A 72,089-nucleotide genomic window follows, 5' to 3' on the forward strand; every position below is an offset into this window, starting at 1 on the left:
TCACTTTCCGTGATTTCGCGTTTGGATCTTTCCTAATTCTATAACGAATAATTTCCTATTCCTACGGGATTTTATTTTGGTAAATACGAGCAGTTTACCATGTTTCAAGTTTCCTATTTTCGCGGGCACGCATTTCAAGGCGACATCGACACCTTCGCCATTTAATGACACTTAAATTTTTTGTTCTTAGGAAATGAATTTCATTTTTTTTATTTTTAGGAAGTAAATTTCATTTTTTTTTTTGGGAAATAATTTTCTTTTGTTTTCATTCCAACATTTCATTTCTACACTTACAGCTTTCTCTTTTTTTCTTTTTTTAGGGGGTAACCCTCCCTACCGTCCGGTCATTTCCGACAAAATTTTTGCATTTTTCGCATTTTTGTGCTCTTTTGAGTCTCATTTTGCGTTGGTTTAAGGCCTTATATATATAAAATGTATGTCTTGTGTAATTTCCATGTAAATTTCGGCAGCGTGACGGCGTAAATCGCTGTCTACCAAACCTGTTCAAGAACTAACCTGCAGGTACAAGCAACACAACCCAAACAAAGGCACTCAAAGGCCATCGTATATACAAATTTACAAGCAAGCGGGGCTTGCGCCCGAATAAAGTCCAAAAGTCCAAGCAATCGGGGCTTGCGCCCAAACAGAGTCCAAAAATGTTTCAAAATCAAATGTCCAAAATGTACAAGTCTACAAAACTACACAAGGCTCTGCGGGCGCCCTCCAACTCGGCAACTCTCGCCACCGAACGGCGATCTCGGCGTCCCGAACCTCGAGCTCCCTCAAGAAGCGAGCCGTCTCCTCCCGAGATCGGGTCAACTCTCGCTCCGGCTCGCGGTCACCCCCAGAAACAAGACAACAAATTGGCTCGTGTCAATCGATTCAAGCAAAATTGGAAATCAAAAAAATCAAAATCAAAAGTCAAATAAGGTTCATACCTGACGACCTCAACCACCGACGAGTGCCTCGACGGCAGTAGCTCGTAGCCGGTTGGCCACCCTCCATAATGCCACGAACCGGGACGGTGCGACCTGCATTTTAAAAAGGAATTCTCAGCAAATTGAACAAATTCAATCAAATGTGTTCTTACACGAAAGTTATATAAGCAAGGGGCTCACCCTCCGAATCAGATGCTGCCAGTCATCTAAGCCAGCATCCGTCACAGCTACGTCAAAGTCACGCAGCTCGGAGATCGTCGTCCTCCCGGTCGCGTCAGTGTACTCAAGGGTCTCGGGATACACTGGGGGCTCGATACCCGCCGCCTCGACCTCCTGCAAAGACAAATAGCTCTCGTTAATCGATGATCTTTCGTCGTGAAATCAAATCAAGAAAAAGTAAAAGATACTCACCACTACCGGCCAGTACGCCAACCTCCCGTAAAGGAACGCCGAGTAGTCCTCGCCAGGGAGAAGAAGGTCGTCGCCACTAGCACCAGCCAAGTCCGCCTCCCTCTCAGCCTCAGAAGGCTCCCTAAACATCGTCCTGGGAGGATCGACGGGAACCGTCAACGCGTCCCGAGAGCACTGACGAGCCAACCGCTCGCCCAAGTACCACACAGGACCCATCGTCGTCCACAACAGCAGCCGGCTCGGGCTCCTAGGTCGAAGGACCTCAGCGACAAAAGGAGGCGCTCCTGCGTACTCCGCCCAAGGTCTAGGCACCCACTGCAACAAGATAAGGCAAAGATCATTCCTATGATCAATTAAAAGCAAAGTATAAGAAGAGTAAATGAATACAAATGGGATACTCACGCTGCTCAGCTGAAGAGCGTTGCACGTCCCGCCGGTAGACATTGTGAGAAGAACGCTTGCTCTTCGTCCGGCACATGACCCAATCCCTCACCACGGGATAGGCCCTCTCCAACGGCTCCGTCCTCTTGGGCGTGAGACCCGGAAAGTAGGAGTACACCCACGCCTGTAAAACAGAATAATCAATGACGATCTTTCGTGATTTGATAAAGAAAGGAATTTACTTTGGTCTAAAGGAAGGTCCATACCTCCAACAAGAGCTGTGTCCGACGGCGCCGGGGAGAAGTCCCTTCTCCATCAACTCCGGACGAACCATGGCCCTCATGAAGCGGATGAGGACCGCAAAACCAAAAGATGACCCGGTCCCGGCGCCTAGGGAACTCGGTCGAAAGGAAGGGAAGAAGCTTCGTCGATAGCCTCTCGTCCTTGTCTCCGAGGTAAATCGAAGACAGGAACCACCAAAGCCACGAGACGAGCCCTCCGCTCACCAGACAAGGAGGAGGAGCTGTCTCCCTCCCATCGATCGTCACCAGCGCCGGGGTCTTCCCAGCAAAGTAGTCTCGGACGTGGTCTTGGGTACCAAACCCAAGATCGCAACGACCTTCGGCGACAAGTTCCAGCCGATCAATCTCTCGCCTCGGCCGAATCCGCCCTCATAGCAGTCTCCGGCCACACCATCTCCTCGGTCCCCGCGGCGGACCGAAATCATGCCGTAATCCTCCGAGAGTGACTCCCACCTCACCGAAAGGCGGTGAAACGTGGAAGTCGTATCCTAGAATCGGTCCAAGAAAGCACGGACCAGGCTAAGGTTAGCCCGCAACTTCCTCTTCACGATACCCCTCCGACCGAACCGGAGGACCGAACGCTCCACGCTCGATCATGGCCCTCTCCTCCGCCGACAACCGCTCGTAGTGCTCCATCGCCGTCGTGTAACCCGAGAACGACCGATGTTCCCGGATTCCTATAATGATTTGAAACAAAGCTATCTTTAGTTTATTTGAAATTTGAAAAAAATTTGGACAAAAAGAATGAAAGAGGACAGGTAGTGAGTAATGAATTCTTATTTACTGGGCTCTTCACCGTCCGTAGGACGGGTGACCCTCTGCAGCCCACACGAGATGCCTACTCTCCCAGGTCTCGGCCCACGCAGGAGCTCCCCTCAGCTGACGATCCCCTCGCCCGATGTTGGCTCGTCTCGGGATCTCCTCCTCCTCGACGGCCTCCTCCTCGTGAAACTCAGCAGCCATCACCGCAGCGGTGAAGGCCTGCTCTAAAGCCTCCTCAACGAAATAGCGTCAATCTCCATGGGAGTCCTCCCGAAGTAGAAGCCTCATCACTGCGACATTAAAGTAAATTCAAAGCCGCGTCACATGACGACAAGCCTTGGTTAAGGAGTTTTCGAGCCTTCGAAGCCCTGAAAACACCCTTTCCTTGCCATCTTTGTCCACGTTACCACCAACCCGATCACTCATGTGATAAATTGGGTCAAGTCAAGTCCAATTCAAAGCCTAGTTCCGGGTTCGAGTCGAAAATTCGGCAGCATTTCGTTATAACGGCGATTATGCCCTAGAAAAGTGTCCTGGAGAAGTTGTCACAAACAAAAATTCCAAGATGGTAGAAAGTTTACCCATCATCCAAGGATCCCAAATATCAAGTTTCATCGCAAATGGGCAATCCTAAGGCTATTTTCGAAGCGATTTACGGTTCAGCTGTAAAACCGTCTCAAAATTCACTCAAGGGCTCAAAACTTGATGAAAATTCGAAGCAAACACATGGTTATGTTCCTAACATTGCCTACTATCCATTTCTAACGTCAATTTGACACGGCAAATCCATTTGGGAGAAAAGTCCCAAATTTTCGATCAAAAGGGTCGAAAACCCTAAATCTCGCGGCTCAAAATTCAACAAATGTAGATGATTAATGCAAGATTGGAACACATACCTCGATTAGTCATATTTAGTGCAAGCTTTTGGATCAAACCTTGGCGGAAATGGTGAAGATTTGAGAGAGAAATTGCAAGAATTGTGTTTCGAAATAATGAACACAATCCCTTCTGATTTCGCGCGTTTTTACGCAGAAAGCCAATTTGGGAAAAGACGCAGCAGCGCGCTGCGTCTCTTCCAAGAGACGCGAAAGGCGCTGCGTCTCTTCCAAGAGAGACGCTCTTTGCCGCACCTCTTCCTTGTGTTCCCTCCATACGGATTTTCAAAAATTCGTTATAAGTTCGTTATTTGTGGGCCCATCTTTGGTGCGCTCTTCCTTGATTTGTCATATTCTTTTGGTCCGTTTCGATGATTTTCTTTCGTGCCGGCCCGCATTTCATCGCCCACGGCGGATCGTTGCATATCAAAATCCATTTTATCCAGTAAGTGAAAAGATTTTTGCGTATTGCTCAAAATCCTTTTATCCAATAAGTGATAGTATTATTTTGCGATCGCTCACTCAAGATTTCTCCCATGACGATCAAGATGTTCCTAGTCGTCAATATATTCCCCAGCAAGAGTTCGCTTGAGACCGACGCAAGCAGATTCAACCTCAAGTTTTGCAGAGTTCGCTTGAGACCGACGCAGCAGATTCCCCCAGTTTCTACCGACGTCCTGCCGCTTTCAATATTTCTTGTTTCCCCGCGGAGCTCGACCAGGGTGCCGTTCTCCGTAAGTTCCCAAATCAAAGCCTTCATATCTTTTTAAACTTATCTTAATCTTTTAGATAACCCCTCTTCGATAACCCCTTTCAAAGTCCTTCGAGAGAGGTAGCCTTCAGAGATAGCCTTCAGAAGTGTTAAGAGATTCCTTCAGGTTCCCTGTGACCCCTAATGCCTTCAGACACCAAGTTATCTTCAGATTAAAGAGTTTTGCCGAAGCGCCTTCAGTCCCGTTTCACCCAGGGGTACCTCAGGTATGGTCTCTTCTTATGGCTGGCGAGCTTCCTTACGTTGTCTAATGGACTTTAAACGACCCTCCCCGATAGTCGACAGACTCTAAAATGTTCCCGACGACAGGTCCTTGGCTCAGACCCCTTGAGCCGCCTCGCGTCGCCATAGTCGTCAGGTTGTAATCTTCGATTGACCTGATGGCTATACTTTGACTTTCGCCTTGTCCAAGCCTCAGTCAAAGTGGGGGCTCTGTAGATACCTCATTTCTGCACCTCTCGCAAACCACCCGGTGATGATTGGGCCGCATGTGTGATTCGCGGAACGATTTGTGACAGTTCGTAAGATTATCGTCAAGTGATTGCTCAAATATTAATGTCGACCTCTTAGTTGTCATCTACGTATCGATCGATCGTTTTGGCAGTAATTAGAGTACATTCTGAGTCGGGTCAAAAACCGTCTCCATTTTTCGATAATGTTAAATCCGAGTCGGGAATATTCGGAATGTTCGGATATTTCTATTCCATATTTTATAAATTTTATCTTTTGGCAAATAATATCCCGTAATATTCATAAGATAATTGAATTATTTTCGTCCTACCATAACTCAAACGCGGAAATCTTTCTTCGGGGAGGAAACCTCTCGGGAATAGACGACGCAGTCCGCGCCTCTTCCAAGAGACGCAGTGGTCGCCGCGCCTTTTCCCAGTGCCCTTCTTTGCATGTTTCACGCATCTTTTTCATATCTTTCCGAGATTCACTTCCAAAGAGTCTCCGAAACCCTATTCCTTCACGTGATTAGTATAAATAGGAGCCTTCGTTCCTCATATTTCTCACGCGAGTGTCCGCCCTTCTCTTCTCCCTTTGCATTCTAGACTTTGTTCTTACTAATTGGCGCCTACGTGCTTGAACATTTGACCACGTAAGCTCGGATCCTTCCGGGTACCAGCCTCTTCATTGCATGACCGACCAATTTGACCAACTACACCAATAATCAATCAACTTAATCGTTTTCCTCTTACGAGGGCACTCTCTTTGCATTCGCGTCGAGCATCACTAATCGATATTTTTGGTCCTTCTCGTTTCGTCAACATGTAAGTCTGAGGGTGTATAATCCTTATTTGTTTATTGTATTTATTTTTATTGTATCACTCATGTAAGGTTTACGTCGAAAATACCTCACTAAAACCGATTTCTAAAACCGTCTTTAAAACCTTTTTTTTACGGATTTTCAGAAGACTGACAGTCGAGAAAAGACGCAGCAACTGCTGCGCCTCTTCGTGAGGCTGCCGCAGTTATTGCTTCTTTTCTTCTTCTTCGTCCTCTGTAATTCGTCTTTCTTATTTGTTTCCGTATGTTTCTCTTTAATTCTTTCACATGATAGTTTAATAATCACATGTATTTTATTCATTCATCATTAACATGTCTTAATCATCATAAATCCGACTTAAATCCTAAGTAATCTAATATTTGCGGGTTTTCGTCATTAAATTCAAACCCGGATTTTAGAGATTCAATTTAATCATCTTGAGTTTCTGGGATTCATCTTTGATATAGTTTAATCTGTTTGCTCGCATGTTCGTCACATATTCGTTGTATATCCGTCGTATTTAGCCTAATTGATTTATTTCAACAGAGGACTCATTAATATTTTCATCATAATTTCATGTAAATAATCCGTTTCCGGTTCATCCCGTCCATGTTTATCGCTTTTATGACCATCATTCACATGTAATTAACCTATTAATCACATCCATCCGAGTAAATATTTTAATCCATCATTAAATTCATCAATTCAAATTAACGATTTGCAGTTCCGGCTTCACAGCCAGAACTCACCCTTGGAACAGACGCAAGAAAGAATCGCTGCGCCTCTTCCGAGGGCGCGATCCTGCGCTTTGTTCAGATGATTTGTCCCTGAACTCTGTTTCTGCCTTGACCTAGTTTAATTAGCTTACATATCAACTAACTAATATCCGTATTATCACTTCTGTTCTGTTCGTAATTCCTTCTTTTTTCCTTTTTCCCAAATTATCCGTTTTAAAGGTATTTTCGACATAAATCGCCTATTCCGTTGTAATTAATGTAATTTCCATTTTTTTTGTAATTTATTGTATTCCTTTTATTGTTTGTATGGTTTTCACATGTAAATCAACATTAAATCCAACTTCGACCCAATTGTTTGCTAATTATGTGTCAACCGACTTAGTATTAATTCTCACATGTTAGGATTAATCCTTGGATGTTGCATTGCATGCATATAGCCGACGATATATCGAGTACGAATAACTTCCCTAATCATTAGTAGAGGCCGTTATCGAGGCGGGCGGGATTAGGTGTTTGATCAAAAGAGCTTCCTAATACGTACCCTCACCCCTTACTCCAGATCTCCGTGAGCACCCGTGTTCATTGGCATCCACGAGAGTCATTCTAGGCATAGAATGCTAAGGGTAACGATTGCTTAGTGTTCATGTCACTACTTTGTGTCTTGACATGACACGAGGTATTCGAACGGTTCCAATTTCCCATAAAAATTGGTGGCGACTCCATACAAAATGCAAACGCTTGTTTTTTCGACCTTCACCAAGCGCCCCCGTGGGCGGCCCGCTGTCCACACTAACCCGAGTTACCTTAAGGTATGGGGGTGTTTGGCTAAAGTGGGTTTACCAGACTTTAGGAGACCTACCGTTGGACCAAAGACCTATGATTGTGTTTTTATAGGTTATGCTCAAAATAGTTCTGCTTATAGATTCATGTCTTTAAGTGATCGTTCTATATCTGAAGCTAGAGATTCTGTGTTTTTTGAGCATGTTTTTCCATTACAGAAGAATGTTGATTCACCTCCTACTTTACCTGTTACATCTATTGATATCTCTTCACATGCTAGTAGTAGCACTTCTATTGATCATGTTGTTGAACCTAGAAGGACTAAGAGACCTAGATGTCCAAAGAACTTTGGAGCCGATTTTGTTTCAACTTTGCTGTCTGAACATGGATACACTGTTTGTGCTAGTGATGAATTTGTTTCAGCTTTTTTAATAGAAAATGACCCAAAAACGTATAGTGAGGCAATGAAATCCATTGATGCTAATTTTTGGAAAGATGCTATTAAAAGCGAACTTGACTCTATTGTGTCAAATCAGACTTGGGAGTTGACTGATTTACCTAAAGGTAGTAAACCCATTACGAGTAAATGGATCTTTAAAAAGAAACTGAGACCTGACGGTATAATAGAAAGGTTCAAGGCTAGACTTGTGGTTAGAGGGTTTACACAAAAGAAAGATATTGATTATTTTGATACTTATTCACCTGTGACTAAAATATCGACTATTAGAACTCTTGTCGCCTTAGCTGTTATTCATAACCTTTTTATACATCAGATGGAAGTCAAAACTGCCTTTTTGAATGGAGAGCTAAGGGAAGAGATTTATATGTCGCAACCTGAAGGGTTTGTGGTAAAGGGTCAAGAGAATAAGGTGTGTAAACTGAATAAATCACTATATGGTCTGAAACAAGCACCTAAACAGTGGTATGAGAAATTTAACAACACTTTGGTAAGTAATGGCTATATGGTTAACCATTCTGATTCATGTGTCTATTCAAAAATAGTAGAATCTGATTGTGTGCTTATATGCCTTTATGTTGATGACATGCTAATACTTGGTAATAATTTGGAGGTAATAATTAAAACCAAAGAATTTTTGTCATCACAATTTGAGATGAAGGACTTAGGAGAAGCTGATGTAATCCTATGAGTTAAGGTTATTCGAAACTCTAATGGAATTTCTTTAAGTCAATCTCACTATGTGGAAAAAGTGTTGAAAAAGTTTAACTGCTTTGATGATATGCCTTCTAGGACACCCTACGATACTAGTATACATTTATGTAAAAACTTGGGTAAGAGTGTATCCCAAGAAGAGTATGCTAAAATCCTAGGTAGTGTGATGTTTCTTATGAACTGTACTCGACCAGATATTGCATATGCAGTTAGTAGACTGAGTCGTTATACCCATAACCCTAGCAATGAACACTGGAATGCTCTCTGTCGTTTACTAAAATACCTAAAAGGAACAGTTGACCTTTGCTTGCATTATAGTAAATTTCCTGCTGTGTTAGAAGGATATTGTGATGCAAATTGGGTTTCAGGTAACGATGAGATATGTTCCACTAGTGGTTATGTCTTCATCATGGGTGGAGGTGCTATATCGTGGAAGTCTACCAAACAGACTTGTATTGCACGCTCTACCATGGAGTCGGAGTTCATAGCTCTTGAGTTGGCAGGACAAGAGGCTGATTGGTTGAAAAACCTATTAGCAGATGTACCAGTGTGGGGAGGTCGGCAAACACCGGTCTCCTTACATTGTGACTCACAAGCAGCTATTGGTGCTGCTAAGAATAGTGTCTATAATGCGAAGAAACGACACATTCGAATCAGGCACGCTGCAGTTAGACAACTCCTTGAAGGTAATCTGGTTGATCCCTTTACTAAAGGATTGACTATGTGAAGTCCGAAAGTAATCTGGTTGATCCCTTTACTAAAGGATTGACTAGGAGACTAGTCGTTGAAACGTCGAGGGGAATGGGGCTTAAGTCCCTAAGTCAAGAGTGACTAGGCCTAAAGTTTCTATTCCTATGGCGTTATTTGATTCATAGCCTTAAATGGTGGTGCTTTTGAGATGCACTTGATGAATCAGACACAAGGTTGGACATATGTCCTTAATGGCTCATGCTAGAAGTGCTATTGAGAAGCACTTGAGCCACCTACATAGGTGTGATGATCCTAAGACTATGAGAAGTCTTGTGAACACATCTATTAGCACCAAGGTAAACACATAGCTCTAAAAGAGCTCGTTGCACTTTGATATCGCGGGACGATCTTATTTTGAAGGTATGATATGTGTTGTGGGGGGTATCGACCGAAGCTCAGCTAGGAATTCAAATCGCAAGATATTCTCTCGCTGTAAGTAAGTTGTTTCCTCACTTCACTAAAGTGTCAATTCAAATCGAAAGATATTGATACCTAAGTATCCAATCCTTCCTTTACCCAGGAATTCTTCTTCTTTGCCTCTGGCGCCCCTAGTGGGGGATTGTTGGAAATAGGGGCTTTGTTTGGAAGTTCTATTTTCCAATTGTCCCACATTGGTGAGGAAAAGAGTGTTTCACATGTTTATATATGACCACACTCCTTACCATATCACTAGTGGGTCATGGGAGGCTTTTGTGGAAGCTTTGCGAGGTGCTTAATTCAGCTCGCACACGCGCGCACGCGCGTGCCCGTGCCCGAGCCCGGCCCGGATTCGTGATTTGGGATTCGGCAATCGCCTGCGGCGGGCTGTGCCTATCTTTTTGGGCCGGAGCCGAGTTATGAATTGGGCTGTTTTTTTTTTTGTTGTTAGCTGTGTTGAATAAGTCAGTCAACCTGACTGTTAGTGGGGAGAGTCTTTCTCCCACTAACTCGGATTTGAGGCACAGTTTCAGGAGTCGGTTTTGGCTCTGAATCGCTATCTGTTTTGCTATAAATTCGAGTCTTCGAGCCTCTAAAAAACACAACAATCATACACTCTTCTCCGTTCTCTCTTCTCTTCTTCTCTCAATATTTTCGGGTAAAGATAAAATCGTTCCGGCTTCTCCGATCTCGAGTGGGCGTTTACGGAAGGCGGATGATAGTTGATGTGATGATGATGTCATTCTTCTTTGTGGTTGTGAAAGCTAAACGGTGGGTAATGTTGAATGGGTCTTGAATCGGGCGCTTCCGGACATCTCGGTCTTGACAAGGGTTTATTTGCTGAGTTCGAGGAAGTAGCTGATGGGGAATGTGTCTACATGGGTAACTCTTCATCTGCAATGATCACAGGCAAAGGCAAGATCTTTCTCAAGCGTTTCTGGAAGGCAGATGATAGTTGGATTCCCAAGATCTTATTATAATATAAACCGATATTGAAACTCCAACCATCAGTTTAAAACTTTTGATTAAATTGTTTTCTTTCCCGGATAACCAAGGCAAATTTAGATCGAACATCAATGAAGTAATCAAAGTTGCATAAACCCATACAAATTTGGAGCAAATTGATATTAATTCCTATATATATTTTTTTTTTTTATATTTTATCCATTTTCAAGGAGGATGGTACCAAATTTCAGTACTACCGCACTTCACGTAAATAAGTTAATTTAGCAAGGATAGCGATAGGGCGCCGCCATAATTAAAGACAAATAAAAATAAAAAAATAATATATTAGTTTTCGTTCTTGCGCCAAAATTTTAAGAGTAGATGCGTAATTTTATATGTTTCAATTAAAATTAATTTACCATACTAAATTTTATCAAAATTTTAACATCAAAACAATTTATTTAGCCTAATTTATACGGGTACTAAATTCATCGGTCATTACATTTCTTCATCGTTGTATTGTGTTCATCATCTACTTTTACATCTCCCGAAAGACGAGTCAAAGTAGAATGGACACAAGCTTGAACTTAACAAATCAATTTACACAAATCTTTGCCAGTGTGGTTCGTTGTTTATTATCTTATCAATTCCCTACCATGCATGTAACCATGTTGCCTTCTTCACAAAACAACCGTGACTTCATCACATCACCATGGCCATGGCTGAAACCGCAATTGCCACCACCAAGGTCACCCGCACAAGAACTCTGTCTAGAAACGTGGCACTACTAAATACTCTGTCTAGAAACGTATAGCACCCCCAAACTAAAGCTCTGTGTACTATCATTTCCATACTAGCTAGCAACATGCCTAGGTGTTCCTTGAACAAACGTGTTGGTTGTTGTAACTTCCGAATATCTCCACAAAAATGGGCAAAAAGTTAGGAAAATTCAACTGATTGGTTTTACTATTAATTATGATTATAGTTATAAAAGGTTAAGTTCCTAAATTACCCTTTATTATTAATTAGTTTGAAATTTTAATTTTAGTGGAGGGAAATGAAAATAGCTATGTAACTTACGATAATACCCCCGGTGACGTCCAATTTGAGTACCACCCGGTGGCGCCATCTCATTTTCCATTTAGCAATCACCAAATTTGCTTCGGCCTCAAAAACCCCTTTGTTTGTTTGCAATTATCTGTTTGTAATTGCGATTGTCAACCTTAAACTAACTATTTTGAGTTAGATCAAGGAATGTTTCGTTGTTGACTTTGGTATTTGTTGATGTGCACTCCAACAATCTATTCGAAAACACCTCTTGACAAGCGTGTGCCCTTTATTCTGCCTGTCTACCTCAATGACTCCAACAAATTGCGAGCTGAGGTGGGTTGGGGGTGTCAGACTTCGGATGTACGCAGCTTTACCCTCGTGTTAGCAACACAAAAAGACTGTATCTGAATAACCTAAGATGAAATTAAAATTGCTTCGAGAATTACATCGAAGGACTGATATTTCACAAGAGAAAGAAACTCAACCACTTTACTGAGTCATTTGCATTATTCCACCTATCCTTCTGTATATGCCTTCCATAATACTACTACTTGTTGGTCTATCGGAAGCAACTGTGACAAAATATAACAATAACAGGAATTGAATCCTTGTCTGTCATGACTTTACCAACTAAGTTAACTATCGACAAAATGATTCATCCGATGCTTATGATTTATGACCTTTGGGTTATTCGAATGTCAAACGTATGTTCGTTCTTGAGGGTTCATTAGCCGGCCATAATAATAATATTAATAATCTGAAATTCTAATTACTGGTTCGTGCATTCCATATATCTGATCTAAACTACGTGATTGTCCACTACTACACATAATTATCATAGCAGCAAGTAATAATACATTATTGTAATAAACAAATTAAACTCAAACATGTATATATATCGACACAAATCGACTCAAAATTATAACAAAAATCGAAAAAACAAAGAAAAACAAAAGAAAAAAAAATTAAAAATGAGGAGTGTAGCAAGTTTTGCATTAGTTGCTGGGTTAATCTTGGCAATGGGTCAAGTCGGAGTGTTTGGGTGGTTAGATCCGAGTGAGTTGACTAATAAGCTACCCATATCGGGGTTGCAAGTCGGGTATTACCGCGGGAAGTGCCCCGATAAGAGTATCGACATTCAGGGGTTTATTGAACACATTGTCACGGAACATTACTATAGCGATAAAACTACACTTCCTGCTTTCCTCCGAATGCAATTCCATGACTGTTTTGTTAATGTAAGCATCCTTATTTGTTGTCTATATTTTGTTTTCTTTGTTATAACATAAACTCTTCAGTCGACAATCAATATATAAGAACGTGTACATCCGACCCTAAAAACAGAATCCGTACTAATTTAGTAATGTGACTTTGAAAGGGATGTGATGCATCGATCCTGATATATGGAAGTGCAACCGAGAGAGTCCATGCTGCTAACGCCGGAGTAAGGGAATACGATTTCCTCGATGATTTGAAGGCTAAAGTCGAAAGCATATGCCCTGACACCGTCTCTTGCGCTGATCTTATCGCTATTGCTACAACTACTGTGCTGAAGCTGGTAATGCTCATTTAAATTCACGTCTCTCTCTCTCTCTTTTTTTTTTCATAATTTAAGTTTGTTTCAGGTTTAATCTCGTAAGTATTGTTGGGTTTGTGCCTTGATTCTGTCTCTCTTAGACCTTATTAGGTCATGTTGTATTAGGTCTTAGAGAGTATTATATAAACTCTTTAAGTCTCTCCCTAGCAGTCATGCTTATTATACCGTCTGAATCTGTAATTGAAAACTCCACGCATATCAATAAAACTCTCTCCATTCTGCCATGTGGACGTAGCTAACATACCGTTAGTGAACCACGTAAATTTGTGCGTTGCTTTCTTTATTGTTTTTATTTATCTTTCTTGTTACTGTTATAACAAGTATAATATTTACAGGGAGGAGGGCCGAATTACCCCGTACAAACAGGGCGAAAGGACGGAAGTAGATCAAATGCGGGAGATGTGAAACTTCCAAGACCGTCTGTAAACGTGCAACAAAGTTTTGAATTCTTCAAGGCGAAAGGGTTTTCTTTGGAGGAAATGGTTGCGCTTATAGGTATGTATATATCGGTTCAACCACCCGACTAGTTAAGATAGCTGAAATCTACGCGTGTTATATTTAACATTACACGAAATGTGCAGGTTGTCACACAGTCGGGATTGCACATTGCGGAACATTCCAAAACCGTCTCTATCCCGGTAATACTGAATATGACCCTGACATGGATGGGAGCCTACGATGGCAGTTGAGTGAAAAATGTCCTCAATACGAAACATCAACTCAAGCGGTTTTACTCGACCAAGGTAGTGGAGGGTACTCAAATTATTACAGTGACGACAAATTCGACGTCTCTTTCTTCCATCAAATATTACAGCAAAGAGGAGTCCTCACAATCGACCAAGCCCTAGCTCGTGATCCTAGTACAGCAAACACGGTGCGTAGCTTCGCAGGTAGCCAAGGCTTGTTTAATGCTATATTGGCACAAGCTATGGTGAAATTGCAAGCTGTTGATGTCAAAACTGGACTTGATGGAAACATCAGGAAGGTCTGCAGTAAATTCAATTAACGAGATCACCCGACCGTGCTGGTTATGGACTACTCCCTCTATTTCGGTCCATAACCTTAGAATCATCTCGTAAAGTCAAATGAAAATTATTGACTGCGACGGAGGGAACACTATCTTTTGTATTGTTTTCGTGTGCTTCGATATTTCTTGATTTTTCATATTTTTTGTTGTTACCAATCTGTTATTGACGGTTTCAAACGACGATTCATGTTTTCATGGAATGAGTATATCATTAAATTATTTCAAGTCTCGGAGTAACTTTTTGGATTTAATTTGAGTAATATTGAATCAATGCAACTATTTGCTAATACGTCAATATACATCATCGTAATCCGTAGACGAGTCAATAGCTAACTCTCTCCGTCTCACGGTCTCAGTTAATAGTTTACACATCATCGCCTATTTGAATTAGGATTTAAGGGTTATTGAGCTCTCTAATACCATGTTAATTCATATTAGTTTTGTTGATGGTTGAGTCCTTAAAGTTTTTACCGTCTATTTCGTTACTTTTATGTTTGCAAACGAGCTAAATGAGTGGGTGTTTGGTTGAGGCAGTTGGAATGGAATGGAATGGATTTAATCTATTCTAGTGTTTGTTTGAGCTATTTTGGAATGGAGTTCTAAATCCATTCCAACCCCCTCTAATCTCATACCCAACCTTTAACCCAAGATTCTAACTCAATTCCATAATGTTTAACATTTCATTCCATTCTCCAAGTTCAACCAAACAATATAAACCAAGTATGGGATTTAGAATCCATACCACAATACTATGAGATTCCAATTCATTTCATTCCTTCCCTTCGAACCAAACGCCTCCTAAGTAGCGGCTTTGTCTTAAAACAGGGGAAAAAAATACAATTGATGACGTTGGCCATTGGCATTAAATAGTTTGAAATAAACCCAAAACTCAAATTAACTAGTTTTTAACTCGTGCAAAATTGTACGGGTATATTTTTAAAAAGTTGTCATAAATAATTAACATTTAAAAAATATTAACCAAAATATATGAATATTTTATACTCTATTTCTTTTATAATGATAATAACTTAAAACACTGCAAAAATTCAATGTTAAAAACATAATATAAAGTATATTAAATGCAATGTATATAAAACAATATGCCTGTCATATAGAAAAATTATATCTGACTGAATATATTTATGAGATAATAGCTTATTTTTTATTTTTTAAAAATGAAATTTTAGTATGTTGTTCTTTAATTTATTACTATATTTCCGATTAATTCATACTTAAATTTGGACTGAATTTTTAACCGTTTGTGTAACTTTATTGGTACAATTTTGGACTTAATTATTTACGTTTTAAATTATTCATTATTCGGTATTATTCACTAATATTTACGTGCAAAAAACATAAACGTAAATATTTACGTCTAAAACTTAAACATAGCAGTTTTTCAGGAATTAATTCCAATTTTTGTTTGTGTGAGTCCCACATTTATTAAAAAAAATAATATGTATGTGATGACGTGGCTTAAGGAGAATGCTTAAATTTGGTTTAATTTTATATAGATAAGGTTGCTCAAATAACCTCATATAACCAAAAAATTCCCGTTAAGGTCCAATCAATAAAGTTTTTATGATTCTATACCTGAATAAGGATAACTAATTTTATTTTGTTTTTTGCGAAAAAAAAATTTTTTTTTGAGAAAAATGTGAAAAAACTTTTTAATTTCTCTTTATGAAGTTTTTTTCCAACAACAACAAGATTACCTCAGTGCCTTAATGATGGGTCCTTTAAAGTGCGGTATAGAAGGTCAGATATGTACGCAATATTACCCATATATTAGCAATAATAAGTGATTGTTTCTATGACCCAGAATGAAAATTACGTCGAACACTATATCGAATGAATGCAAGGATCCTTTAATGTGTTTTAGTAGCTTACTAGCTTACATCGTCAAATCTCTTTTGATTATAGATATATTACTTTTATGCCCTTAAGATTGATATTTTTTTTTTTGTGCAAAGAGAAATGTACGCAATATTACCCATATATTAGCAATACTAAATGATTGTTTCTATGACCCAGAATGAAAATTACGAACACTATATCGAATGAATGCAAGGATCCTTTAATGTGTTTTTTAGTAGCTTACTAGCTTACATCGTCAAATCTCTTTTGATTATAGATATATTACTTTTATGCCCTTAAGATTGATATTTTTTTTGTGCAAAGAGAGTCCTGGGTAATTTTCATTCATGCTGTTGGGATTTAACAGAGGTCATAAGTATCACCTCTCATGAGTCATGACTTTACCAACCAAGGTCATCGACACATGCTCTTAAAACGGTTATTGCACAAGTTTCTTTAACATTTTTACACTTTTTACTAAAATTATAATAAATGTCGTATGAAATAATCTATTTAGCCGAAGTAATTAAGTATATTTTTATTCCGCAACTTCGACCTTCGAATGTGGAGGTTTTTAACAGTTGGCTCCCTCCACCTCATGGTTGGATTTTGCTTAATACCGACGGGGCTTTAAAAGGAAATCCTAGCAGGTGGTGGCGGGATTTTCCGAGATAAAACGAGTAATTTCGTTAATGCTTTCTACTTCTCCTGTGGGATATGTTCCTCAATGAAAGCTGAGTTATTAGCTCTCCTTGCATGGCTGGAAAGAGCTAAGTCACTAAAGATACGGAGGCTTATTATTTATATGGATAATTCCCCTTGTGTTAACAGGGTTAAAGAGGAGCAACTGTTGAGCAATAGTCTGAAGTTTATCGTCAAAAGATGTCAAGACTTGATCAAGGAGGAGCACTGAACGGTTAAGCTCAAACATACTTATAGAGAAGCAAATAAAGTGGCGGATTTGTTAGCAAATTTGGGAGTAGATGCTAGTATTAGGGAGGACATATTTGGGCCGGGATTGCTACTCCCCGTATAATAGCAAACAATTAACTTTTCTTTTGGGGCCTAGCCCCTCATTCGTACCAAAAAAAAAAAAAAAAAAAAAAAAAAAAAAAAAAAGTTCTACTATAAGGAAATAATAATATCTTTGAATAATAAAATGTTGTCAACGCGCTCCTTACAAGTCTCAACTCACAAGCATGCATTGTATACGGACTATCATTTGATTGGGCATGCCGGCTAAGATAGTATACATCATTAATTCCAGCAGATTGAAATAGTGTTTTTTTTTTCCGGACAAACAAGCAGTAAGTGTATTATATATCCGATGTACTACCATCAGTTTTATAGTTTTTGAACACTATAATAAAGTTTTTGAGTTTTATTTTAAAAATTATGAGTTTTACTATAAAGTTCTTGAGTTTATTCACTAAAACATTCAGCTCAAAAAATTACAATAAAACTCAAAAATATTGCATACAAACTTAGTTAAATTTGAGTTTTGATGAAAAAAAAATTAAAATCTAACTTATAAACTTTAATAAGCTCAGAAATAAAACACATATGCTCAAAAACAAATAAAGTTTGAGGTAACAAACTCTGAAAAAACACGCATATGCTCAAAAATAAGTAAAATCTGAGGTAATACATCTGATATATGTTTCTTTTTCTCGACAAATAAGTCATAAGAGCGTTACAATGGATTCAAAACTAGTGCGTAGTTTATACTCCCTCTATTTCGTTTATATTGTCAATAATAGTACAATATTGTCCGCTTTGAGTCAAGTCATCAGGAATTTACTCTAATTGGCTCCTTCCCAAAAGTGTCGTATTATTTTATTCTGTTGACACTTATAAAGATATCTTTCACCTCACTATTGATGTAGAACATGAGTTTTAACAGTATCGAAATACACCAAATTAAGGTCTTCGATATTACCCTAATGTCATTATCATTCAAAATTGAAAAACATACAATAAGATTGTGGTATGTCGTATGCCAACCTTATATTCTCCCTTAGATGACTTAGGGTCCGTTTGGATTGAAGGAATTGGAGAGAAGGGGAGGGGAGGGAAAGGGAGGGATTTAATTTTCTTTGTTTGGATAAAAAATATGGGAGAAAGGAAATGGAAGGGGAGAGAAATGAGAGGACTTATTTTCCCTCCTATAGAACAAACTATAATCTTTCCAAGGGTGGCAAGATTTGGAAAGAAAACATTATTTGGACTCTAATTATACCACCAACATCCTTCAATCCTCCATCCATTCTTCATCTCCCTCCTTCCTCCCCTTCCATTTCCCTTTATAATTTTTGTTATCCAAACACCCACCTCTGATTTGCCCTCCCCTTCTCTCCCCTCCCTTCACCTCCCCTCACTCCCCCTCCCCTCCCCTTCCCTCCTAAAATTGTATCCAAACGGACCCTTAGTTTGATATTGTGGTATGTCGTATGCCAACCGGACTAACTGGTACGTGCATGCCACTTTGTACGTGCTCGGCTACTACTACTTACTTGTGCGTACATAGAACTATAGAACTAATAATTAACTTACGTTCAAGACTACTTAAATTAATACAACTTGAAATAATATTGTGACAAATTCATCCAAATTAAACTCATCTACTCACATATGTATATGTATATATATATGTATTGACATTAACTCAAAATGTACACAATTTAAAGTTAAAAACCAAAAAAAATAAAAATTAAAAATGGGGGTCTCATATTTTGGTTCTAGTTTAGCTACTGTTGTACTAGTTCTTGGACTAGTCATGGCAATGGGTCGGGTTGGAGAGTCTGTTCCATATGGTCAGGCTAAAAAGAACCCTACGGGGTTGCAGGTCGGTTTTTATAAAGGTCGTTGCCCTAATACGACTCTTGATATTCAAGCATTTATAGAAGCCGAAGTTGCAAGTCATTTCCGAAGTGACGCCACTGTCCTACCCGCTTTCCTCCGGCTCCAATTTCATGACTGCTTTGTTAAGGTGACCATATTCTTTTTTGTCTGTTTTTTTTCTGGTGTCAAATGAGTCACATGGGCAGCACTATATCCGAGGTGGGGGATACAAATCTGGGACCTTTGGTCCACTATACCTCCTTGTTAACCACCAGACTAAGTACATATGCGAGGCCTGGCACTTATCAATCGATTCATTCCTATTCCTACTAACATATAACCATGTAATTTGTCGAAGATGATTTAGCCTAGTGCAATATTGATTTTGTTCAATTCTTTGTACTAATAATGTAACATTATGACTTGAAAAGGGATGTGATGCATCGATCCTAATCGAAGGAACTACAACCGAGAAAGTCGCTAGTGCTAACAATGGTGTTAGGGAATACGACTTCATTGATGCTTTGAAGGTTAAAGTCGAAGCCAAATGCCCTGGCATTGTTTCTTGCGCAGACATCATTGCTATTGCTACAAAAGTTGTTCTAAAGCTGGTAACAAACTCCACATTACATAGAATTTTCAAACCATTTCATCTAAAGTTGTTCTAATTTTGAACTATTTATACAGGGAGGCGGGCCAGATTACGGTGTGCAAACCGGGAGACGGGATGGAACTGTGTCAGATGCTAATGATGTGAACCTTCCAAGCCCTTCTTTAGATGTTCCCCAAAGCTTTGAATTTTTCAAGGCTAAAAATTTTACTTTGGATGAAATGGTTACTCTTCTAGGTAATTAACCTCATTTACCCATTTTTCGATTTCTATATATCGACATTGGTCCTTATTTAAAGTCACACAGTCCAACTTAGCAGGGCTGTCTCATAGCATATTCACAAGGTTCTCAGAACCAGCTCCCAAACTCAATCAATTGTTTTCACTTGCTAGCTGAATCTCAAGAACGTACAAAAACTAAGGTTTCCTATAACATGGGCCTCATATTGTCTTTTAGAACCGAATCTCTCAAATCCAATTAACGGGCCTGGACCTTAGTTACTCGTTAAGCTACCCCACATTTGCCACATTTATTATAACACATTGCATGACATGTATGTAGGTTGTCACACAGTCGGAATTGCACATTGTCGACATTTCAGAACCCGACTCTACAATGACAGTAGCGATTACGACGCTAACATGGATGAGAGCCTAAGGCAAAACTTGATACAACTCTGCCCTCAGGACAGAACAGTTGACAATGAGGTTTTTCTAGACCAAAGTGGAGGCATAGACAAGTTTGATAGTTCTTACTACAACCAGCTTGCATTGAAGAGAGGACTTCTCCCAGTCGATCAAGCTCTAACTCGCGATCCTAGCACAAATGCGACTGTCAACAGCTTTGTCGCTAATCCGGCATCATTTAACTCGAAATTGGCACTAGTTATGGTGAAATTGCAGGCTGTTGAAGTTTTAACTGGTGATAAAGGAAATATCAGAAAAGTTTGCAGTAAATTCAACTGAAATATCCACTTTCTGCAATCTACAATCTACATAGTCTGTGTTACCCTTGTGTTTCTCTTTTCCACTTTTTTAATTTTTCATTAGTTATTAATGACTCTGTTAAACAACGGTATACGTGTTAGCCGATCCCAGCTCATTTACAGAATGAGATTTTGTTTTAAGATGTCGTCGTTGTCGTCATTTGTATTTTCCTTGAGTTTTGATTTATGATTCAAAAAATCACAATTAGACTTAATAGTGATGACAAATTCTTGCAAATGTCGACCGTCTTAATTTGTAAAGTCATGAGAGGTGTTACTCATGACTTTGGTTCGAATCCCGTTAGCATTGAAATCTCCCTTATTGCTCTCTCTAAATAAATAAATAAAAAAAAAAAAAAATCTTGAAAAGACGTTGTCTTATACTACTCATATCATAAGGTACACTCCTTACAATCGTTCGTGATGAGTGTGATAAAGTATACACCAATTATTGTTTAAGATTGTCGTAACTTATGATGACTCGGACAATCGATCAAAATAGAGATATAAATAAAAAGAGGTTATGACAGGTCGTAAGTTGATTCCCGTCCCCACCGTAGACATATTCGACTATATAGATCCAGTAGGTATGTTGAGGAGTTGAGGACTTGGTCTTGTGGGTACATGCAGTTTATAGTCCACCAATTAATCTCATTCTAGTAATCTTTGTTTGGAATTTGGAAGCATTAATCATTCATGAGTTAGGTTTGATAATTACTTCTATTATATTGACCTTGGACTCTCTCTATTCCGATTATTTGTTATCCTATTTCATTTTCTGGTGTCTCAGTCAATTGTTGTTCTTTTTATTTTAAGAATCAACTTAATAGTCAATCTAATCATTCACACACAATTTTGTCCATTTGCCATTTAATAATTGATCCCTCCTCTTTTTTTATCTTTGTGCCAAAATCAGAGAATAACATTGACCGAGATGGAGGGAATATTAATCATGTGGTCAATATTCATCATAAATTACCCAACACCGGGAGTAGAAAACTTTACGAAAGTTCGGGACAATTTAGGCACTTCCCAGTTCCCATCATTTCTCCACTCATTAGTTAAAACACAAATTCACATTATCGACGGATAGATATTCATTTATAGTTATAAACGAGCTAAATATTTACTCTATAAGACAAGCAACAAATTGCATGATGAGGTCCAAAAATATCAAATACTTTAAAAGTATATTTGACGCGTCTTTTACTTTAGACAGACATATCCATCTATAATGAGACTAATCGTGAATGAAATTGAATAACATCTTAATGCGACTTTCGAATGGATCAGTACTCAGTAGACATCTGATGCAACAACTACAATAGGTCTTGGTATAGACGGGTGGGCGAACAGACGAGTAAAGACCTTTAATAAAATGGGTATGGGCGACAAGGTGGGGCACCCCCATGTGCTTCCCACTTTATAGCAAATGGATATTTTGTGAGGAAAAATGGTATCCGTCTATACGTATAGACGGATAGTGTAGTAGTCCAATATAGGCTATTATTATATACAGAGTGCTAGGAGAGAAAAAAAAAAGTAGTTTCTTATTCTACATTATTTGTGTGCTTGCTTTTACGTTAGTGGCGGTTTGGACGGATCTCCATAACACAACGAAAGATTTAAATTTTTTTGTTAAATATCTCAATTTTTTTCTAATTTACCCTTATATTAGTTAGGGCTGAGCAAAAAATCCGATTATCCAAATTAATCCGATCCGAATTTTTGGATATTCGATCCGAAAGTTAAGTTTGGTTTGGATATTTGATCCGAAATCTTTGGTTTTGGTTTGAATATGGATATTAGAATTAAAACATTTGGATATCCGATCCGATTCGAAACTATAGTTTTCTAGTATAATTTCGAGAAAATAAAATTTTATTTGATACAACAACTTAATTAATGTTTAAAATATTAGAGAAATATCTAGGTGGTACTTAAATTTTATGTCGAGAACATTGGAATAAGAATACTAAAGAAAATTATCATGTATGACTATGAATATAATCGTGCTTCAAACTTAATTTTAAAGTAAATTCAAAAGTATGGATATCCGCATCTGATCCGATTATTTTGGATACCCGAACATTTGGTTTGGATATTAGATATCTAACTTCATGATTTCTAATATGGATATCCAATCCGAACTAACACTTTGGATCAAATACCCGATCCGTACTCTGCCCTAATATTACTATATTAGTAGCCCACCCCTGTTTATTGTGTTTGTACATAAAAAGTAAATTTTAAAATATACTCCTTTGGTGTCAATTATTTGTTTAATATTTACCTTTAATTAAAATATTTCTCACAAAAAATATAAAAGGTAAACAAATGATTTGAATGAATAGAGTAAACTAAGGGATTTGATGATAATAATAATAACATAAACTCCAATTGTTAAAATTCCGTATATTTATGGTCAAAGTTTAAAAATTTTGACTTTCGAAACCCGAGTTAAAAATGCATAAAATTGAAGATGATCTCTACTCGGAACACCGACATATTAATTTTTCGAAAACAGTATTAGAGTTCAGACAACTACATACCTTGAAATCTTGAATAGTTTATTAGAAACAATCAAACATCGATTAATAATCCAATAATTTAGACATCTTACTTTACATCATACGCGGTAACACTTTATGATAATAATTGATAAAGAAAGCAAAGAAAAATAATGCAATCAATTGAATGACATTGACTTATTATCTAACTATATACCTTTCTCACCATACACATGACCAAATTTCAATTAAAATAAACAATCCAAAACTTGCTAAAATATCAACATTTCACGTAAACTTGGACTAATTGTACACAATGAGGGTCTACCCACCTAACATCATTGTATTACTTTCAACTTTGAAATTTTGTCTAATTATTGTTTTATGTAATTGTGCTACCTTTGATCCATATGATGAACCACCATGCACTACTACTAGTCCTCCTCCTCCTCGTCCTCCTGCTGCTCCTGCTTCTGCTCCTGCAGGGTCGAAGTGGCTCCCGGCTTCTACTTCTCGGCCGATGAATTTGTCGGGAGAGCCGTTGGGTAGTCCACCTTTGCCTTCGCTTGTTGGAGATTCGACTTCTGGTCTTCAGGTTGGGTTTTATGTTGGGAAATGCTTAGAGGAGGATGTGGATGTTGAAGCGATTATTGCTAATGTAGTTGAAGCATTGTTTCGAGCTGATCCTACTTTACTTCCTGCTTTGCTCCGCTTGCAATTTCATGATTGTTTTGTCAGTGTACGCTTTCATTATTCATCTCATCAAAAGTACTATTACTTATAAGTACTTACATATGTGTCAAACTAGCTTAGTTGGTAAAATCATGAGCTGTGGTAGTCATGACCTAGGTTCAAACCCTGTCAGCATCAAAATCGCCCTTGTGGCTCCCTTTACACCAGAAAAACATACTCGTGCTATGACATTGTTAATCAGTAATCTAATGATGTGTTGTTAACTGAAAATGAACAGGGGTGTGATGCATCGATTCTGATCGAGGGAAATTCGACAGAGAAAACTGCGAGCCCTAATCGTAGTGTGAGAGGATACAAAATTGTGGATGATGTAAAGCTTGCTGTCGAAGCGAAATGTCCTGGTTTAGTTTCCTGTGCTGATATCATTGCAGTTGCTACTAAAGTGCTAATTAAACTGGTAAATTAAACACACTGCCAAAATTCATTATCGAAAAAACTCTGTATTACATTACAGAATATCATGTGTCTTTCTGAACAGGGAGGAGGACCCGATTATCCGGTACAAACAGGTAGAAGAGATGGACTAGTGTCAAGAGCCAAGGATGCGCGTGATCTTCCTGGCCCTTTCCTGTCAGTCGAGGACACCGCTACAGCCTTTGCTGCCAAAAATTTCACCATCGGAGAAATGGTTGTTCTATTAGGTATTTTTTAACACCTGCAAACTCAAATACATAGAAATTTATATGAGACGGTCTTATTGTAACGGTCTTATTCTGTTGTCGCCCAAGCAGGATGTCACACAGTTGGAGTTGCACATTGTGTGTTCTTCAAGGACCGTCTCTACCCAGGTACTAGCCTATTCGACCCCTTCATGGATCCTGAACTTCGCAACCATCTAATGTCGACATGCCCTCAGAACACCTTAGTGAACAGCAACTTCACTCTTCTTGATCAAAATCCTCAAAGGTTAAATACAGTAGATAACTCTTACTTCAATCAAATCATCAACCGGAGAGGAGTCCTTCCAATTGACCAAGAGCTAGCCCGTGATCCGACAACTCAAGGGTTTGTTCAACAATTGTCTCTCAATGCAACACTCTTTAATATTGAACTCGCAAACGCCATGGTGAAGTTGCAAGCACTTGATGTACTCACTGGAGATCAAGGCGAAGTTAGAAAAGTTTGCAGGAGTGTCAATTAAGATACCTTTTTTTTTTTTGTGTGTTCAGATATAACATTGAGTAGATAAACACCAAAGAGTTCGATTTGATCACACATACAGACTATTCCTTCTTTTTTTTCGGTGTTGAACAGGAGTATTCCCTACCGACAAGTTGGGGCAATCTCCTTCAATTGACCGTCAATTGATAGTGTAAATAACTCTTTAAGTCGATAAGTATTGATTTGTATAGACTTAGTGAGTTATATATTTATGTAACCAACTTTTTTTTACTTCTGTGGGTTCTGTCAACGAGTAGATTAAACCGAAACCCTCAAAGGGCTCCCGCAAATTGTTGGTAAAAGGGGTCGGATATACACAGCCTGAACGACAATTGTGCCAAGAAATGCATTGAATGAGTGCCACTTCACCATAAAAAAAAAAAAAGCATGTTGTAGTGAGTTGGGTTGCTCCATCATAATCCAGAACCAAAGAATAACGAGCCTTTGGCTTCCCTAGTCAGCAAATACGAACATTCTCAGCAATCTGATTTAAGTTCAGGATTGTATTGCGCCAGTCTCAGGCGCCTGCTATCTAGTAGTGTTTGAATAGAAAGGCATTCGGATTACTAAAAACTTGTACAAGTACATTAATTGGTCAACAAAAACAATCTGGATCATGGTGACATAACTAACACCAACTTCAAAATCAAGTCGAGCAAATGAGATGCTAACTATTACTCAGATTGTCATAGATAAACAAAACAGCCAGTACTGAATTGTATAACATTTGAGAAGCAGCACCAAAAGGAAGATCTTGCGGAGACTTCTTATAGCCTTCTTCCTCTGCGGCCACCCTTTCTTCTGGTACTGTCGGTGGGGATTGGTGTGACGTCCTCTGAAAATAGGAAGTAGGAAATATGTGAGGTTTTAAAAATTAACTGCGGACAACAGTAATGCATCTTCCACAATAAAATACGTCAAACGGTAGCAAAATGCATTTCATAAGTCTGAAATAAGGGCATCATAAGGGCGTGTTTGAATGAAGAAAAGTCAAAGAATGGTTTAATTGCACTGCGAAATAGACATGTAAGTAGGTAACTGTACGCAATTAGAACGAGTGAACAAGAATATCGCCCGCGTACAATTCTCTCCAGCCTTTATGATCCCTGACTTTCTCCTCCCATGTCCTTTCTCTCTCTCATTTCTAACTCCATCTATAGGAATTATCTTTCAACATAATTCCAAGGGCCAAATAGGTACAAGCGCATATCATGTTCTATATCAATGGATGCACGCATAAAATGATTTCATACAAACTAAAGGCATATATCATCATCTTCTACGATCAAGAACTGACTTCCAGCAAAAAAATTGCTGTCATAGACCGACTCATTCTTTCCTTTCTTTCCTATGTTTGTTCGGGTATTCACACGCCCTGAAGGACTATTTTCTCCCCCTTGCTTTCCCTTGCTTTCCCTTCATCTGTATCCACACAGTCACACACTTTGCCAGTGTATTTCCAGCTCTCAATTACCGCATACTCAAAACTTAATATTAACCCATGATTCATGCAAAATATGAATGTAATTAAAACATCTAAATAGGGATGGCAAAATTACCAATGCGGCCAATTTTCATTCCAGAACGAGCAAGGGCTCGAAGGGCAGACTGGGCACCAGGACCAGGGGTCTTAGTCTTGTTTCCACCAGTAGCACGAAGCTTAATGTGAAGAGCAGTGATGCCCAGTTCCTGACCAGTGTCAAGAGAAATAATTAGCCATTATAGAAAGCAACAAAGCCGCTAAAAACACCGGACTAGCATAGTATACAACCTTGCATCTTTGTGAAACATCTTGTGCTGCAAGCATAGCTGCGTATGGTGATGACTCATCTCTGTCAGCTTTAACCTTCATTCCACCTGTTCAAGAACCACCATTTTTTTTCGATAAGAAGTTCAATACATACCTAAAACAATTAAGACAAGGGGATACTTAGATAAGAAATTACCAGTAATACGGACCAATGTTTCCCTGCCAGATAAATCAGTCACGTGCTGCAAATGGCAATACACGGAAGAATGAGTACATATAGGGATGCTTCGTTTAACTTAAAATTAATAATCAATAATTCATCATTAAAAGAAACGAGGAAGAGATGGAAATGTGCTTACAATGAAGGTATCATTGAAAGAGGCAAAAACGTGAGCAACTCCAAACACATACTCACCTTCCCGCACAGTAGGGCCAAGGGTCACAGTCTCCTCTTTTGGTTCTCTTGTCTTTCTCTTCGACTACAAGATTAGCCACTATTAAGCTCAATTCTCATATAGACCTCAAAATTCAAAATCTACAAAATCGACTATAATAAGAGTGGCATGAAGCCTAACTAAAAACCACCTGGCATACTCGCCTATGAATTTCTTATACGCACTATCCTGAATCATGATCAATGACGGTGAAAATCAATGGCAAAATGCTATCTTTGTGAATAAGTAGCTTCAACATAATGACAAATTGACAATCCACCAATTCAATCCTAGGTAGCTAAAGTCACGGCTCACGATTCATCATGAAATATGACAGCAATTAACCCTTAAAAATAGACCTATAACTAAGTCTTAGACCGGACCGAGCTTTAACCGTTCGATATGTTCAATATGAGACCAAAATAGACCTAAAAATATTTAAAAAAAAATGTTTCGTATATGATATTCACATTTATATCCTAGTAAATCAAATGCATTGAAAAGTTAGATAGTTGTTCAAAAATAATAATTTTAGATATTAATTTATTTATCTTTTGAAGATAAAATGTTTATTTACTTCATAATATTTTAATAATTATGTTTATAAACATAAAATTCAGTCCATTCCTAAATAAATCGGTCACTAACGTTCAAAAATGAGGAACGAGGACCTGCCTAAATAAATTTAGTCCAAGTTCAGTCTGGGTTAAAGTTGCTTACTAGCCCTTTCATTTCCCTCGAATTAACAAATGGTTACATAGGGTAATACTCCGTGTTGGGCTTCTGCTACACCGGTGTCCATTGTCCATAATAGTACTATATTGTCCGCGTTAGGTCAAGTCCTAACGATTTACTCCTAGCATCCTTTCCAAATGGCCTAATACTATTATATTTTGTGGCACTATAAAGATGATTTTCCATCTTTTTAACACTGATGTGGGACATGGGTTTGCATCCTAACACTCTGCATGTTTTTTTTTCCGTATACCACTCAGTTTACTCCGTATTCGAGTCGGGTAATAACTTTACGGCAATACAATTCTCTTATGATTTTTAACACTGTTGTGTTTTCAAGACTTCAACTCCAGACGTCTGGTTAAACTAAAATAACTTTGTATTGATTGATCTAGATGCTCATGAGTAGATAGGACAATATAATATATGGAGATCAAACTCAAAACCTATTAGCCAGAGTTTATTGATTTTAACTCCTAAACTAATGGTTAATTGTGTGATTGAGTTGAATCTTCATTGAAGTCATGCTCCAGAAAAGAGGCGAAAGTGTAAAATCGAATATTTCGTACATATTTGTCAAGTAGGGGTCAACGTAGAAGCAGAGATATTCGAATTGTTATAACCATTATGTTAAGAGGCAGAATTTAAGTTGAGTTTCCTGTAATACTACAGTTTTCTATGTTTATGGGTATTCTATTGAGTGGGGCTTACTCTGTCGAGTAAGTATGTTTTTATACGAAATAGTAGTCTGCTTGATGGGTACACGATCGAGTATGTGTGACACTCGATCGAGTAAGTCACTTACTCGATCGAGTAAGTTGGTTTTACGGGTTGTTTTAGCCGGGATTTGTTAATAACGCATGATTAGTATTTAAGATTTCCGTCACATTCTTAAGTACTTTTACTTTTCTAAAAACCTTTCAAAGAGAGAAAAGAGTTACATTGCTTTGTTCTTCGCGTTATTGTCAAATCTCAAAGGCTAAGGTTGTCGGATCGTCACGTTCTTTACGCCGTTGAGTTCGTCGTGTCGAGGGTAAGATCCTTGTATAGTTTTCATATTGTTTCGTTGATTTTGTTTAAAACCCTAATTGGGTAAATTAGGGGTTTGGGAGTATATTGTTGTTTTAGATGGTAATAGAATGATTATATGATTATAGGAGGAGGTTTTGTAGAGGAGCATTATTGATTAGCTGCTTGTGACGGTCTCGTGATTGCTTATTCCAAGTAGGATTTCCTACTCAGTTATTGATTACATACATGTTGATTGATTGATTGTTGGTGGTTGTTGATTAATAACATTTGTCTATATTGTATTGAAATTGGTGATTGTTGATTTTGTAGTTGATTGTGATTGTTTGTCTGTGGTTCTCGACGTGTGATAGGCTATCACACATCTATGCAAAAATAAATACTCTAGACACAAGTGAATGTACTACGTAGGGGTCGAATCCACAGAGAGACGGTAGTTGTAAATTAATTGTTATGGATTGAATTTTATCGAGGTCGGTTTATCGGTTGTTGGTTGGTTGGTTGGTTAATGGAAGAAAACAATAACGATAAAGAAATAGTCTAGGAAGGTCGGGTTACACATGCAAATTATGTAAATGCTTAAATTAAACATAGGAGTTGATGAATCGTTAATTGTTTAGGCTTAGAGACACCCATCTCACGATATTAGTGTCAAACATAGAACGGGTCCTAGAGAAACTCTCGTTTATGACTAGGTCGTCTTACTACACATGCTTAGTCTAATCCGATTCCATGCCTCTCGACTTATAGAACGAATTAACAAACTTAATCAACGAATAAGGCCTTTAAACAAAGATTAAACGTGACGATACAAACATGTGATAGAAACAATGTAACGGTATTATAACATCCTAGTTTATCATGTTACAAATACTTTTTATACATGGCTCCATTCATTCCCCAGACAAGGTAGACTACTCTAGCATAATGTAAATGTCAACTAAACTAATGATAATTGAAATGATAAACATAATGAAAATAGGAATAGAATTACCTGGAAATGGAAATGAAAATGGAATTGAAGAACAATGCAACTATAAATAACTTGAATATAACTTGAAATGGAACTTGTAATATAAATTGAAATGCATAAAGGAAATTGTTTATGCTAAATCTAGTCTAAACTAAACTAAACTAAGAACATGAAAGTAGTGTAGAAAATATTAAGAAAAATGGTGTGTAAAGGTGTGTAGAAGATGTGTTGATCAACACCCTTTATATAAGTATAAGGGAGTAAAATTTGTAAAGGAATCCAAAATGACATCCTAAGCATACTCTTAATTTTCCTTCAATTCTTGAGTAATTGCCAAGGGGATCCAATGCGAGCCATTAATCCCATCTTCAAGCCTTTGGTTAATCACATAATTTAGCATCTTATGTAAAATTTTATGGACTTGTAATGTGGGCTTCATTTTGTGATTTAATTAGCATTTTACATTTCACATTTCTTCATGTTTGGCCTTGTAATTTCTTCCTTGGTTCATTTAACTTTCATACTTACCCATATATTATAGTGCTTGCAAATGTGATAGGAAAAAGACTCTAAATGCTTAAATTCCTACAAAATGTAACAAATACAAACAATACACCTAGAACACAAGATTATCTCACAAATATACTAATTAAAGTATGATATGCAATCAAAACCGAACTAAAATGAGGGGTAAAAGTATATATAAAATGAACACATCAAGGTGCATCCTCGGCTGAGTGGAGTCACTTGCGGGAGTGGTTTCACGCCCTTGATTCGCCTTCTGTGGGACCCGCCACAGAGGCGATGTGCACATTAAGGAACATGGTTTATCGCTCGGATGAGATGAGCATGGCTTAGGTGGGAACGGTTGCGGTCCTCCACTGGCGGTGTGGAATACTTGTTGCGATGGATATTCTGGCAGACTACACACTTTAGTGTGTATTCAGGTGTGTGGAGTTGTGAACTTGTGATCACTACAAGAAATCTTGTAATACTACGGTTTTCTATGTCTATGGGTACTCTATCGAGTAGGCCTTACTCTGTCGAGTAAGGGTGTTTTGAGTTACGAAACAGTATTCTGTCTGTAGGGTACTCGATCGAGTAAGTGGCACTCGATCGAGTACGTTAGTTACTCGATCGAGTTAGTCGGTTAACGGGTAATATTTTCACGGGTTTTGTTAATGACGTGGATTAGTATATATTTTATATCGTCTTCTCCCCTAAACACTTTTCATAAACCTAATTCACTCAAAGGGGATTTAAAGCTACGTTGTTCTCTTCATCCGCGTTATTGGCAAATCCCGGAGCTTGAGGGGTCGGATTTCATTTTTCTTTGCGTCGTAGTAATCCTTGCGTCAAGGGTAAGATCTACATACCAATTTTATAGCGTTTGATTGACTTTGTTTAAACCCTAACTTATGGGATTGGGGGTTTTTGTGATTAGTTGTATTGTTAGTAATTATGTGATTATGTGATAGGAGGAGGATTCGTAGAGGAAATGTTTTGAGATAGCTGCTAAGATCGTCTGCTTGTGTTTGCATTCCAGGTAGGGTTTCCCTACTCAGTATTAGTCACATAATGTGGTTTGTTGTTGATTGTGATTGTTGTAAAGTATCATATTCATATTGTGACGGTTGTTGGATTTGGTTGTTGTTGATTGTTGTGATTGTATCTGTCTGTGTTCTTCGGAGTGCGTACCTGGCTGAGTGGAGTCACTTGCGGGAGTAGCTTCACGCCCATTATTCGCCTTCTGTGGAACCCACTGTAGATACCTCATTTCTGCACCTCCCGCAAACCACCTGGTGATGATTGGGCCGCATTGTTTGGTACGCGGATCGATTTGTCACAGTTCGTAAGTTTATCATCAAGTGATCGCTCAAACACTTGTGTCTACCTCTTAACTGACATCTATGTGCCGATACGGTCGTTTTGGCAGTAATTAGAGTACATTTGGAGTCCGGGCCTAAAACCGTCTTCATTTTCTGATAACCGTTAAAATGACGAGTCAGAATGTTCTGGATATTTCTATTCCATATTTTGCAATCTTGTAATCTTTGGTAAAGAATTTCCCGTAATATTCACACAAAATATTAAGGAAAACAAGATTAATCCGTTATTCCAAAATCAAAACACGGAAATCTTTCTTCCGCAAGAGGAAACCACTTGGGAAAGGACGCATCAAGTGATGCCCCTCTTCCAAGAGACGCAGTGCCTGTTGCGCCTCTTCCCAAGTCCTTTTTTGCGTATTTTTCGTATCTTTTCATATCTTTTCGAGATTCACTTCCAAAGTTTCTCCAAAAAACCCTACTTCCGTCGTGTGATTAGTATAAATAGAGACCTTCGGTCTCACATATTTTTCACGCGAGTGTCCGCCCTTCTCTTCTCCCTTTGCATTCTAGACCACGTTCTTACTTTTTGGCGTCTACGTGCTTGAACTTTCGACCACGTAAGCTCGGATCCTTCTGAGTACCAGCCTCGTTTTGCATGACCGACCAATTTGACCAACTCCACAATAATCAACTTTAATCAATCTTGTTCGTTATCCTCTTAGAGGGCACTTTCGTCTACATTCAAGTCGAGCATCACTAAACGTTAACTTAGTTCATCTCGTTTCGTCAAACATGTAAGTCTGAGGGTGTAAATCCTATTTTATTTATTGTTCTTCATTTATTGTAATCACAATTGTAAGGTTTATGTAACTCCCGTTTTGCCTTGACCTAGTTTATTAATTACGTATTAATTAACTATTAATCGTATTATCATCCTAATTCTTGTTCGTTTATTTATTTACTCTTTCTCAAATTATCCGTTTTAAAAGTATTTTCGACATAAATCATTAATCCGATGTAATTATTGTAATTTTCTTTATTGTAATTTTCATTATTGTATTCCTTTTATTATTGCTTGTATGTTTTCACATGTAATCGATTTAAATCTCTACTTCGACCCACTTGTATGATAAATTACGTGTTAAACGACTTAGTCTAATTCTCACATGTTAGGATTAAAACGTTGGATGTTGCATTGCATGCATATAAATTGACAATACATCGAGTATAGACGATTTTCCCTAATCATTAGTAGAGGCCGCTATCAAGGCGGGCGGGATTAGGTGTTCGATCAAAAGAGCTTCCTAATACGTACCCTCACCCTTACTCTAGATCTATGTGAACATCCGTGTTCATTGGCATCCACGAGAGTCATTCTAGACATAGAATGCTAAGGGTGGCGAGTGCTTAGTGTTCATGTCATTACTTTGTGTCTTGATATGACACGAGGTATTCGAACGGTTTCCAATTTTCCACAATAAATTGGTGGCGACTCCACAAATGCAAATAAACCAAAGAGTGAAAAGCTTGCTTCGGCTTTCGCCCCCGTGGGCCCGCGTCCACAGTTTGGCGACTCCGCTGAGAAAGTGAAGTGTCTGATGAATTTGTGAATAACTTCGGGGACGAAAACCCTCCCATAGGTATGACTACAGCTGAGAAACGACTTCAATACTTGGAGGAACAATTGATGTATCTCAAAGGGGATGACATTTATAGGGAAAATAATCGCAAATATGAAGCCGTGCGTTCCAAGTTGCCAACCAACTTCAACATGACGGATATCCCTAAATTCAAAGGGCATGAAAACCCTTTGAACCATATCCGTGCTTTCAAGGATTACATGTCTATCAAAGGCATTAAACCCGAGATGTTCTTAAGGATCTTTCCTTCATCTCTTGACACCATCCCAAAATAATGGTTATATTCTCTAGAACATAAGAAGATCGCTACCTGGGATGATGCCGCAATTGAGTTTGCCAAACAATACGCGGATAATGCTGAAATCCAAGTCAACATGCGCACTTTAGAGGTTCTTACCCAAAATGACAAAGAAGGTTTCACCGACTTCCTAAGTAGGTGGAGAAAGACTAGTACTCAACTTGTTGAACGTCCAGACGAAGCTACCCTCGTGGAGAAATTCGTGGACAACCTAAAGCCCATCTATGCAAATCATTTGAGGTATCAGAACATTAAGACCTTCAAAGACTTAACCATACTAGGGACAAGGATCGAAGATGACATCCGTAAAGGGCTCTTGTCCAAAACGGTAGGTCGTTGATATCAAGGCTCAACAAGTCGTTCTTACGGATCTACTAGCAAAACCGATGAAGTTAACCTTCTCGAGCCATCTAAGAAGAGTATCCCACCAAGGAAATTCACAAATCTAAGGGACACGTATTCCAATGCTCTAAAAAGGTTGATGAAACTAGGTAAACTCCAACCCATAGGCCCTACGCCCGAACCAGAAAAGAAATCCAAGTTCTGGGATGAGAATTCGTATTGCGAATACCATAGAGGCTAGGGACATGATACAGAAAAATGCTACAAACTGAAAAATGTACTTCAAGATATGATTGAAGACGGTCGCCTACCAATACCGCCTAGAGGTAAGCCCAACAACACTCATAATCCTCTTGGAGTTATGATGATTACAAGTGATGAATCTACCTTAGATTGCTCACATCTTATCTCCCCAAAAGAAGAGGTGATCAATGAGATATGGACAGATAGCGAGGAAGATGTCTACCTCCAAGATCTTCCCTTAATCAAGAGCGCTGAAAGCATCATAGATGAGATCATTACCACACTGGGCAAAGAAACTAACACCAATCAGCAGAAAGGATGGAGAAAATCGATCAAGTGGACAAACAATCAAGGAAGACTCTTCAAACTCACCACTGAAGAAGGAGAGATGTTCAAAGGAGAACCAGAAGACAATGAATTCGAGTCAGAGTCGGAGTCTAGAGAAGTTTCTAGAGAGTCTAATCCTGTCGTCATTCCCACTCCCCTTGTTTCTCCTAGCTTAGTGTCAAGTAGTAACAGTAGTTCGGGAAATGTCCCAACGGCTGTCCCTTTACCGCCACTGACTACAGATCAGATGGCTTCTTTGTTTCAAATTTTCTCAAATTTTAATATGAATAAACCAGGTTCTGCTTACTCTTCGTGTTATCTTGAATGCAATTCTGTTTACGATGATAATGAGGATGACCCAGGCCCAGACTCAATCGAAATACCTCCCTACATAGCCAAAGAAATACTACAAGAGGGGGAAGGGGGACCAGTGATAGAAAATACTTAACCCATCAACGTAGGAACTGAACTAGAACCCCAAGAACTTAGGATAGGGACGACCTTGAGCCCTACCGAAAGGGCCAATTTCATAGACCTCCTGCACGAGTTCAAAGACGTTTTTGCTTGGTCCTACAAAGACATGCCAGGGATCGACAGGGACATCGCAGAGCATAGAATCTCAATCAAAACCAGGTTTCAAACCCGTGAAACAGAAGCTCCGTCGAATGAGGACAGAATGGGCTCTCAAGATCAAAGAAGAAGTCGATAAACAATTCAAAGCCGGGTTCATCAAAGTTTTCGAGTACTCATACTGGGTAGCTAACATAGTACCCGTACCCAAAAAGGATGGGAGAATCCGTATTTGTGTTGACTTTAGAGACTTAAACAAAGCAAGTCCTAAGGATGACTTTCCTCTACCACATATCGACATATTGGTGGATAATACAGCAGATCACGCGTTACTATCCTTCATGGATGGATACGCAGGATATAACCATATCAAGATAGCCATAGAAGATATGCATAAGACCGCCTTCGTCACTCAGTGGGGAACCTATTGCTACACGGTTATGATGTTTGGGTTAATCAACGCCGGAGCTACATACCAACGCACGACAACTACGCTCTAACATGACATGATGCATAAAGAAGTTGAGGTATACGTAGATGACATGATTGTCAAGTCCAAGGAAAGAGAGGGGCACATCGCGAACCTTCGCAACTTCTTCTCAAGGCTACGAAAGTACAACATGAGGCTCAATCCTCAGAAATGCATATTCGGAGTAACATCTGGCAAACTCCTGGGATACGTTGTTAGCCAACAAGGTATAGAAATAGACCCTTCCAAGATCAAAGCTCTAATCAAAATGCCGCAACCTCAAATGGAGAAAGAAGTTAGAGGATTCCTAGGCAAGGTGCAGTACATAAGTCGATTCATATCGAAACTCACCATGATCTGCGAACCTATCTTCAAGAAGTTAAAGAAAACAGATCACACCATGTAGGATGATGACTGTCAGAAGGCTTTCGACCGAATCAAGGAAATACTAGCCAAACCACCAGTGCTCATGCCACCTCAACGAGATCAACCTCTTGGTTTATATCTCACGGTAACTGAAACGGCCATGGGCGCCATGCTATCTCAAACCGTAGGAAAAGAAAAAAGAGTTATCTACTACCTTAGTAAGAATTTATTGGAGTACGAGTGCAAATACACGCCACTCGAGAAGACATGCCTCGCTCTTGTGCGGGCAACGAAAAAGCTACGCCATTACATGCTTAGCTACTCCGTCAAAATATACTTCAAAATGGATCCTGAAAAATACCTCTTCAAGAAACCCGTTCTCAATGGACGTTTAGCGAGATGGACTTTGATGCTCTCAGAGTTCGATCTCAAGTATGTACCTTTGAAAGTTATAAAGGGGCGCGCCATTGCCGAATTCTTCGCAGAAAATCCCATTAATGATACACAAACGATAGACACCTGGTCGTTTCCAGATTAGGATATACTTCAAACGGATGTAGACTCATGGGACCTCTATTTTGATGGAGCATCGAACTTAAGAGGATTTGGAATAGGAGTGTTGCTCATTTCTCCTGAAGGCGAGCATACACCAATCTCTGTCAAACTCGACTTCGAGGTGACAAATAACGCTGCAAAATACGAGACTTGTCTCATTGGATTGCAAGCGGTAGTAGGTTTAGGCATCAAGAATCTTCGAGTGCATGGGGATTCATCTTTGATCATCAACCAAATTACGGGATCTTGGAAAATCCGAAGTGAAAGCTTAGCGCCTTATCAAGCCAGAATAGACCAAGTTGCCCAATTCTTCGATCAAGTGACCTACCTACATCTACCTCGAGAAGAAAATAAATTTGCAGATGCTCTTGCAAAACTCGCGTCTTTGATTAACATGCCGGACAACATGGTAGAAATGCCTTTATGCATCGAACGACGATCAGAGCCAACTTATGTGCACCAAATCACCGATGAAGAGGAAATCACAGAGGAACCTTGGTTCCAAGAGATCCTAAACTTCAAGCTCAATGGCACCTATCCACCAGAAATGGACAAAAGGAGATAACGCGCTATCCGCTTACTAGCTTCCCAATACATTCTCATGCATGGAGAATTATACAAAAGAACACCTCTTGGTGTAATCCTACGCTGTCTTGATCATTCACAGGCACGGAAAGTGATGGAAGAAGTCCATGATGGAGAATGTGGCCCTCAAATGAGTGGACCCATGATGGCAAAGAAAATCACACGTTTGGGGTATTATTGGACCACGATGGAATCCAATTGCATCAAATATGTAAGACATTGCCATAATTGCCAAATCTTCGGGAATGTACAACATGTCCCTCCTTCATTGTTTTACACCATGACACCTCCCTGGCCATTTTCTGCTTGGGGAATTGACATCATCGGCAAGATCACTCCAGCCGGAACAGGAGGTCATTGTTTCATCCTAGTAACAATCGATTACTTTACCAAGTGGGTAGAAGCGGCTTCCTACACCAGTCTTACAGCCAAGAACGTGGCAAAGTTCAAACAAACCAACATTATCTGTCGATATGGTTGCCCACATGAGATCATCAGTGACAATGGATCACATTTCCAAGCTAAGACTGAACAATTGCTAGCCAAGTACAAAATAAAGCATCACCACTCCTCGCCATATAGACCACAAACCAATGGCGGGGTAGAGGCGGCAAACAAAAACGTTGTCACGATTCTCAAGAAAATGATTGACAACTATAGAGATTGGCCAAGCAAGATACCCTTTGCTTTATGGGGATACCGTGCATCTGTTAGGACGCCCACTGGGGTCACCCCGTTCTATTTGACCTATGGCATGGAAGTTGTACAACCAGTCGAGCTAGAAATAACATCCTTGCGTATTTTACTCGAAAGTCAAATCCCAGAAGCCGAGTGGAAGAGGGATAGATATGAAGAACTCATCCTCCTAGATGAACGATGATTACGTGCATTACATAATGTGCAAACATACCAAACACGTATCAAACGAGCCTTCAACAAAAGGGTTAAGCCAAGGAATATAAAAGAAGGAGACTTGGTCCTCAAATCAATTAGAGCTCTTTTACCTGTCGATCCACGAGGAAAATTCAAACCCAATTGGGCCGGGACATTTCTAGTCAAGTCCATACTTCCAGGGGGCGCGGTTAGAATCACAGACCTAGATGGGAACGAATTTGCCAACCCGACAAACCTCGACCAACTGAAACGTTACTATGCCTAGAATAGGAGCAAAAAAAAATGCGTCTCGCGTAACCTCACGTGTCGCTCTTGCGGCACAAAATAAACGGCCCCTAGCCAAGCTGAATTAAGCTAATGTCATCTTGCTCTTCCATTTTGACAATTTGTCATCCTCATATCATCAAATAAACTAAAATGCATTTTAGGAGTAAGCAAAGCTCATGCTTATTTTCTAAGTTCATTACAAGCTCCTGCTTAGAACAATTATTCTTTTACATTTACTCGAATTACGCGCAAGGGTTTGATTTCATTTTTTTTAAAATGAATATGTAGGCAATCCTTCACGGGATACAACCCATTTAATTATTTTAAATGTAAATAGAAGGACATTTGCAATTGCATTTGAAATTCGACAAGAATAATAAAAAGAAAATCACGACGGTTTCATAACCAATTAACCTTTTTTATTTCATTTCTAATAATAATAATAATAATAATACGTTACATAATAAAAATAATGCTAAAAAAAATAGGCTAGGATTCTAAAAACCCCGACTTCTTCTTACAATAATAATAATAATAAATAATAATAAAGACTTAGGCTACTCTTCCATTTCCCTTTGCCTTTGTCATTTTTGTCAAATTTCTTGTCCCGACCTCGAGCCGGACGCTCTTGCGCCACTTCATACCTAATCACCAACGGTCTCTCTCGTGGTCTTGCTTTGCCATTTTTGTCAACCACCATCTCGACAGCAGGAGAAGTCTTCGGTTTCTTCGAAAGATGAACAACTCGGAATCCGGCTTCTTCCTCTCCCTCAGTCAGACGCTTCTCTGTCTCCTTTTCCACCTCGCAAACCTTGTAGTCAATAGGCTCGCGCTTCCTCAATCTCTCGCGCTCCTCCGGAGTAGTAGCTTTCCTCCACCGCAGATAGAAATCTGACACCCATAGAGCACTAACATAAGAGTTCAAGAACCATACATTTCTTTGAGCCCATTTGATGGCCCATTCTCTTCGACTCTCAGTAGCAAGCGCCACGGCAGTCTGCGGGATCGTGTCAAGCTTCGGAATCATCTGCTTCAATCCGACCTGTCTCATCAACCTCTCCGGAAAGATGCATATCATAAACTCCAAGCCGGGAATGCGAACAGATCGGGTAGGATCCAAGGAAGATACTCCAGTGACAGATTTGAGATGCCACCATGGTACGATCCATCTAATTAAGGGGCCGTCATCACTCTTCAATTTGTTTTCCCAGTGGTTGCAGACTCGAGTGAAGTCCACCATGTAGAGCCTAGTCCTCATTGCAATTGAGCGAGCATGATAAGCAGGAACATTAACTGGGGGCTCGATCAATTGAAGACGCTCCATAAGCCAGACCTACCAAAAGCAGGAATTAGACAAAAAAAAAAAAAAAAAAAAAAAAACGAACAAAAAAGAAACAAAAAAAGATAAAGAAAAATTCTTTTACCTGCAAAATAATGGGACTCCCCAGATAAGGAAGGTCACGATTGGCTTTCCTGTTATCTAAACCCAATAGGATCTCTCCTAAACACAGACAAGCTGGGCTCCTGCGCAGCTCCATTTGCTCAATCAAGCTCAAATAACGAGGGTCGCCTCTCAAATCCTCATCAACATGCCGGATTTCATCGACCGATTCATCAATAGGGCAGATCCCACTATCTCTTATGTTGCGAGGCGAAGGGCATTCGGGTTTGCCTATTTCATGTATTGTCCTTAACATTCGCACTCCTTTAGAAGTCACAAGACGGTCCACATCAGCTCTTGCTAAACCAAGCAAGTCCCTAAACTTATTATTATACCCCTGGGAAGTAGAAGGAATAGCAGGCAAATGTTCCGGGTCCCAACCACCAACCGCAGCAATTTCTTCGGGAAATGGGCAAATGTCGCCTCTGGGGAAGGCAAATACGTGATAATTCGGGTCCCAATAATCAATACAAGCATCTAGGAATGGTTTGACTACCTTGATCAGCTTCAAACTCAATAGCGATCCAAAATTATAAGCACCCATGTCGTATTTCTCCACACTAGAAAACTCATTTGTCCACTCTTTTAGACGAATTTCGAGAGTATTCATGATGTATGCTTATTTTGAGAGCTTTATGTAATAAGACGAAGAAAAGAAGGAAGAATTATGTGAATAAAACCTCCCTCGACGTCTCTATTTATACTAAAAGCTATTTCCTAAAATCTGTCAGGACGGATGCCTTTGGGAACAGCGCGAAGACTGCTGCGCCTCTTGAAGGACGTTGACTCTTCTTTGCGCCTCTTCCTCGGCCTTCTTTCTGTGATTTTCCGCGTTAGATCTTTCCTAAATTCCTCAACGAATAATTTCCTATTCATACGGGTTATTATTTTGGTAAATACGTCAAGTTGCCATATTTCGTGTTTCCTAATTTCACGGGCACGCATTGCGAGGCGATATCGACATTTTCGTCATTTTAGCACACTTATACATTTCTTTTTATTTTTCTTTTTTTGGGGAATCATCTCACCAATTTAATTTAATTTATTCATTTTTTCCAAACTTATACATTTATTTTTTTCTTTTTCTTTTTGGGGAATCATTTCACTCCCATCCCACATTAACCTTCAAACTTATATGTTTCTATTTTTTCTTTTTTTAGGGGGTAACCCGCCCTACCGTCCGGTCATTTCCGGCAAAATTTTTGCATTTTCGAGTCATTGTTTTGCGCTAATTTAGGCCATGTGTACAAATGTATGTTCTATGTGATTTCTGTGTAAATTTCGGCAGCATGACGGCGCAAACCGTCATCTACCAAACCTGTTCAAAGCTAAACTGCAGGTACAAACAAAGCAACCCAGCAGCAAAGGCACTCAGGCGATCACATATACAATCAAGAGGGGATACGTACACCAAACTGGGGGCTCGAGCCCCAAAACAAAGTCCGAATGTCCAAAATGTAGGTCCTAAAAATGTACAAAATACAGCCGAAAACAAAAAGCAACAATCAAGCTACCGCTGGTCGCCGTCTAGCTCAGCAACTCTCGCCTCGAGAGTAGCAACCTCGGCGTCACGAACCTCGAGCTCCCTCAGCAGGCAAGCTCTCTCCTCCCGAGACTGGGCTAGCTCACGCTCCCTCTGCAAACAACAAGAATTGGCTCATGTCAATCATTTCAAACACAAGGAAAATTTGAAAATGAAGTAAACGGAAGGTTCATACCTAACATCCTCGACCGCCAGCAAGTGCCTCGACGGCAGTAGCCCGCAGCCGGTTGGCTACCCTCCACAAAGCCACGAACCGAGATGCCGCAACCTACATTTCAAAAGAAGAGATTCTTAACGATTGGACAAACTCAAGCAAATGTGTTCTTACACAAAATTATACAAGTTAGGAGACTCACCCTCCGAATCAGATGTTGCCACTCGTCCAAGCCAGCATCTCTCACCACCACGTCAAAGTCGCGCAGCTTGGAGATCGTCATCCTCCCGGTCGCGTCAGTATACTCAAGGGTCTCGGGGTACTCTGGGGGCTCGATGCCCGCCGCCTCGACCTCTTGTAAAGTCAAAGGATTTCCATTAACCGATGATCATTCATTGTGTTCTCAAAATGATCAAAAGCAAGAGTAAAACACTTACCACGACCGGCCAGTATGCCAACCTCCCGTAGAGGAACGCCGAGTAGTCCTCGCCCGGAAGAAGGAGGGCGTCACCACCAACACCCGCCAAGTCAGCCTCCCTCTCAGCCTCGTAAGGCTCCCTGAACATCGTCCTAGGGGGATCGATGGGAACCGTCAAGACATCCCGAGAGCACTGACGAGCCAAGCGCTCACCCAAGTACCACATATGACCCATCGACGTCCTCAGCAGCAACCGGCTCGAGCTCCTAGGTCGAAGGACCTCAACCACAAAGGGAGGAGCGCCAGCGTACTCCACCCAAGGCTTGGGCACCCACTGGGAAAAGCAAACAAGAAGTCATTCTTATGATCAGTTCTGAAAAAGGTAATGAATAAACAACGCAAGGTGAAGTACTCACGTCGTCCAACTGAAGAACGTTCACCTCCCATCGACAGACGTCATGGAAGGAGCGCCGGCTCCTCGTACGGCACATCACCCAATCCTTCACAACGGGATAGGCCTTCTCCACCGGCTCCGTCCTCTTGGGCGCGAGGCCCGGAAAGTAGGAGTACACCCACGCCTGTAAAGCAAGATAATCAATAACAATATTTCGTGATTCGATAAGAAAAGGAAATGATATTTCATAAAATGAAATGAAGGTTCATACCTCCAACAGCAGTCCAGGGTCGACAGCAGCAGGAGAAGTCCTCTTCTCCATCAACTCCGGACGAACCATGGCCCTCATGAAGCGGATGAGGACCGAAAAACCAGCAGTGACCCAGTCCCAACGGCCTAGGGAGCTCAGGTCAGAATGAAAGGGAAGGAGTTTCGTTGACAACCTCTCCCTCTTGTCTCCGAGGTAGATCGAAGACAAGAGCCACCAGAGCCACAAACGGACTCTCTGCTCTACAGTGCAGGGAGGAGGAGCCATCTCCCTCCCCTCGATCACCACCGATGTCGGGGTCTTCCCCGCAAAGTAGTCCCGAACGCAAGAACTAGGCACCAAACAGGGTACCGCAGCAGCCTTCGACGCCAAGTTCTAGCCGATCAACCTCCTCGCCTCGGCCGAGTTTACTCTCATGGCAGTCTCCGGCCACTCCACCACCTCAGTCCCACACGGGAGACTAGAAATCATGCCGTAATCCTCCAACGTGACCCCCACCTCACCAAAAGGCATGTGAAAGGTGGACGTCGTGTCCCAGAACCAATCCAAGAAAGCTCGGACCAGGCTAAGGTTGGCCTGAAGCTTCCTCTTCGCGATATCCCTCCAAGCCTGCACCAGGGCGCCGAATGCTCCCCGCTCGATCATGGCTCGCTCCTCCGCCGACAGCCTCTCGTAGCACCCCATCGCCGTCGTGTAGCCCGAGAACGATCTGATGTTCCCGGTCACCTATGTTGGTTTGAAACAAAAGCTATCTTTAGTTTGAATGAAAAGGAATGACAAATGGAAATGAAAGAAGATGAGTGAAGAGTGATGAATTTGATTTACCAAGCTCTTCACCGTCCCCACCAGGACGGGTGACCCTCCGACCCGGAGCGGTGCCTCTTGTCCTAGGTCTCAGCCCACGCAGGTGCTCCCCTCAGCTGGAGACCACCCCGTCTAACGTTGGCCCGTCTCGGGGCCTCCTCCTCCTCAGGAACCTCCTTCTCCAGGACCTCGACCTCAGCAACCTCAGCAGCCGTCACCGCAACGGTGAAAGCCTCCTCCAACACCTCCTCAAGCATCTGAGAAGGGTTAAGAGCGGTGTCCATGTCCATGGGATCCCTCCCTGATGTAAAGGCCTCGTCACCTGCAAAATTAAAGTGAATTTAGGCCACGTTAAGTGACGACAAGCCTTAATTAGGGGATTTTCAAGTTTTCAAAGCTCCGAAATCGCTCTTTTCTCGCCATCCTTGGCAATTTTTCCACAAACCCGTCCGCTCATGTGGTAATTTGTGTCAAGCTAAGCCTAAGTTGAAGCCTAGTCATGGGTTCGAGTCGGAATTTCGACAGCATTTCGTTATAATGGCGATTATGCCCTAGAAAAATGTCCTGAAAAAGCCGTCACAAATCAAAATTCTAAGATTGTAGGAAGTTTACCCATGATACAAGGATTCCAAATACCAAGTTTTGTCACAAATGGGCAATCCTAAGGCTAGAAGCGATTTACGGTTTAGCTGTGAGACCGTCACAATTTCACTCAAATGCTCAAAACTCAACGAAAATTCGAAACAAATACATGGTTATGATCCTTATACTACCAATTAGCCATTTACAAGGTTAATTTTGCAAGGCAAAATCATTTGGAGGAAGCCCCAAATTTTCGACATTTTAGGGTTGGAAACCCTAATTTTATCGGTCCAATTTGATCTATTATAGAAGATTAATGCAAAAATAATACACATACCTCGATTAGTCATGACAAATGCAAGATTTTGGATCAAATTTTGACGGAAATGGTTGGAATTTGAGAGAAAAATTAAAGAATTGTATTTCGAAATAATGAAATAGACCCCCCCTGTTTCATCGGGTTTTTACGCAGGATTGACAAGCCCAGGAAAAGACGCAGCAGGTGCTGCGCCTATTCCAAGGGACGCAGCTCTTCCTGCACCTCTTCCTCAGTTTCCCTCCATATGAATTTTCGAAGATTCGTTATAAGTTCGTTATTTTGTGGGCCCATCTTTGGTGCGCCTCTTCCTCGATGCCATATCACATATTTGGTCCGTTTGACGTTTATTCTTCGCCCGGATCCGTATTTCCAAGCCAACAGCAAACTGTTGCCATGTTTTTGCCAAGGCCTTGCTTGTCACAACGAGCAGCATTCTTTGACAGGTGTTTCGATATACCTTTATTATATTTCCCCCAGAGAGAGTTCACGACAGACAATCGTCCTTCTCGAGACATGGAGATAAGTTCCCGATTATGTTCCCCCAGCGAGAGTTTACCGACAGACAATCGTCCCTCTCGAGACATGGAGATCAACATCGACCTCAAGCTCTTCTGAAGTTTGTTTGAAGCCGACCCAAGCAGATTTCTCCCAGCAGTTCATGACTACGTCCTGCTGTCTTCTCCCAATATCGCGTTTTGTTTCCCCTGGAGTTTTGAAGAATTTCAGGTATGGTTTCTTCTTATAGCTGGCGAGCCTCCTTACGTAGTCTAATGGACTTTAAACGGCCTCCCCGATAGTCGACAGACTCTAAAATGTTCCCGACGACAGGTCCTTGGTTCAGACCCCTTGAACCGCCTCGCGTCGCCATAGTCGTCAGGTTGTAATCTTCGATTAACCTGATGGCTATACTTTGAATTTCGCCTTGTCCAAGCCTCAGTCAAAGTGGGGGCTCTATAGATACCTCATTTCTGCACCTCCCGCAAACCACCCGGTGATGATTGGGCCGCATATTTGGTACGCAGAACGATTTGTCACAGTTCATAAGTTTATCGTCAATTGATCGCTCAAACACTTGTGTCTACCTCTTAACTGACATCTACGTGCCGATACGGTCGTTTTGGCAGTAATTAGAGTACATTTGGAGTCCGGGCCTAAAACCGTCTTCATTTTCTGATAACCGTTAAAATGACGAGTCAGAATGTTCTGGAATGTTCCGGATATTTCTATTCCATATTTTGCAATCTTTTAATCTTTGGTAAAGAATTTCCCGTAATATTCACACAAAATATTAAGGAAAACAAGATTAATCCGTTATTCCATAATCAAGACACGGAAATCTTTCTTCCGCAGGAGGAAACCACTTGGGAAAGGACGCAGGAAGTGTTGCGCCTCTTCCAAGAGACGCAGTGCCTGCTGCGCCTCTTCCCAAGTCCTTTTTTGCGTATTTTTCGTATCTTTTCCTATCTTTTCGAGATTCACTTCCAAAGTTTCTCCGAAAAACCCTACTTCCATCTTGTGATTAGTATAAATAGAGACCTTCGGTCTCACATATTTCTCACGCGAGTGTCCGCCCTTCTCTTCTCCCTTTGCATTCTAGACCACGTTCTTACTTTTTGGCGTCTACGTGCTTGAACTTTCGACCACGTAAGCTCGGATCCTTCTGAGTACCAGCCTCGTTTTGCATGACCGACCAATTTGACCAACTCCACAATAATCAACTTTAATCAATCTTGTTCGTTATCCTCTTAGAGGGCACTTTCGTCTACATTCGAGTCGAGCATCACTAAACGTTAACTTAGTTCATCTCGTTTCGTCAAACATGTAAGTCTGAGGGTGTAAATCCTATTTTATTTATTGTTCTTTATTTATTGTAATCACAATTGTAAGGTTTATGTCGAAAGTATTCTTAAAACCGATTTGTAAAACCTTGTTTAAAAACCCTTTTTACGAATTATCATAAGACAGATGTCGAGAAAGGACGCAGCAACTGCTGCGCCTCTTCGAAGGGACGCATCTCCTGCTGCGCCTCTTCGTGAGGCTGCCGCAGTTCCTGCTTCCTTTCTTCTTCCTTCGTCTTTTGTCAATTCGTTTCTTTTATTTTCTTTCGTTTGTTCTTCGATTCTTTGATATAACGATTTAAACATGATAATTTAACATATTATTCATCATCATTAGTATTGAATTCGTCATTAAATCCCGACTTAAATCCCTTATAACCAATATTTGCGGGTTTTCGTCATTAAAGTCAATCCGGGTTTTAGAGATTCGATTCATTAATATTGAGTCTCTGAATTCGATCTTTGATATATTCTCATCTGTTATTTATCATATCCATCATTAATTCATCATTAACGACTTGTTTAACCTAATTAATTCATTAATTAACCTTTTAATCTTGTAATTAACTCGTATTGTTTAATTCCATCCATGTTCATGCTTTGTCATCTTGATCATATGTAAATAATCTGTTAATCACTTTCATCCGAGTCAATTATTCATAATCGATCATTAAAATCACCAACGAATATTAACAACTTGCAATTCCGGCTTCACAGCCAGAACTGAGCCAAGGAACGGACGCAGCAACTGCTGCGCCTCTTCCAAGGGACACAGCTCTGTTGCGCCTCTTCCTGGTTGATTTCTGTCTCTGAACTCCCGTTTTGCCTTGACCTAGTTTATTAATTACGTATTAACTATTAATCGTATTATCATCCTAATTCCTGTTCGTTTATTTATTTATTCTTTCTTAAATTATCCGTTTTAAAAGTATTTTCGACATAAATCATTAATCCGATGTAATTATTGTAATTTTCTTTATTGTAATTTTCATTATTGTATTCCTTTTATTATTGCTTGTATGTTTTCACATGTAATCGATTTAAATCTCTACTTCGATGCACTTGTATGATAAATTACGTGTTAACCGACTTAGTCTAATTCTCACATGTTAGGATTAAAACGTTCGATGTTGCATTGCATGCATATAAATTGACAATACATCGAGTATAGACGATTTTCCCTAATCATTAGTAGAGGCTGCTATCAAGGCGGGCGGGATTAGGTGTTCGATCAAAAGAGCTTCCTAATACGTACCCTCACCCCTTACTCCAGATCTCTGTGAACATCCGTGTTCATTGGCATCCACGAGAGTCATTCTAGACATAGAATGCTAAGGGTGACGAGTGCTTAGTGTTCATGTCATTACTTTGTGTCTTGACATGACAAGAGGTATTCGAATGGTTTCCAATTTTCCACAATAAATTGGTGGCGACTCCACAAATGCAAATAAACCAAAGAGTGAAAAGCTTGCTTCGGCTTTCGCCCCCGTGGGCCCGCGTCCACACCCGCCACAGAAGGGATGTGCACATTAATGGATTTGGGTTTATCGCTCGACGGAGATGAGCGGGGCTTAGGTGGGAGCGGATGCGGTCCCCCACTGGTGGCGAGGAGTAACCTGTTGCGATGGATACTCTGGCAGGGCTACACACTTTAGTGTGTAGTCAGTATTGAAGAGTTGGTGATGGAGTTCGGGTTGATGTGACGATTGAGCTGTTTTGATTCTTGTCTTTTTGTGATTGTAATGTGTGATTAGTACTGACCCCGTTTGAATGTTTTAAAAACTGTGGTGATCCGTTCGGGGGTGGTGAGCAGTTATTGAGCAGGTATGATATGACGCGTATGGGATAGCTGGGATAAGTCATCACGTGGCAGTTAGAAGTCTTCCGCTGTGTCAGACGATATTTTATAGTTTTAACAGTTTTATCAGTAGACCGTCTGAGAATCTTGTATTTCAGTTTAACAATTTTGGTTTTGATCATGTGATCACTTTAAACTATATTGTTATTTAAATTATGTTTCTTCATTGTCATTTGATTACCATTGCCTCGGGTAACCGAGATGGTGACGTTCTTATACCTTAAGTGGTCCTGGTAAGGCACTTGGAGTATGGGGGTGTCACAAATCTGCTCTCGGGCGACTGAATTACGCGACAGAAAATAGTCGTTAAACATTATCGGGCGACAACAATCAGTCGCCAAGTGGTCGTCGCAACTCTTAGTCGCCTAAATTCACTCGGGCGACGGATTTCAGTCGCTAAAATGGCGACGAAATGATTAGTCGCCAATTAGCGACCAAATAGCGATCAAATGCAGTCGCCAAAATGGCGACGGGTAACAGTGGTAGTCGCCAAAATAGCGATGGATATCAGTCGCTAATTCGGTCGCCACTTTGACGACGCATGTGTATCTGTCGCCAAATCAGTCGCCAAATTGCATAAATGAAAATATGGTCAGGGGGTTTGCGACGGAGGTGGTCGCCAATGTGGCAACGGATTTGTGTAGTCGCCATTTTAGCGACTGATTTTGGTCGCTAATGAGCCAATTTCAGTCGCTTTTTGGTATAAATTGGACCTGAAATTTTCATTTAGCTCGAGCCAAATTGCTACAATTTAAACCTGCAATTAAAATTACAACCCAGCAGCATACACAATGCACACGATGGCCAACAACGTCACATTTCATACAAATGAAATCCGAATTCAAGTTATTACAACCAACGCAACAAGATGGTTCGTGTCCAAGTATAACTAACTAAAAGGATAAACAAGTCTCATGCATCTAACTAAAACATCCGACAAGTAAAAGGATAAACTGTAACACCCCCATACTCCAAGTGCCTTACCAGGACCACTCAGGTATAAGGATACTACCATCTCGGTTACCCGAGGCAATGATAATCATAGGACAATAAAGAAACATAGTTTATTAAATAACTTTAAGTGATTACATAACAAACCAACTGTAAGCAAAATACAACTGTTCTCAAACTATAAACCAACTGAATGGAACTGCCTTAACAAACACAGCGGAAGACTAAAGACTCTGATATGTGATGACTCCATTCCCAGCTAGATCCCACGCGTATCCAAGATATACTGTCAAACAATCGCTCACCACCCCGAATGGATCACCACGAGTTTTTAAAACATTTAAACGGGTCAGTACTAATCACACAATTCCAAGTATATATATCAACAATAAGACATACAGACATGACTTAGCATCACGCACACACACAACCACACCAATTCCAATCCTCTCAATCACCGATCGTCCCTTTGGACAGCCCGCCGATGGGGGACCGCATGGCTGTACCCACCAAATCCCCGCTCCACATAGTGAGCGATAACTCTGTCCATTAATGTGCACATCCCTTCTGTGGCGGGTTCCACAGAAGGCGAAACTAGGGCGTGAAGCCACTCCCGCAAGTGACCCCACTCAGCCGAGACCACGCCTCGCGAACCATCAACAACGATCACAACCACAATCACAACACAACTATTATATCAAACAACCAAATACAATACATCAACCAATATCCCATTATGGGACTAATACTGAGTAGGAAATCCTACCTGGTATGCACACAATCAGACGGTCTCTACTGTTGAATCAAAAAGCTTCCTCTATGAACCCTCCTCTTATCATACAGCACATAAAGGCTACCAAATCACATACTACACATAAAACCCCCAAATCTCTAAATTAGGGTTTAACCAAATCAAAGGAAATGCAATAAAAAGGGTACATAGATCTTACCCTCGACGCAAGGAACTCAACGGTACGAACAACGACAAGAACTGACCGTCTGAACTCCGGGAATTGCTAAGAATGCGATTAAGAAGATGAACTTGTTTGCTTTCTCTCTTAAACAGGAATTTAGGTTTTGTAAAAGTGATTTAGAATAATGACGACGAAGCTTAAATACCTTAATCGCATAATTAACAAAACCCGAGAAAACTCCCCGTAAAACCGGACACTCGATCGAGTACCCCCTTACTCGATCGAGTGCCTAAGGCTACTTGATAGAGTACCCCCTTACTCTATCGAGTACCTAAGGCTACTTGATAGAGTACCCCCTTACTCTATCGAGTACCTAAGGCTACTTGATAGAGTACCCTACAGGTCAGAAACTTTTCTAAAACGCAACTTACCCTTACTCGACAGAGTAAGGCCTACTCGATAGAGTACCCCAAGACTTATAAATACGGAGTATTACAATCTTCCCTCCTTAAAAAGAACTTCGTCCCCGAAGTTCAACCCATACTCTAAAAACAACCATACTAACTCGACCAAGACACAACAACATAACTAAGAACTCAAAAACTCGACCAAACATAAAACATGAACTCTTAACACCCACTCCACCAACTATGTTTACTTCCTTAACATGACTCACGATATCGCATCCACCACATATATATCTCTCACGACACCAACTTCATACATAACCAACCACCATCCACTAACACTGCTAGCTCCATAATATCATCCACTATCAAATCCCTAGACATCAAACGGAATGTTACATTCTACCACCCTTAAAAGGAACTTCGTCCTCGAAGTTTACTCAGACTCATAACATCATCCTCCAACTGTCAACATTATATAAAATATTCTCATACTCCGAAGCATCACAGTACTACAAGCACGGCCATGGCCTTTTATAAGTATTATCCACAAAACAAATCCCTCCTTTACACTACGCTAACACTCTACTTCCAATTATATTACAACATGCACCACCATGAAACTCTCTTTTATCGCCTCCTACTCCTCTTAAGATAAATGTTACGTCCTCGTAACTCACTAATACTAAATCCTAGATATATCTTTTCATAATCCTCATCACCATCGCATGTCAAAGATAACCACCTATAATCTAAACACTCGCCATGCACCTACCCAAGGCTCACTTACTTAAACAACTCTCATACTTCACTTCTCTCGTCACACCACCTAACCTATACCACAAAATCCTTAATTTAACCCAAAACTTCACTTGTTCCCTATTACCGCAACATGACACACCTCTCTATATAAACTACATAAAACTCTTACCACCAAAAGCATAACTCACGATCCACACTTGTTACGTACACGCACACTAGATCCTCAAGTTCCTTTCTTTTATTACCGCAAGCCTCATACATAACTTAACACGACACTAATTACTCAACGCCCTACACTCCTTTGTCTCAACAAAGGATTATGAACCACCTGCATATATCAGATCATTACTACACATGTTCTACGAATCACTTGCCATTACCATGTCCACTAAAGCCTTATCTAGAACAAGATCAAAATTACTGTAACAACCTCTCACAACCGTGTCCCATCAACAGAATATCACTATACCATGACAACAACGAAAACATAGACAACTCTCTTTCATATCATACTCTACCCTCATACCAAAACTTAACTGCTAAGAAACATCAATAAACAAAACAACTGTCTATCTGTACAAACTGAAACTCACAGGAAGCAACATCAAACAAAACAACAATCTATATATGGCTGGTATGTACTTTTGAAAACTCGTATCATAATCATCCCGCCTACTCCACCACAACCGGTGACGTCATCGCGACACCGCCACCAACAGCCACACCACAGTGCGAAAATACCCGCATCACAATACTAAATACCGTGCCCGGATCACCACCGGAGGCACCACAACCACATCGATAGACATCACAGCTACATACAATTCCCACAAACACTGACTCAAAATAACTTCTCAGACAAGAAAAACTTATTCAAATCCACTTTACTAAATCACATCGCAAGATATTATATGAATTAAACAGATAACCTCATGAATATCATCCCCTCACCATATTACAGATTAACATGTATCATGAATACATACAAGCATAACCAGTCACGCCAGATCACTCAAATTATTACCTTTTTGAATACCATTCAATTAGATTAGCGTACCCAACATGCATTACAGAACATTCAAATATGACTTTGTAATAATCACACTATGACTTTGTAATAATCACACTATACACATCCTAGACCCGTAATCACATCCAACAGGTCAGTCCTGATCACGTAAGTTACCACTCAACATAGGTTACCTGCCGCCCGAGCTCAACTCATATGCCCCTCACAACATTTTCCCCTATTCGCACAACCATCACTTCCTGCCAAGTATAACCATACCATTACTATTCAACTATTAGCATCCGCCTCATCTAACCACATCTTATACCCTCTCACAATTATACACAACAATCAGGTCCCTACCAAATCAACCTCTTTTGAATTGCTACCTTTCTAATATACCATCACTCTTAACCATTAGTCACAGACCATAACACCACCACTGTTCGGACATCAAACCTCTTTCACTCATCTCTAAACATCACGATTTCTTTCCTATCTTTGGTTAACATTCCAAATAACTATCCTCAAATTCACCAATCAAAATTACATCAACATCATTCCCAATACTATCTTACTCGTATTTTCATCTAACCCTCCACCAATTATCGATTATCGTGCAAATTCTCCACCAACTTCTTACCCCCTTAATTCCTCGAAACTCATGATTAATCATGTTGTCCTGAAATTTTTGTATAATCACTAACTTACTTACTCTTGATAGTATCATACATCTCGACGATTCCTTACTTTTATATCACATAACTCCGGTGAATATTTTTTCTCAGCTTACTTTTATCCTTCTTTTCTCTTCATACTCAACAATTCCATTTAATATCTTAACTCCTATTACTTCCACCTAACCCCTTTAGTGCTCCAATTACCTTCTCATCGCTCCAAAACTCAAATCTCACTATTTCATGTCTATATCATCTCATTCTTTCTTACCTTGGATCCTTTCTCATCACTCCACTCACTCACACTTGTCACTAATTTGTCCATAAAAATCAACGTTTAATGTTCAAACAATTACATCTCCCTTTTTACATTTCTAGAAATCAAAATTCTTTTTACATTGTTAATCGTCCAATGAAATCACACTTTAGTTTCGTCTCTCGATAACACAAATTTCCAATCTCGGTCACTATCGCAAATCCACCTCGCGACATGTCTCCATTAAGTTCACCATATACCACTTTTCTCAATTCCTCTAAAATGACCTTTCATTACATATATTCTTACTCAACACTATTCCTAACCATCTCCCTCCATAATTCGTTATACATCTCAGATTGTTACTATCCACATCCTTTCTTTCAATCTTTTCATTCTCACGTTCCATAAACTCACATCATCCCCTGCCCACATTCACTTACTTTTACGTTACTCAACACACAACCATATCACTCATCTCATTTCATCTCAGAAAACATGCTCTATGTCTCAATTAAGCCATAACAATCTTCCTTTTCTTTTTCCACTATCTATCACAACACATATAACCCATGTCCTCCCACCAAATTCCTACTCACCACAGGCGTCACTCACTTCAACATAAGATTGGGTAACTTACGTATCAAGACCAACATACATGTAAAACAATGCATAAAGAAGCAATATAACAACTTTGAATTAAACAAAATATGCAACGAATTCAAAAGATAAGCATATGACCCAAAATAGGGGTCACTAGATCGAGTACAGGCCACTCGATCGAGTAAGTAACTTACTCGATCGAGTAGGTGAAGATCAGAAGCACGTAAAACAAATCACTAGGGCTACTCGATCGAGTAACTAACGTACTCGATCGAGTGCCCCCTTACTCGATCGAGTACCAAGGATACTCGATCGAGTACCACTAGTACAAAAACATTTATTTGCGGCGCCAAAAAAAGGGCCTTTTGCGGCGTTTTTGATGTAGCAGCAAATAAGGGGGCCGCAAATAGCAAAGTTATTTGCGGCGTTAAAAAAACGCCGCAAATAAATAGCTATTTGCGGCGTTTTTTCCTAAAAGACGCCGCAAATAAATGGCTATTTGAGGCGTTTTTTTTGAAAAAACGCCGCAAATAGGTATTAAAAAAAAGATTTTTTTTTTTTTTTTTTTTTGAAAAAGAAATTATCCAAACAAATTATTTAAATATAATAACTCTTAAATATATTTTTCCACAAGCCAATCTTACATGATTTTGTAATTATTCTAAATTCATACATCAAATAAAAACAACACATACAATTATACAATACTCCAAAACTAATTACAACGGCACTAAAATATAAAATTAAAAAGTAACTCAAGCTTGATTCTAATCTCAATGATTCTAAAACTTAAAGATAACCATTAATTCCATAGTATACTACGGCTATAGGATTGCTTCATTCCACAAATCATCCAAATGTTGAGAGCTCAAAATGAATTTTCCTGTAACATGGACAAGATTGGTTGTAGTATAAAACAACATATGCTCATGGCTAAATAGTGACAACGTGAAAGAAATGCAGCCAAACTACCATAGAAAAGATTGGTTATGGTATGAAGTATAAATTATGACCAATTGATAGGAAGGAGATCAGGAAACAGCACATATTCAGTCGATGCAGATACTTGCCTAGACCTTGGCCATCTACTACCAGCCAGGACCAATAACAAATACTTGCATCATATTTAAATTATCCCAAGGTATCTTTTGAGAGGCTTGTTTTCATAGAACATCACACTACAAATCTTTATCATACAAAAAAATAGCTGACAAAAATACTTGTCCATCAAATGCTTGTCCATTTCAGAGAAATATGAAGACATCACAACTCATACAAAGTCCGAATACAATACAAAAGAAAGTAGCAGACCAAAAAACTCTTCACTTTACTAGACCAGGTCTGCTAATTTTAAGACGAAGGGAACTATGAAAGAAAGAGCTACGTCATGGGGACATGGGAAGATATATACCTTTTCCTCCACTGGCAATATGAAATTCATCATCTCCATAAAAAGCACGAGAGTTATATCTTAACATAAGAACTAAGAGAGCAACCAATAACAAAATTTGGATGTTACCATTAAGTAGTGAAGTTTTACCATCTATAATTATGAATTGAGATCTTTTTTAGCCTTGGACTGTAAAAGGAGAAAAAATAAAATCTCTGGATACAACCTTTCTTTGAAGGCAGTATATTCAAAGAATTCAAATAGGCAGAATATTAGAACTATTGTCAAGAGAGCAACTTACAGCTGCTGATACTCACCTCCCGGGCCTCAAATACATGCTCCGATGCAATTGTCTGCAGTTAACTAATCCTGCAATTTTTCCGAGTATGAGAATTCCTTGTTAGTCCTAACTTGGATACTTAGTATATTTAGCTAACAAGTCAAAAATATCATATAAAAACTACGTGTTTTTTTTGGCGTTACGGTTGGATTAAGGAGAAAGGGTTTTACATAGAAATCAGAACTTTACACATACTTATCAAGTTATCATCTTCCCATTAAAACAAAATGTGACAAAATCAACAAACCATAAAACACAAGTAAACAAATGAACCTTAATACCTTGGGAGTAACATTTAATTATGAACCCATATAATATTAATCATTAAAGTATTAAAGGAAATGTTAAAAAACACGAGAGAAAACGGGAGATACCAATGTTTAATGACCATATAGTTGAACCCTTAAAATCTGACCGAGAAGCACATCTTGTGTTGGAGCAATGGCCTTTTCTAGCAGGCAGTTAAGATCCCTCGCCGCCTTCATTTACGACATCATGTTCTTCTAATGAAGTAAACCTTATTGAAACAATGAGATGTAATTAATTCCATAGCGTTTCAACAATATAATGAAAAACAATGAGACGTAAATAATTGGTGTTCTTCTAATGAAGTAAAAATTATTGAAACAAATAACTCACACATTCTACTACAGACTAAATGATCTTTCGATGCTTGCTTCCCTAGCCATCAATCTTTACTTAAAAATCTTTTCTTTGTAACTGCCAACCAAGATGAACTTCTTCACCCTTTTCATCTCAATAAAGCTAGCATCTAGTTCATCCACCTAAGTCATTAACACATAAGAAAAAGCTGGTTAAGAAAGCAAGATAAAACAAATAATCATAGAGTATTTCCTTAACACCTGAATTTGATAATAAACTTTCCTCCCACCCATGGCGAGGCAAGAGGTTCAGGTGTATGGAAATTTAATAACACAAAATTGTTGTTTCAAGATGACAATTAAAAATAATTGCGGTGAGAAATGGTCCATTAGCTATAAATTCATCAGTACAACCCACTATAAAACTAGAGAAACAAGATAAAGAAGTAGAAGATATACACACAAAAATAGCTCGGGGAATGATTCAAACCTTTCACTGACCATACAAGATACCAACTCACTCTACAGATAACACAAGTAAACGCCATAACTATTTGCCTATACCAACATAAACTTCATATTATGAATTATATCAGCAACTTTCGGCTGCTTGTACAACAAATATTCCAGAGAGACAATCAACAACAATGAATATGTACAAAAATAATTTTCAACTTCAATTAAAAGTCGGAAAATTGTTAATTAAAAAGAAATACGATTCAATCATACCCTAATTCGGCCCCTATAATCATATTATACAAATAATTACACAAACTTTGAGTTTTCAACAAGAATCCCCAAAATCCTCAAGTCAATCATAAACCCTAGTTCAAAATCATACATATTTAACCCTAAAATAGTCAAAATCGCATAAATTTGCATAAAAGATGGACATTAATATGAATTAATTAACAATAATCGGGTTCAAAAGAAGCATTAACTAAAAATAATAATTTCGAGATTGTAAACGACCAGAGAGATACATACACGAGCGACTCTAGGAGATGGCCGAGTGTTGGGGATAGCGGTGGCAAGTGGTGTGTTCACAAGTGTGGGGGATGAACAACGGCGGCGAGTTGTGGACGAGTTGTAGCGGCGAGTGGTGTGAGCGTGTTAGGGAAAATGTGAGTGAGTAATGAATGAATGAGGATGGAGTTGTCTGGTATATGAGTATATGACAGGTTGTTCACAATTTATTTATTTTCCCTAAAAATTTCTTATTTGCGGCGTTTAATAGGAGAAACGCCTCAAATGAATTTATGATTTACAAAATAAAGATAAATCAACCTTATATTTGCTGCTACTTGTCAAAAACGCCTCAAATGAGGAGCCGCAATTTAATGTTTTTCTACTAGTGTACCCCAATTCTCAGCACTGACCAGTTTTCGTAAAACAGTCATAACTCACTCATTTCTTGGTCGATTTGGGCGCGTGACCTATCGTTAGAATCGTAAAAGAACAAGCTATCACCTCCAATTAGAATCACATTAAAATCATTTATGCATCTCAAGTTATAACAGTTTAAAGACAACTTTGATGTAATCAGACGACATAACTATTCGATTTTCTCTTTCAAACAACTTAAACGACAACAATGGTAACCAAAAACAACTCAACACTCACAAAACCAGTATTCCTAATCACATGTTACTATCTCCCAAAAGCCAAGCAACAACATACATCATGCACATAGATTATTTAACTTGTCAATCATGATTTACCCACATCTTTTATTCTATACCTTTACGTACAACAATAACATAATATACGGCATAAAATCTCCCTAGTCACATGTTACTAACATAGCAAAAGTAGAAAATCCACTTCCATCACATAAACATGTTCTCCACATGAATTTCATATTCTCATGCAATTCCTTAACTCATCTTTTCAACCAAATCATAGATCACGTTCATACCCGTATTCATACAACTTATTCATCCAATCATATGCACGCAATCATATGCATATACACAATAGTAACCCGTAGTAATTCCCATCACAATTCATGTTATCATAAAAAAAAAAAATATTACCTTCATCCTTTCCACCACACATTCATTCAACTATATAACACTCATCCATCCAACACACACCATAGAGCATTAGTAAACACATAGCGATCCTGACTTATATCCCATGGTGACCGGTTCAAAATTGTAGGGCGAGTTCGCGACTTTAGGACGTCTCCCAAGTCTTTGCATTAGCTCCTACAACTTCTACCCCGGGTTCATTTTAATTGACTCCCTATATTCTTTGGATTCATTGGTTACAGGTTTCAGGATCGTCGCTCTGATACCATTTGTAACACCCCCATACTCCAAGTGCCTTACCAGGACCACTCAGGTATAAGGATACTACCATCTCGGTTACCCGAGGCAATGATAATCATAGGACAATAAAGAAACATACTTTATTAAATAACTTTAAGTGATTACATAACAAACCAACTGTAAGCAAAATACAACTGTTCTCAAACTATAAACCAATCGAATGGAACGCCTTAACAAACACGGCGGAAGACTAAAGACTACGATATGTGATGACTCCATCCCTGACTAGATCCCACGCGTATCAAGATATACCTGTCAAAAAATCTGCTCACCACCCCGAATGGATCACCACAGTTTTTAAAACATTTAAACGGGTCAGTACTAATCACACAATTCAATGTATATATATCAACAATAAGACATACAAACCTTAGTTGCACGCACATACACAACCACACCAATTCCAATCCTCTCAATCACCGATCGTCCCTTTGGACCAGCCACCGATGGGGGACCGCACGTACCCACCAAATCCCCGCTCCACATAGTGAGTGATAACCCTGTCCATTAATGTGCACATCCCTTCTGTGGCGGGTTCCATAGAAGGCGAAACTAGGGCGTGAAGCCACTCCCGCAAGTGACCCCACTCACCGAGACCACGCCTCGCGAACCGTCAACAACGATCACAACCACAATCACAACACAACTATTATATCAAACAACCAAATACAATACATCAACCAATATCCCATTATGGGACTAATCGAGTAGAAATCCTACCCTGGTATGCACACAATCAGACGGTCTCTCTTCTTTGAATCAAAAGCTTTCTCTATGAACCCTCCTCCTATCATACAACACATAAAGGCTACCAAATCACATACTACACATAAAACCCCAAAATCTCTAAATTAGGGTTTAACCAAATCAAAGGAAATGCAATAAAAAGGGTACATAGATCTTACCCTCGACGCAAGGAACTCAATGGTACGAACAACGACAAGAATCGACCGTCGAACTCGGAATTGCTAAGAATGCGATTAAGAAGATGAACTTGTTTGCTTTCTCTCTTAAACAGGAATTTAGGTTTTGTAAAAGTGATTTAGAATAATGACGATGAAGCTTAAATACCTTAATCGCATAATTAACAAAACCCGAGAAAACTCCCCAAAAAGGACACTCGATCGAGTACCCAAGGTACTCGATCGAGTACCCCTTTACTCGATCGAGTGCCTAAGGCTACTTGATAGAGTACCCCCTTACTCTATCGAGTACCTAAGGCTACTTGATAGAGTACCCCCCTTACTCTATCGAGTACCTAAGGCTACTTGATAGAGTACCCCTCAGTCGAAACTTTTCTAAAACGCAACTTACCCTTACTCGACAGAGTAAGGCCTACTCGATAGAGTACCCCAAGACTTATAAATACGGAGTATTACATAAACAACCAACAACTGAGTCAATGACATGGCAAAGTAGATCTCGCTCCACTACCACCTCCTCCGGAAGGATCTTTAGGGTCTTGATTTTGTGGACACCGTCCCGGGTTGCAAGACGAGAAATAAGTGGTCATCAACTCCATTTGCTCCTTCATTCTCTTCAATTCTTCATCCCTTGCGGCCTCCCTTGCTTCTCTTGCTTCCCTTTCCGCCTTCCTTTCTTCTCTTTCAGTCTCAAGTGTAGTTTGAAGTTGAGACACTATACTCGACATATATGTTTGGCTTTGAGGGTTCCCGAACTAGGTCGGTCGTAGTAGAGTTCTCTTGCCGTTCCGGTTCCATACACGCCCTCCCTTATTGAAGCCATCCACTAAATCAAGCCAAAGTTCATTATCGGAGATGTCGGGATTCCTCTCTTTTCGAATTCGAAATTTAGCCTAAAAAATTAAAGCGTTAATGATTAGAGGTTATACTTGTATAATAATATATATGTAATCGAATCATTTGAAAGGAATTGTATTATATACTTACATATAAATTGGCGTTCTTCTTCGAATTCCACACCCTTTTCCCCTTAGCTCCTTCTTTGGTATGTGTGTCATAGAAAAGCTCCGGAACCGTAGGCATCTTACCCTTATTCTTGGCCGCCTTCCGGAAATGAAAAACAAAGGTTAAATTATAAAGACTAATTAATACTTTAACTCCTAATTATAATCTCAAACATAATCTAACTTGTATATAAAATTAAATATACGACGTACACTTGACATTGCTCGGTCATAGAATGATTGAGAACCTGCGAAATGCGTAGCATCAATGTGGGCATCCTTATTTCCTCCCCTTTTATTGATCGTTGCTTGAGCCGACTTCTCCTTAAATTCGGGGGTATCTCTTTTCTCCATCAATTCTTTATATGCGGTTCCTATAATAATAAAAAATTGCCAAATATTAGTATTTAATTAAATAGATAACAAATGACGATAATTTAACTAATTAAATACCTTCCATAAACTGAGGGGGTTTCTTCCTTTTAGAAATCTTATACATGTTATCTCTTAACCTCTTTTTGTCGATGTAATTGTATCTCCCAAACGGCATGCTCTTGTTCCTTAGGCCAATGAAAGTTTTGCTACACAAAAAAAAAATCGTTAGAGAACACAAATCACTAATTAATTAGAATACATTTACGAAATTATTTAAAAACATACCCGGAAGTTATTGAACCATCCCTCCTTATTTTCTTCGCTTGCATCTGACCAACAAGTAATACCCCTGGTCATCTTTTGCTGAGTGCTAGCGGTAACTCCCCGAACTACATGCTTGGAATTAAACCGTAAATTATACATGTTAAATACGAATATAGATTTAAAAATGTTCATATTAAAAATAAACCAACTACTAATAAAAATAAATAAAGAGAAGTTATTACCAAACACCCTTAATGTTAATAATGATCTTGCCATCCTCGATGTATGTGACAGGGATCCCACGCTCCAAAACCTCCTCCTCCTCGCCAGTCTCGTCCTCTAAGGACTGCTTGACTTATGTGGTCTCCTCCTCCTGCTGCGTACTACGCCCCCCACTAGAGTCGCCTCGCTGTCTACCACCACGACTACGTGCCATTATACAACTACAATTGAACAAATAAAATTGTTAGAAAGTGTTAATTAAAATTAAATAAAACGAAATAATATAACATATTAACATAAGAAATGGTTAGGAAACACAATAATAAATAAATTGATAACAAAAATATGTAAAAACCAATACCAAATTATCTTTCCTCATGGACATCCTAATCCTCATCATCATCATCATCATCATCATCATCATCATCATCATCATCATCATCATCATCATCATCATCATCATCATCCTCATCATTGTCATCATCTTTATCATTATCATCCTCCTCATCACCACCATAACCCTCACCCTCCTCCTCCTCCTCCTCCTCCTCCTCCTCCTCCTCCTCCATGTGAGCATCCTTCCCCTCCACATTATGTTCTTCCTCTTCTTCCAACTCCTCCCCTCCCGCTTCTTTCTCATTCTCATGAATGATTTCGTCATCAATTAGAGATAAAATTGATTTTGATACAATTTATTCTTGAAAAAATGTTGTATCAAATTTTGATCTAGCCTTTGTCTTAAGACCGCCCACCATTGCTTTTGATGTTTATCATTACTCGTGCTTGGATAAGAAGCAAAATACACTTGATGAGCTTGATGTGCGAGTATAAATGGATCATAAGTCGTGTATGTTCGGGTATGATTAACTTCTACGAGTTTGTAACGATCATGGACTCTCATTCCCGCTATGGAATTATCTTTCCACTCACACTTGAATAAGACTGTTTTATAAGCACGTCCACGCCAATTATAGCACAACTCAAGTATATCCTCTAATATGCCATAATATTCATTGTCATCAAGGGAGGAAATTGTAACACCATAATTGCATCTAACCTCCCTCTTTCCGTAATTGAATGTATGGAAATTGAACCCATTAACTGAATACCGATTCCATGTTTTAACCTTTCGTGAAGGACCTAAGGCCAAACTCTTAACCAAATCATCTTGGATATTGCATTCAATGACATGTTTCCAAAACCATGATGAAAATTGATCCTCATGCTTATTCCAAACATCATTCTTGCTCACGTTAGGATGTTCTTTAATGAAATCGATCACAAATTGTGTTTCATCAGGTTCCAATATTTCACAATTAGAAAGAACATAAAGGTGAGCGCGATTATATTATTTGTCATCCAAATATCTTGTCTCCCTACTTGATGAACACCCTTCATCATCATGAGTTTGGAAAAACTCGGGTACACTTGTGTCCACTTCATCGGCTTTATCAATATTAAGTTCTTTGCTTTGGTTTCTATATGTTTTCCAAAGTAAAGAGAGCAAAAATTTGCAATCTCTTCCGTTAAATACGCATTGCATATAGAACCTTCAATCCGAGCCTTACTACCAATTTTTTTCTTCAAATGATTAAGAAATCTATACATGTAATTAAAATGCAATTATTTCTTTATTATTAGAATAAAATACATAAATGAATAATATTTATAATTGAAATACTAGTCAATTATTATTATATACCTTTCAAATGGATACATCCAGCTATATTGGACGGGTCCACCAACTTTTGCTTCATAAGGCAAATGGACCGGTAAATGCTCCATGGAGTTAAAGAATGAAGGAGGGAAGATCATCTCAAGTTTACATAAGATAATTGGAATTTGGTCTTCAAGACGAATCATGTCATCAACTGATATGGTTGAAGAAGATAAATCACGGAAAAATTGACTAATCTCGGTAACTGCATTCCACACGGTAGTTGGGAGGAGATGTTTCAATACAACGGGTAATAAGTGCTCCATGAAAACATGACAATCATGGCTTTTCAACCCTTGAGACTTCAGTTTCTTAAGATCAACACAACGTTTGAAATCGGATGCATATCGATCAGGAAACTTCAACTTTCTTAACTATTGACACAATGCCTTCCTTTGAGCTTTGTCAAGATTAAAAATAGCTTTCGGCTTAGATCCGTCCTTACGAATGTGTAGTTTGGGACGATCACAAAATCTCTTCAACTCTTTTCTTGAAGCAATAGTATCCTTGGATTTACCTTCTACATCCATAATCGTATGAATGAGTTGCTCAAAGAAATTCTTCTCTATGTGCATTACATCCAAGTTGTGCCTGACTAACAATATATTCCAATACGGAAGGTCCCAAAAAAATGCTTATTTTAAACAAACCGCTCTTCTTTTTCTTCAACTCTTTAAACTCTTCTTCAGTACAATCAACAGTAGATGGCAAATCACATATCAACTCTCATAACTCATCCCCTGGTAGCCGATCCGGAGCATCATCAAGCACCTCCTTACCTTTAATAAAAGTTTTTTTGTTCCTTCTATGTAGATGTATATCCGATAAGAAGGTTCTATGACAATCAAACCAACTTATTTTTTTCGAATTAGGAAGCCAAAATGCTTTGCTCTTATCCATGCAACAAGGGCATGCCTTTTGTCCTGCGGTAGACCATCCAGATAGCATACCGTAGGCGGGAAAATCATTTATGGTCCATAAAAGTGAAGCTCTTAGTTGAAAATTTTGCTTCAAGGACACATCATATGTTTCCACACCAACTTCCCACAAATGTTTCAACTCTTCTATCAACGGTTGTAAATAAACATCCAAATTGGCTTTTGGGTTATTAGGCACGGGAATAATTAGCGACAAGAAGATAAACTGCCTTTTCAAACATAACCAAGGTGGTAAGTTCTATGACGTGATCATCACGGGCCAACATGAGTAAGGTTTACCAAATTGGGTGAAAGGGGCAAATTCATTCGTACATAGGCCAAGTCGCACATTGCGGGATTCTTCGGCAAAGTCAGGGTAAATGTAATACTCCGTATTTATAAGTCTTGGGGTACTCTATCGAGTAGCCCTTACTCTGTCGAGTAAGGGCAAGTTGCGAAATAAAATAGTTTCTGACCTGTTGGGTACTCGATCGAGTAGCTGGGGTGCTCGATCGAGTAAGGGGGTACTCGATCGAGTACCTTGGGTACTCGATCGAGTGTCCGGTTTTACGGGGAGTTTTTCTCGGGTTTTGTTAATTATGCGATTAAGGTATTTAAACATAATCGTCATTGTTTTAAATCACTTTTACAAAACCTAAAACCCTGTTTAAGAGAGAAAGCAGCCAGTTCATCTTCCTAATCGCATTCTTAGCAATTCCGGAGTTGGACGGTCGTTTCGTGTCGTAGTTCGTATCGTTGAGTTCCTTGCGTCGAGGGTAAGCTTTTAACATAATTTTTATAATGCTTTGTTAAGATTGGTTAAACCCTAATTTAGGGATTGGGGGTTTTTGTGCGTAGTATGTGATGTATAGCCTATATGTGTTATATGATAGGAGGAGGATTCGTAGAAGAGGCGTTTTGATACAGCTGTAGATACCGTCTGCTTGTTGTGCTTTCCAGGTAGGATTTCCTACTCAGTATTAGTCCCATAATGGGATATTGGTGATGTGCTTAGGGATGCCAATTTCACCCGCATCCATCAAAACCCGATCCACCCGATCCTAAAAGATGGATGAAAACCCGATTTAAATGGATGATGGATGGATGACGGATGAAACGGATGATGGATGACGGATGGGTTGGATGAAGAAATTCCACCCGTCATCCACCCGCCATCCATCCATCACCCGATTTTATTATTTTTTATTTAATTTTTTTTTACATATAACACATTATTAAGATATAAAATATTTAAATTTTCATATTTTTCTACTCTCAATATAAATATTTTGTGAACCTACCCACTAGAAAGTTACACTAAAATAATTATCTAACTTTATTTTTGTAGCGAAAAAAAAATCTTCATTTTTTTTAACTTGAAATATATAAATACACAACACCCGTTTATCACCCGATCCACCCGTTTCATCCATGGATGATGGATGGATGGATGACGGATGATATGTTTCACGGATGACGGACGGGTTGGATGAGATTTTAAAAGGACGGATGGATGACGGATGAGGCTTCACCCGACCCGAACCCGATCCATTGACATCCCTAGATGTGCTGTAGTTAGTTGTTTGATATGATGATTGTATTGTGTTTGTGGTTGTGATTGCTGATTGATGGTTCTCGAGATGCGTTCTCGGCTGAGTGGGGTCACTTGCGGGAGTGACTTCACGCCCTAGTTTCGCCCTTCGTGGAACCCGCCACGGAAGGGGATGTGCACATTAATGGGACAGAGTTATCGCTCGTATGATGAGCGGGGCTTAGGTGGGAACGGCTGCGGTCCCCCACTGGCAGGGCTGGTCCAGTGGACAGTCAGTATTGAGATGATGGGAGTTGGTGGTGTGTGTGTGTGTGTGTGATTCAATTGTCTCATTTATCTTATTATTGTTATCTATATTGATTGTGTGATTAGTACTGACCCCGGTGTTGTTTTGTAAACCTGCGGTGATCCATTCGGGGATGGTGAGCAGATATTGAGCAGGTATTGAGATGAGTACTGGGATAGCTGGGATGCCACGACAAGATGATAGGAGTCTTCCGCTGTAGCCTTAGTTTATTTACATTTCAGTTAGAACAGTCATTTGAGAATAATGTATCGCACTTTTAGTTGGTTTCATGGATTGTAACTATTCGTTAAACTATTTATAATAAACGTTGTTTCACTATTGTTGTTTGATTATCATTGCCTCGGGTAACCGAGATGGTAATGTCTTCATACCTGAGTGGTCCTGGTAAGACACTTGGAGTATGGGGGTGTTACAGTAAATCTTATCAAAACGCTTCTATTCCTCTCCATCACTCGGATGACACATCTTTCCCGGTGTACGAGGATTTTCTTTGTGCCATCTCATTTGTTCAACAATGTTTTTTGTTGCATACATTTTTTGAAGTCTTGGAGCAAGAGGAAAATAAATTAATTGGTTTTGAGATATTGGTTTCTTACTCTTTTGACCCGTCTTATTACCCTTCTTGCCTTTTCCCTTCAAAACAATATCTCCCTCACTTGTCTCATATCTACCCCTTTGACACTTCTTTCACTTGTCAAGTAAAGCATCATCTCCCTGGAAAAGTATACATCCTTCAGGACATGCATCAATCTTTTGATGCGGAAGCTCAAGCCCTTTAACTATTTTTTTGGTATTATAGAAACTTCGGGTCATGACGTTATTGTCGGGGATAGCGTCCTCAAGAAAAGATGCAATAGCATCAACGGCATTAAATGGCATATTAAACTCACATTTCAAAGTTACTATCCTAGAGGCGGCTTGTAACAATGTCATTTTACTCCCTTCATATAAAGGTTTTTCTGAAGCTTTTAACATTTCAAAAAAGGATTTTTCTTGTGGGTTCGGTTCTTGTTCAATGATAGGTTCGTGGTTGTCATTATTAAAAGTATTAAACTCCAAAGCATCAAATACCATATTTCTATATGGGTTACCATTTTGTTTGGTTTGAGGTTGCTCGGTAATTGGGGAATAGGGTTCTCCATGACAAATCCAATTATAATAATTTGGAGAAAATCCATTTGTATAAAGATGTTCTTCTACTTGAATGTAATGAAAATATTTCAAGTTTTTGCATTTACTACAAGGACACCTAAGTTTATTTTCTACCAAATCATATCTATCTTGTTGTTTAGCAAACTCAATAAACTCAAGAACCCCTTTAACAAATCTACCAGTGGGACGTTTCCTCTTATCTACCCTATCTTCGTACATCCATTTGCGTTCCGATCTCTTCATTTTAATCTAAAAATATTCCAAACAACAATTTTTAACAATATAACTCATACAACATTATTATACTTCTTAGTTTACAACCTTATACTAAAAAATATTCCAAACATGACTAACAATTGAATAAACTAAAATCATCCTAACATTATACTAATTTACCACCTTCAACAATATTAACATTACACAATACAAATTATAGTAACATTATACCAATTTTGATAAATTCAATAATACTACCATTACACTAAGGGTGCGTTTGGTTGGAGGTGTACAAGAAAGGGAAAGGGAAACAAAGTTATTGATTTCCTTTGTTGTTGTTTGTTTGACAAAAACAAAGAGAATGAAACTCCCTTCCTTACCCCTCAATCCATCTAATTCCTTACCCACCACCCCCCTAAGGTATGAGATTTCATTACCCTTGTTACCCTTCAACCACCTTATTTACCTACCACCACACCAGTCACCATCAAAACGCCATCACCACCACCACAACCACCCCACATAAACCACCACCGCCACAACCACCATCGCCACAACCATCATGACGCCACCACCACCATCACCACCACCACAACCACCCCACTGCTACCACCATCACGATGCCATCGCCACCACCACCACCAAAACCACCACCACAGCTACCCCACATAAACCACTACTACAACACCACCGCCACAACCACCATGACGCCACCGCCACCACCACAGCCAACTTACTGCCACCACCACCACCACCATAACCACCCCACCTAGACCACCACCCGCACACCAAAACAAACCACAACCCACCACACTTCATCTTCTTGATGTAACCAAACAACTAGTTAAGTTTTAGGTAATCCCTTACCTTTCCCCCTCTTACCCTTTCTAATTTTCTTTTTTCTTTCCCTTTCTCTAACCAAACGCCCCCTAACATTATACTAATTTGATAAATTCAACAATACTAGCATTACACTAACTTGGTAAATTCAACAATACTAACATTATTAACAAATATTAGACTAACTTTAATTATACACTCCAAACACTATACAATACTAAAATTATACACTCCAAACACCATCGGCAATACTAGCATTAAACTATAATTTAATTATACACTCCAAACAATATCAAAATCACAATTACATTGTCAATTACAACCCTAATTCAATTAATATTCACAATTCCACAAAACCCTCAATTCATATTCAACCTAATTATCAATTTACTCAAACCCTAACTAATTAACAATTACAAACAATGTAAGCATCACATGAGTATACATAAACATCATAATAACATCAAAACAACTAATTACAATCACAAATTAAACAAACAATACAAAAACCAACTAATAAATTGAAATTTAAAACAAAATAACACACCTTCAAACAACAAGAGAATGAAATGAAAAGAATGGTGATGAACAAAGGAGCCGGCGGTGACAATGACGGTGGAGGTGTCGTCAGTTGTGGTGTCGTTGGTGGTGGTGGTACTAGTTGTTGGTGGTGGTGTCGGTTCCGTCGCGTTTTGTTCTCTTCCTAAATAGAGTTAAAGTGCGGGCGACCGACTATGGCGACGGGAAACAGTGCTGCCGCCAATTTGGCGACCGAATTCAGTTGCTAATCTCCAAATTTTAGTCGCTAATTCCGTCGCTATTTTGGCGACTGATATCAGTCGCCCAATTTTTTTATTAGTTGCTAACTTGGCGACTGCGCAAAACAGTCGCTTAAATTAGTCGCCCGAGAGCTGAATTTTGTAGTGGATGGAGATTGGGTTTTGTGTATTGTTTTTGTGTAATCAGTAACTGACCTCGTTTAAAAGTTTTGAAAATTGTGGTGATCCATTCGGGGATGGTGAACAGTTATTGAGCAGGTATGAGATGGACGCACATGAGATAGCTGGGTTGAGTTGCCACGAGATGTTTAGGAGTCTTCCGCCGTGTAACACCCCCATTTATTTAAGGGCCTATATTAGGACTCCCCAAATAACTAAGGGTGTTACCATCTCGGTTTCCCGAGGTAGTAGATAACAAAGGGAAAGAAGCGCAGTACTTTAATAAACAAATGTAATGTCATTACAACAGAAATAAGGTTTGCCTCGGAAAATAAAGTGTATGTCTGAAAACATGAAATGAAACTACAAAAGTGATCTAGACTCTAGTCCGGTGGGATCCAAGCCCTCTCTTCCCATCCACTTCCATGGTCTCAAGTACCTGTCAATCTGCTCCCCAATAATTTGGTTCATCACAGGCGTACACGAATACACGGGGTCAACTATGAAGTTGAGTAGGGAAACAGAATAAGTACAACAACAAAAATGCATAACTCCATTTCCAATTCGTCACGTCCCCCACCTCTCCAAATCACAGACCCTGCATAATCTCCATACCGTATCACAGACCCTGAATAGTCTCTGTTCCATATCACAGACCCTACATCACAGACCCTGAATAATTTCCGTTCCATATCACAGGCCCTATATCACAGACCCTGAACAATTTCCGTCCCGTATCACAGACCCTATATCACAGACCCTGAACAATTTCCACGCTGTCTTATATCACCACATAATAGGATATGCATAACATAACAAAATTAATATAATAAACGGTACCACCTGCAATTCCCAAGACAGTTCAAGAATTCGATTCAGTATTTAAGTGGAAGATAAACCCAGTCTATTCCCCTACCTCAAATTGCAGAATGACAATCCAACAGCTGCTAAAAATACTCCACGCGAAAACCGTCACCTAAACATATAATATTTATTAATTATTATTCCTTCAATTATTCCCCATTATAAAATAGCAATGATACCGACTATAGCGACTTTCTAAAAGTGGAAAGTTTCCTAAAATAGAGACTTCCCGAAATAGTAGCCTTGCCCAAAATAGAAACTTTTCTCTTTTAACAACCCGACTCAAAACCCGTCTTTAATTAATTACTCATTATTAATTATTATTTTGTTGGAATGCAAACCAAGATGACAATTAAAGGTTTAAATGAATTATATGGTGAAACGACCCAACACTTGAACAACTCGAACAATCCCGACTCTAATTATATTAAATAACTCGAGAATTAACTTAACTCAATTATTTGATGGCACGGGAATTATATTAATTAAACTATGAAAAACCCGTCTTTAATTTGCTAATAAGTCGGAACTAGATTAATTAATTAAGCATATAATAACAATGTTAATAATACTAATGGTAACACACTAAAAATACTAACATAATAATAATACTAATAATAATAACAGTAGTAATTATAGTAACCATGAAACCAACGCAACAATCCGCAGCCCGCGAAGATCTCGACTCGAATTCATTACACGACACACACACACCCCTCGACCCGCGTCATCAACCAAACCCATGCCCCACAGCCACCGCCAGCCACCGCACGCCTGCACCCACCTCGACCTGCTCCACCCCCGACACCCAGAAATGGGTCGACTCCGCCGCAAGCCGAGCCACGGCCATGGCTTGGCACGGTTCACCACCCAATCCCCCACAAACACGCCAAACAGGTTTGTAAAGACACGGTGCAACCCCAACAACCACGCACAACACCACCAACAACCACCTCAGACAATATCTCCGACAACTACACTACCCAAAGGACGTGGTGCCACCACATCGACCTCCCCCGAGTCAATGGCGGCACCACCCCAAGGTCCCTACGAAGCAGACTCGAAACACCCACCCTAGACGCCATTTCCGACACCCACAACCACAACGACCACCCTCAAAACCACCGGAAGACTCGACCCCACCCCGAGAACACAACCTAGCCACCACGACCCATCGACTACAGCGACACACATGATATTACAAAAATGAACTGGAAAACAAGGTAACGAAACGAATGGTGATGACGACCTTACCTCGCCCTTTGAATCGCCACCTCGGCCACCCTAGCAACCGCCGTCGACTTCTCTCTGTTTCTCACTCACTCACCTGCACGCAGTTGGTGTGTAATAATTACCCACGGAAGGGTAGGGTGGTCGGGTTTTTAAAAGGAAGGAGAGGGGCAAGGGAGTATGGGTTGCGTTGGGGGTTGACGTAAACAAAGGAGTATGGGTTGCCTTGTTGTTGGTGTAGGCGTGGGGTTGGGGTATGGGTAGTCTAGGTTTGGGTAAAATAATCAAGCATGCTTTACACTCCCCAAAGACACGGTCCCCTTAATTATTTTGGGTCCGATTGGTTTCTTATTTGCGTTTAACCAATACCCGCAATCCTATATTTAATTATCTTATATGAAACGTAAACTTACGAGAATACTTCCGTATTATCCCGACACTGAGTAACATAAATATGTACTTACTTTCATGATTAAATTTAACGTCTTGTGATTATAGTTTGTTATTTATTATATTATAATATTATATTATTTAGCGACATAACACGGCCGGCTTATAATAATTTATTAAAAGTCAGGGTATTACAGTCTTCCCCCCTTAAAATGAACTTCGTCCCGAAGTTCACCAATCGTAACCGATTAAGGGTTTACTCAACTTCTTTTACTTGTTCCTTATTTGGTTGTAATTTATAAAGCTACACGTAAAAACTTCGAAATGTTACATTCTACCCCCCTAAAAAAAAATGTTACGTCCTCGTAACTCACCTTAGGTGAACAAGTGCGGGTACTTCTCTTTCATAGACATTTCGGTTTCCACGTTGCTTCCTCGACATTGTGATTAGTCCATAAAACTTTCACTAAAGTTTGTTTCTCCCTTCCTAGTTTTTCTTACTTTCCTGTCCAGGATCTCTTTTGGCATCTCCACATAGGATAACTGTTCGTCTACTTCAACAACATCATGGTTCAGTATATGCGAAGGATCACTCACATACTTCCTCAATTGTGAGACATGGAATACATTGTGGACCTTAGCTAGAGATGGAGGTAAAGCTAGTCGATATGCCACTTCTCCCCTCTGTCAATATCTCATATGGTCCAATGAATTTCGACTCAGCTTTCCCCGTTTCCCAAATCTCATCACCCCTCTCATCGGTGATACTTTCAGCAAAACTTTCTCTCCAGCCTCGAAAGAAATATCACTTCTCTTGAGATCAGCATAGCTCTTCTGCCTATCTTGGGCAGCTCTCATCTTCTGCCGGATAACCCGAACCTGTTCCACCATCTCTTGGATCATCTCTGGTCCCAACACCACCGTATCAGCTCGATCATCCCAACACACGGGACTCCTACACTTCCTCCCATACAAGGCCTCAAAAGGGGCCATCCCAATGCTAGCATGATAGCTGTTGTTATACGAGAACTCTATCAACCCCAGTCGATCCTCCCAAGATCCCCCAAACTCCAGCACACAAGCTCTCAACATATCTTCCAAAGTCT

The 72,089-nt window shown here is 39.6% G+C and overlaps 4 protein-coding genes and 1 long non-coding RNA gene across 7 annotated transcripts; 3 read left to right on the forward strand and 2 right to left on the reverse strand.

Moving 5' to 3' along the window:
- Positions 1-12,532: 12,532 nt before the first annotated feature.
- LOC141616846 (peroxidase 57-like) lies at positions 12,533-14,164 on the forward strand. Its single transcript, XM_074434006.1, has 4 exons — positions 12,533-12,799; positions 12,940-13,119; positions 13,494-13,653; positions 13,740-14,164. Exons 1-4 carry the CDS (start codon positions 12,533-12,535, stop codon positions 14,162-14,164), a joined length of 1,032 nt encoding a protein of 343 aa, XP_074290107.1.
- A 4,452-nt stretch (positions 14,165-18,616) lies between these two features.
- LOC141621204 (cationic peroxidase 2-like) lies at positions 18,617-20,566 on the forward strand. The gene is made up of 4 exons (XM_074437866.1): positions 18,617-19,031; positions 19,315-19,494; positions 19,571-19,730; positions 20,056-20,566. The coding sequence occupies exons 1-4, from the start codon at positions 18,759-18,761 to the stop codon at positions 20,457-20,459; spliced, it is 1,017 nt and encodes a 338-aa protein (XP_074293967.1). The 5' UTR covers positions 18,617-18,758; the 3' UTR covers positions 20,460-20,566.
- Positions 20,567-23,199: 2,633 nt separating this feature from the next.
- On the forward strand, positions 23,200-25,134 carry LOC141621206 (peroxidase 57-like). The gene is made up of 4 exons (XM_074437867.1): positions 23,200-23,728; positions 23,960-24,139; positions 24,221-24,383; positions 24,474-25,134. Exons 1-4 carry the CDS (start codon positions 23,306-23,308, stop codon positions 24,881-24,883), a joined length of 1,176 nt encoding a protein of 391 aa, XP_074293968.1. The 5' UTR covers positions 23,200-23,305; the 3' UTR covers positions 24,884-25,134.
- A 310-nt stretch (positions 25,135-25,444) lies between these two features.
- Positions 25,445-44,527, reverse strand: LOC141616847 (small ribosomal subunit protein uS11z-like). The gene is made up of 7 exons (XM_074434008.1): positions 44,512-44,527; positions 43,369-43,553; positions 27,013-27,132; positions 26,850-26,895; positions 26,675-26,760; positions 26,463-26,592; positions 25,445-25,738 (listed from the first exon to the last, which is right to left on the reverse strand). Exons 1-7 carry the CDS (start codon positions 44,525-44,527, stop codon positions 25,671-25,673), a joined length of 651 nt encoding a protein of 216 aa, XP_074290109.1. The 3' UTR covers positions 25,445-25,670.
- Positions 44,528-53,987: 9,460 nt separating this feature from the next.
- LOC141622816 (uncharacterized) lies at positions 53,988-56,925 on the reverse strand. 3 transcript variants are annotated; one of them, XR_012533112.1, is made up of 4 exons: positions 56,727-56,925; positions 55,512-55,922; positions 55,099-55,166; positions 53,988-54,290 (listed from the first exon to the last, which is right to left on the reverse strand). It is a non-coding gene; the product is annotated as an uncharacterized LOC141622816 (long non-coding RNA). The 3 variants fall into 3 exon arrangements; XR_012533110.1 differs by having other exon boundaries at positions 55,115-55,166; positions 56,727-56,924; XR_012533111.1 differs by lacking the exon at positions 53,988-54,290 and having other exon boundaries at positions 54,297-55,166; positions 55,512-55,654; positions 55,777-55,922; positions 56,727-56,920.
- Positions 56,926-72,089: the final 15,164 nt, after the last annotated feature.

Source organism: Silene latifolia, chromosome X (assembly GCF_048544455.1).
Source record: "Silene latifolia isolate original U9 population chromosome X, ASM4854445v1, whole genome shotgun sequence".
NCBI classification, from domain to species: domain Eukaryota; kingdom Viridiplantae; phylum Streptophyta; class Magnoliopsida; order Caryophyllales; family Caryophyllaceae; genus Silene; species Silene latifolia.

Excerpts from the sequence above, each read along its gene's own strand:
- LOC141616846 (XM_074434006.1), top strand. The coding sequence starts at position 12,533 with ATGAGGAGTGTAGCAAGTTTTGCATTAGTTGCTGGGTTAATCTTGGCA. Across the intron at positions 12,800-12,939 it reads TCCATGACTGTTTTGTTAAT|GGATGTGATGCATCGATCCT; the intron begins GTAAGCATCCTT and ends TGACTTTGAAAG. Across the intron at positions 13,654-13,739 it reads GGAAATGGTTGCGCTTATAG|GTTGTCACACAGTCGGGATT; the intron begins GTATGTATATAT and ends CGAAATGTGCAG.
- LOC141621204 (XM_074437866.1), top strand. The coding sequence starts at position 18,759 with ATGGGGGTCTCATATTTTGGTTCTAGTTTAGCTACTGTTGTACTAGTT. Across the intron at positions 19,495-19,570 it reads CAAAAGTTGTTCTAAAGCTG|GGAGGCGGGCCAGATTACGG; the intron begins GTAACAAACTCC and ends CTATTTATACAG. Across the intron at positions 19,731-20,055 it reads TGAAATGGTTACTCTTCTAG|GTTGTCACACAGTCGGAATT; the intron begins GTAATTAACCTC and ends ACATGTATGTAG.
- LOC141621206 (XM_074437867.1), top strand. The coding sequence starts at position 23,306 with ATGAGGGTCTACCCACCTAACATCATTGTATTACTTTCAACTTTGAAA. Across the intron at positions 23,729-23,959 it reads TTCATGATTGTTTTGTCAGT|GGGTGTGATGCATCGATTCT; the intron begins GTACGCTTTCAT and ends GAAAATGAACAG. Across the intron at positions 24,384-24,473 it reads AGAAATGGTTGTTCTATTAG|GATGTCACACAGTTGGAGTT; the intron begins GTATTTTTTAAC and ends TCGCCCAAGCAG.
- LOC141616847 (XM_074434008.1), bottom strand. Across the intron at positions 26,896-27,012 it reads CTTTCAATGATACCTTCATT|CACGTGACTGATTTATCTGG; the intron begins GTAAGCACATTT and ends TGCCATTTGCAG. Across the intron at positions 25,739-26,462 it reads AATGAAAATTGGCCGCATTG|AGGACGTCACACCAATCCCC; the intron begins GTAATTTTGCCA and ends TCCTATTTTCAG.